General features: G+C 36.4%; 1 long non-coding RNA gene across 1 annotated transcript; it reads right to left on the bottom strand.

The window, feature by feature from the left end:
- Nucleotides 1–33,310: 33,310 nt before the first annotated feature.
- Nucleotides 33,311–34,164, bottom strand: LOC131036086 (uncharacterized). The gene is made up of 4 exons (XR_009104052.2): nucleotides 34,023–34,164; nucleotides 33,785–33,866; nucleotides 33,614–33,679; nucleotides 33,311–33,449 (listed from the first exon to the last, which is right to left on the bottom strand). It is a non-coding gene; the product is annotated as an uncharacterized LOC131036086 (long non-coding RNA).
- Between the last annotated feature and the right edge of the window lie 37,925 nt (nucleotides 34,165–72,089).

Genomic DNA, 72,089 nt, shown 5'->3' with positions numbered 1-72,089 from the left:
CCATTTGCATTTGGTTTCATTCATCTTCATTAAGTTTTGCATGAGATATTGCATTTTTACCATGGACTGCCCTAAATGACTGGTTTTTATTTCTGTAACAGTCCAAGAGAAACACATGATACAGTCATGTACCTTGCAATATGGACGTGAAATTAATAGAAAAAGATGGATACATGAGTCTACTTTCATATTCTTTTGGTTTGATCAAATTTCATTAAGTTTTGCATGAGTTATGTCACTTTTTGTGAGAGCAGGTCTGTTCTGAAACTAGGGTTTCCAGCAACACAAAAAATTCATATCTCCCATTTGGTACGGTGAAAAATCCTAATTTTTTGTGAGAAACTTTGGTTTGACATTCCATAAATGATTCCAAAGTCTTGGTTCATTATCTTTTGGTATGGTACAAGTTATGGAGAACAATGTGGTCTCTAACACTGTTTGCAGAGTTAAATAACCTAGTTGCTTGAGGGTTTGACAAAAGCAATACATTATTTGATCATGGTTGGGTGGGAACCCTGTGAGATGTGTTGTGTTGAGCATGAACAACCGAAGATCCCCACTTTACATGTTGTTTCTATTGTTGAATGCCTATTAGGCCATTGTATCAATGTTTCCAAGTTGAACTAGGATGTATTTAGCCATTGTTTGAAATGAACCATTGTGTGAAAGGTGTCAAATCAATCAAGTGTGTTTAGGAGAAGTTCTTGCTCTACATCAATTCATGTTGGATTTCTGCCATGCACTTTGATTGGTTGATTATTATTTTCTCATCTCTAGAAAATGCATTTGTACATGGAATGCAAAACACATCTAAGTTGAAGAGCATGAAAGATATTTCCGGGGAAAAAGTACACTTGATCTGTAGAATCCTCAATGAACTTTGTGAAAGGACACCCAATACACCTTAATTCAAGCATGATAGATGGATTTGGGATTACATCACGCATCATTTTTTTTTTAAATTTTAAGGACACCAACTTCTTGTCTAGCTTTTGATGTATAAAAGGCCACTTCGCCTTTTTGATTTGTGATTAGATTTACATATTTACCCTTCACATGTACAATGACTCTAGAAGGTGGTAAGAAATAATATTATAGGAATAGTTTTCAGAATACAGTAACTCACGCCCTCGGCTGCAATTGGTTAGAGAGTACTTTGTGTCAATGATTATTGGGTCATTGACAAGAGATGCTTTCTCTCCTTACCAGGGTCCAAAGGAGAAGTTCATCTATCAAAAGGCCATCAAATTGCATTGAGATCATTTACATTGTAAATAAAACTAAGATTTCTACAATGCATACACAATAATATTTTAAAATTGGATAAAGAAACAATCCAACACAAGAGGGAGGAGTGTTTGAAAGTATTATCCCTATCATTCCCCCTTATTATCATCAATTCTTCATGCAATTCCATATAAACATAAGAAGCAAAGTCAAACTAAATATTTACTTCAAGGTTCTGGATTTTCATAGCCATTATCACTAAATCAACTAGCATTTCAACATAATTGTCCCTTCCCAAGACTTCACATAGGGCCTTATATGTTCTAACAAAATATCTCTCGAAATTGATGACTTGGAAGGGGTCTTTCTCATCATATGAATGGGCTCATGCTCATCATAACGAACGGCCACTTTCGTATTGTTACACCCAATTTATATATATATTGGCATTTCATCATTCCTCGGTGTTTTTCTAAGCCTCGTGTACTCCTTGAGTTTATCAAAGTTAATCTTCACTAAGGCTTGTCTATTAAGCATGAAAGTGTCTACGATTGTCATTTTGTCCGGTGCCACTAATGGTGAACCACCTTTTTTGAAAACCATTGTGACAAGGTGATAGAGTTTAGCTAAAACCCTGGGTGATTTGAATGCACAAGGGTTTGCTTTTGCTTTATTTATTTCAGTTATATTCATTTCTATTTATATTTATCATCTAGTACTTGTTGCTACATTTCTAACTTTTGGATTTTGCAGGTTAATCAAAACACAGAGTCGAGTTTTTGTGTTTCTAAGACTTTTTTGTTCACGGTCCATATGAGACTAAGGTGTGCCATGCAGAAATCTGCACGTCATGTTGGCGTCCTTGACCGAGATGCTAAGATTTGGACCAAAGAATCTCTTTCATTTACTCTTTCTATTTTTATAATTAGATATCTTCACCAGTATCACTAGCTGGAGATATCTAGATGTATGTTATGAAATTGACTCTCAAGGGAACATAGTTCTTCCCTTCATAGGGTCACTTTTGCACCATTACAGGCCCTTATATTCCAAAGCACAGTCCCACATCCATCAATCTATTTTGGGCCCCTATATTCCATAGTCAAGTCTTTTATCCCTTCCATCCATCTTCGATCCCTACATTCCACCACCCATCATGCCTAGGTCAAAATCCTTTCCTCCTATCCTACATTAATATCGACAAAGGCACACATCTTTGAAGCACTTTGAACATCATGACTATATTAACCCATGTATAACACCTCCATATCATTCTATTTTATCCAACGATAACATTGCTCTTAAAGCAATTTGGATCCCAAATCTATAATGCATAAATCCAAAAATCCACATACATCCAACTATCAAAATGTCCACTCAAAAAGACATGCTAAAAACAATTCAAATATGGTCTAAAATTAAAAAAAGATAAATCAAAAAAGGTAACAAAGGCCCATAAAGAAAATAGAAAAATCTAAAAATATACCCCATTCATCATTCATCATTTATCCACCATCATCCTCGTTTAATCCAATCCTTCGCATAAATCCTTATCCATCTAAATTTCCCCATCCATTTCATCGCCCTTGTCATTATTCTACTAATGTCTATGAGCATAAATCTGATTATCGTGGTTTATAGTCGCACATCTTTTAGGGATGGCATTTGTTAAACTAGGCGCTTGAGTCCTTCCATTTCTCCATTACCCATCCTCTTGCACTCCATACTTTGGGGCAAGCTCCATCCATACCAAATCCTATGTATCCACATCCTTCCATACCATCTACTTGTCAACCATCCTATCTAAGTTCAACCCCTTTTCCCACCTTTGATCGTGACAAGGGTAAGGATCTTCATAAGCATTACAAATCTATCTACCATATCTTAGCCACTTGCTCTTGGTTGTCCTATGCATATCCTCCATCTCATTCCCTCATTCTTTTACAATTCATTCCATCCATATCATTCCTATCTAGTTCCATCCTCCCTTTCCTTCTTTGATCTTGATAATTTAAGGGGGAAAATATAAATGTATGCATCCATACATGGTTTATGTCCTTCGTCGCATGTTTGTTATATTAATCTCCTTCCATCCTATCTAAATGCATCCTCTCCTCCCTACTATGATCTTGATAAGTCAACGACAAACTATACATGCATACATCCTTATTCTATTCACATAAGAGAATCATTTTGCCATCTATTTCATCCAACTTCCTCTTTTTCACCTTTGATGTTAATGAAGACTAAGGGAAAAATATCTATGCATGCTTTATGTCCTTTATGTATCTTGTCAGACATCTATTGTCTCTCGTGTCTACTACTAGTTTTCTCCTGTTTTATATTTAGTGCTTGTTTTTCTTTAGTCTTTCTCTTGCTGAGACTTGTTTCGTTAGCCGTCTTGGTTGTTTTGTAATGTGTCTAGGCCCTTTCCCATGTTTACCTTAATCAAAACCTTTTTGGAATGAACAAGGCCTTTTTCGTGAAGATGTAGTTTCTCCAAAGAAATTAAATGGGTCATCCAAAAAATAAATTTTATGATTGCATTTATTAAAGTCTCATAGACCCAAAGCATCAACAATTCAATTTGGGTATAATAGAGGTGCTACCATAAATCAGTAAATTATATACTAGACTCTTTCTAATGGATAAAGTAATGTAAAATGGGGAGGTTAAGCTTTTCTAGGTATTAATTAGTTACAAAGGTTCATTTGTTCTAACATTACTAAGATGTCCCATAAGATTATGATAGTTATTTCCTCCTTCATTTGACTCACTATGCTAAATGCATGGGTATTTGAACTTACAAGACAAATTAAACCCATTGATTCTAAATGTAAGGATATTAAATATGGCAACAATCAATGGAGATTAAAGCAATTGATAACAATTAAACTTTTTTCCATTTTAACAAATACACAACCAAAAATTGATGCAGACTTGAACCAAAAACTACATATGAAACTCTAAAAATGATCTCTTGATTGTTTTTAATACTAAATTTGGTTAGTTCTATATAGAATAATATTGGAATGAGGAGATTACATTTCATTCAAAGCAAAAAGAATGCATAGCAACATTGAATTACTCCTAGTTAGCCAAATAAGTTGGCTTAAATAAATAAACTATTTATCATTAACGCAATAAAATAATACATCCAACAATCTTTCTTATTCCATTGGGACCTATATGAAAATCCTCTTTTCTTCCTCCTCTCTTCTATCAAAAAAAATCTATCCCTAAATAACCTAGTTTTACCTCTATATCCACCTCTCCTATCATGATCAACCGTCATTTATTTTCAAAACCACAAAATGGAAATAACCAAACTTGTTGGGATTCTCCTGAACTCAGTGACCCTCGACAAGTCCAGAGACGAGTGGCCCTCGACGAGTCTCGGATGCTAGGACTCGAACTCGTCTAAGTCTAGGCAAGACTCAAACTTATAGAATCCAAGTGAGTCTCGTCTCCTAGTCTCCGCCAAACTCAAAAAAAAAAAAAAAAAATTAAATGTCTTTTTGGTTTATGACATGCCCCCAGAATAAACATGAAATATAACATGATTTAACTCCCCTTCTTTGTCTTCAAGTCAATCTCATTCACTTCATCAAAATATATAAATGAAATATAACATTTAAGTATAAGTCACATTTCTCTTTGTCTTTTTCCTTTCTTTTACTTTAACTTATATTTCATGTATATATTGGTAAGATGTTTGAGAGTGGTTTCAAATATCTATGAGTTATAATACAAATTATAGGTTTTAGAAGATCTTATTAAGTTTTAGACAATAAAATTTCAGTAATCAGCAGGCTCCTATCAGCATTCTCTTGCTCTCTCCATCTCACTCACTTTATTTGCCCTGAACTCTAGACCTATCTCTATCCCTATCACTCCTCCTCTATCCCTTCCCTCTACATCTCTCTACCTCACTGTCTTCTCTCTCCTCAAAGATGTAGGCCTATCTTTCTACCCCCCAAACCCACATCAAACCATAAGTCTAAGCAAGTAATAGGCCAATAATGAATCCTGACAATAAAAATCTACATAACACATCCCTTGTCGCAAATCTCTACATATTCACAGTTAAAAAAATATTATTCCTGCTACATCATCCAAGTCCTACCTTAGATGCCTTCGTAGGAGGGATGCAGGTTCCTCTAAGTCATAGACATCTAATTATCATTTTAATATTTGTTTGAAACATTCAATGTCATGAATTTCATATTCCATGAATTTTGTATACATTTGACAATATTCGTATATCTAACTATGCTACTTCCTTCATCTACAATTTGATAATATACTTATGTGATCAAATTAGCTTTCATTTGATGACATTATTGTGTCTTTAAGGTTTATTTAATAAAGGGTACATGAAACAAGTTTTAGATCCTTAAAAATCTCTAGTTTCATTGGGTTTTTCACTTTGTTTAGTCTTTGTCGAATCTGTGCCGAGTTTTTTTGTTGAGTCTTGAGTCTTGAGTTGGGTCACCTACGTCGAGTTCGCACCAAGTCCAAGTCTCATTTCTTTGGAAATAATTGATCAGTGCCCCTAGATTACTTTCACAAATAAAGTAGATCAATAAAAGAAAATGCTAGAATTAGTAAAACTAATTCCTAAAATGACTGAGCAACAAACAAACATGGAAGAGGCATTAAAGACAAATGCTCTGCATCAATTTCCTCTTCCCCTTAGAATTTGAACCTCTTTGTTCAATTCCAATTTAATTGACCACAATCTTCAAAAAGTCATTGACAACATCAACATAATACTGTTATAAGTTCCTCTTATTGCCAATTGCATCAAAAATGAGCATTGATGTGATCCGCTGCATAGAATTGAAACACAAATAACATACAAAAACTTTCACCCACACCAAATCTGTCATATTCTCAAGAACCTCATCTAGAAATTGTCATTTGAATTTGAGTCAGCCCCATACACATATGTCAACCTTTGCATAGAATATGTGATTCCAGGCTACCAATAAAAAATGCAATAATTTTGAGTGTGGTTGTGTCTAAGCTACTTCCCCCTAGCCTTGGGAATCAACAATGGACAAGCAATTTGTAGCTAATGGAAGTGTAACATTCTATTGTGACAAACTTGTGTGGATACTATCATTGTTGTCATTGATGTCAAACCTGGTTATCCGATTTGGATTGGATGGTGAATGCTGGTTGCGGTGTTGGTGTTGCAAAGTTGGTGTTGCGGTTTTGGTATTGCTGAAAGAAAGGTATAGATCTACCGGAGTTGTTTCTGGAAGATCCTCCTCTACGGAATCTTGAGTTGTGCTTATTTTGGTTTGCATCTTTCCCGTTATCAATTGTGTGTTCCAACATGTCATGTCAGTTATATTAGTTGTATCTATCATATTTTGTCTTCTGGTATTTGTGGTATGTGTGGGATCTGTATCTTAGAGTTTGGAGTTGTGCCTAGAGTTTTGTGCTTATGGATTTGTATCTATGGGTCCTGTTGACCCCTGTTTTGTTTCGGTAATTAAGGTAGATGTATCGGTAAATGAAATGTGTGAAGAAAGCATGTCAAGATCTTGCGGACGCCGACTTTGCTATCATGTTTTTTGTTAAGCCTTTATTGGATAACGTGTTGTTCTGAGCAAGATATTGCATGTGCTTGGCCAACATATTAACCTGGTGTATAAGCTTTCCGATATATATCTAGAAGAGTAGTAGAGTGTGAATGGTATGATGAGAAGTAGTAGATAAGAGGGCAATGTGTGTAGTGCAAGTTGTGGACAACGAAGCAGTTGGAGTAGAGTCAAAGTGTAGACGGCATTGCAGTAATCCTTTACCCAATTTGCTTCAAGTGATTGATTCGGTAGAGCAGTTTAGTAATCCTTCACAAGATCTGCTACAAGTGTTTGTAGATAGAGATACAGAGATCCTTTACCATATCTACTGTAAGATTTGTGAGTTGTGATCTGAGCTTAATTTGGAACTGATTTCATGCATTTGGAGATGCAACTTTCCTTAGTTCATTTATATCTCTTATAGTGAGCATTCCGATAGTGAGCCGCTTTTGTATTTTGGCAGTGAGTCATCCGGCAGTGAGCCACTCCTTTTGTAAACACCATTTAACTAGTTATATTACCTTGAGAGCTAACACTCTCCCTGGTTTTTCCCTTTTGGGTTTTCCATGTATAAAATCCGATGTTCCATTTGTGGTTGTGTTTTATGCATTTGTTATTTCATGTTGATATTAATTGATGAAATTGATATATCAGCAAAGGTTTAGAATTTGTGAGAATGTTCTAGAATCTATGGGAATACTGATTCACCCCCCTCTCAGTATTCTGATCCATTCAACGAATCCAACAATTGGTATCAGAGCTTGGTCCCTTGCTTGAAAGCTTAACCACTTGAAGGAGATTCTTGTTGGTTGAATCATGGCACCGATAAGTATAACTGTAGAATTTCAATTGGATGACGAATTGCAGACATCCCTTAAAGATCTAGAATGAGTTGAATCTGAGAATGAAGAACTAAAAGAGAATGTGAAGGTAGTGAATGAATATGTGCAGAAGCTGAGAGAGTAAATCCGGAAATTCAAATTGAGGCATAAGGAAGTTAACCATCACTTGAAGCAAGCGAATGAGACTAGTAAAGATTTGATGCAGTCAATTGAGGAGAAGAACAAGATAGAGGAAACCGTAAAAGAATCAATCAAGCTAAAGACTGAAGAATGTGAAAAGCTAGAACAAGAAGTGAAGAAGTTGAAGGAAGAGAATAAGGTTTTTGATAGCAGTAAGCTCTTGGAAAAATTGATCAATATGCAGAAAGCTGATTTAGACAAGACTGGACTTGGATTTCAACTCGGAGAAAGTTCGAATCAGAATGACCAAGACAAAAGAAAAGAGGTTAAGGCAAAAGCAAAGAAAAAATCAGAAGATGCGAGCAAGACTCGGAATCAGAGTACCAATTCAAGGAGGCTACCAGTTCATCAACCTAATGCACAAAGGTACCCATCATTTAATGGCTATTGTTTTAATGCAATAAATTTGGTCATAAGGCTGCAAACTATAGAAGCATTCAGTGTTACAATTAAAAGAGGTTTGGTCATAAAACTAATTACTAACTGGATCATAATCCGGCTGGAGCAAATAAAGTGAACAATAATTTTCATGGATATCGTCATACATTCAATGGTTATGGTTACAAAGCTAATCAGTGCAGATCTAGAACACATTCAATAAATTCAATATAGATGAATATCAATTGTTACAAGTGCAATCAATCCGAACATTATGCTAATCAGTGCAGAAATGAAAATATGGAGAAGTTCGCTGAGAAGATTGTTGTAAAAGATAGTGGATCAAAGAAGAGGGAAATCTTGGTTTAGAGAAAGAAAGAAGTGAACAATGGAAGCTAGCCTGTTATACCGGAAACTAGTGCAGGCACCTCTTCCTCCAGTAACTGAGAATGTTGCTTCATTTCAAGGGGGGGTTCTTGAAAATAGATCTTTGTTTCCTCCTTTCTGAGTGGATCATGTCGTCGGTCCGGCATGGCTGTGTTAGAGAGGCTATCCGGTAATTAAAGGTTTTGTGCTGACATCATTGACAAGACACTTTTTGGCGGCAAAACACTAAAGGAAATTTTTGGGAAGATAGTATCAATGTTTGAAATCATCAAGATTCTACAGGAGGTTTCTCAAGGGGTTTTCACAGACAATAGCTCCACTTACGGATTTGACCAGGAAGGGAGCCTTTGTATGGACAGAGATAGCTCAGAAGTGTTCCGAGCACTTCAAACAGTTGATGACATCTTGCCCAGTGTTAGCACTTCCACACTTCTCCAAACCATTCGAGCTTTAGTGTGATGCATCTAGGGATGGGGTGGGTGTAGTCTTAATGCAAGAAAAGCATCCCATTGCTTTTGAGAGCAGGATGCTAAGGGAAGTAGAGAAGAGTTGTTCTATATATGATAGGGAGATGTTGGACATAATGAATGCATTGGCCAAATTCAAGTCTTATCTAGTTGGAGACAAATTTATGATTAAAATAGACCATAACAGTATAAAATATTTTACGAACGAGAGATCTTAATGACAGGCAGCAGAAATGGATCACCAAGCTAGAGGCGTATGATTTTGGCATCAAGTATGTCAAAGGGAAGAGGAATGTAGTGGTCGATGCACTTTCTAGGAGACCACATGTATACTCCTTGGTTGAGATTTCAACAAACTGGAAGGAGAAAATAATAGCTAAATATGCTAAGGATCAGTGGACAACGGACTTGATTGAGGGATATGTACAGGGCGATAGATATGCGGTTGTTAATGACCTTATCCTATACAAGGGTAGGAATTATTTGGTAACTTCATCACAAATCAAAGGTACTATCTTGAGGACATTCCACGATGCACCTATGGCTGGACATCCTGGTTTCTTCAAAACATACAGGTAGATTCGTGAGAGTTTTACTTGGAGAGGACTCAAGGATGATATGCAAAGATATGTTAGACAATGTCCAATTTGCCAACAGAATAAAGATGAGCATACCCCTCCAGCTGGATTACTACAGCCTTTACCCATTCATGATAGGAAATGGGAGAGCGTTTCAATGGATTTTATCATAGGCCTACCCTAAGGTGCAAGGTCGAGTTTGTATTTATGTGGTGGTGGAAAGGCTAATAATATATGCTCATTTCCTTGCTATTACATCTACCAGCACATTAGCACAAGTGGCAAACTTGTTCTTACGGGAGTTGTTTGGGCTTCATAGGAAGCCTAAGAACATAGTCAGCGATAGGGACAATAAGTTCTTGAGTATATTTTTTGATGTAGTACAAAGATCTTTCCCTACTCTGCAACTCAGAGACTCAAGAACACACAACAAAAAATAGAGACAAGATTGCTACAACTAATAAAGTTTTATTTGCAATAACATGAAAACACACTATTACAATTAGGGCCTTCTACTGGCCTCCCCTAATTTGCCTTCTATGGCCAAAAAACTAGATGAATTGTAATTTGTACACATTCCACATAAACCTTGACTTTTGTATCCTCTACTTTGCTTTCTATCTACACTTATTAGCATCCTCCATGCACTCATCAATCTGCACCATCTATTCGATACTTCTATGCACACCTCTTCACTTCTTACCAGCACTCACTACCTCTTTGGGATTTCAATCTTCATTTTCACCACAGATGTCAATGTTGCCCCCTTCTCATTAGGGATTTCAGACCTTTTCACTTCTGGCGCCTTCACACCTCTTTTGGATTGTCTCCCTCATACCTATGCAATTCCCCCCCTAACCATTGATGCCTCTTTCCTTATATATTTCCTTCCCTAAATTTTATTTGCATCCATTAGTTACTTCAAATATTTTCCCCCCCGCCTCGAATCTATCGTTTCCTATGAATTTGAACCCTTCCCTGCTTTGTCATTACCACACTCTCCCCTATTTTGGGCCTCTTCAGGATATTAATTAGCCTCCACAATATACATGGTTGAAATAGTGTACCCAACTAATGTAATTGCCGCCAGCTATTTGTGGTAAAGCATCTTTGTCATTTTTGAAGCTCTAACCAAGGGATGAGAGTTTTCAACAACTTCCAGATATGATTATGGGAAAATAGTAAACACACGGCAATAATGTGTTACCAGCAAACAACAGGGTGCATAATATGTTCCATGTCTCCAGGCTAAAGAAAGCTCTTGGTCATAGTGTTGTTCCATCTGTAGAATTGCCCCATCTGGATGAGAGGGTAAGTTGATATTGATTCTTGAGGCCATCATTGATACCAAGGAGAGAACACTCAGGAGAAGAGTCGTCAAGGAGTACCTGGTTAAGTGGAGGATGCTACTTGGGAAAATGACCAGATATCACAACATTAATGTTATGTTATTGGGTTTCTTGGAAATCTAGTTATTGGGTCTGGATGACGAAATCCCTCTATGCTAACATTCTCTTCATTGTTGGAAGATACAGTCAAGAGGATCTTGGTTTGAGTTTCAAGATAAATCAGAAGTTGGTGATAGTCGCCATTACCAATATCCAATTGCCAAGAGGGTTCGATTTGAAGAAAATTTGTAGCTTTTCATATGAATAAGTTTCAATCTTCTTGAGGTTCAATTTAGGAGTGCCAAGGGTAAGTCTGGTCTGTTGTGAAGATTGAGTATTCCCATTGATTTTATTGCAACCCTAAGTTGTCGTACATGCCCAAAATTCACTATAGGAGTACCATGCTAGTCTGAAATTACTTCCAAGGGTTCCATGCAGAAATATAGACAGCAACAAGGTACAGTACAGAGTTGGAACTACTGTCTGAACACCATACAGGGCTGTGATTGAGCCGGAGGGTGTCGTACAAGTTGGGAACAGTGTCGTACAGTTTGGAAGGTTAAGGATAGGGCTTCATTACTGTTGTTATTGTTCCCAGTGAACATTGTTATGACTGGAGCAGCGATTTTGGGGTATGCAAACCATTGTAATCCTTTCATTTATTGAAGAAACCAAAATAGTAATCTATTGTTAACATTTTCAGATATTTGGTGTTGAATAGAGAGTTTTTTGGTCCAATATTGTTGTTAATTAATATAGCAGGCTGCAATAGTATTATTTTGTGTTCATCAATTTATTCTATAAACCATAAACTACTGAAACAAAGAAAACACAAAAATCAGTCCTAAAGATAAATCCCTGCCAAGTGTTTGGCAAAATGTCAAACAACCCAAAACGAAAGATAAGGGGCAAAAAGGATAGGGGCTCTTACATCATTGTCCCTTCTTAAGACTTGACATAGGGCCTCATATGTTCTGACAAGATATCTCTCAAAATTGATGACTTGGAAGGGCTCCTTCTCATCATAAGGAATGGCCACTTTCATATAGTTTCACCCCTTTTTCTATATATATTGTATTTAATTGTTCCTTAATGTTTTTCTAAGCCTCATTTATTCCTCCTTGAGTTTATCAACGTTAATCTTCACTAGGGCTTGTCTATTGAGCATTAAAGTATCTATGATTGTCATTTTGTCTAGTGGTGAACCTTCACCTTTTCTAATAAACTTTACAACAGGGTGATAGAATTTAGCTAAAACCCTGACCAGGTCCACATCCATAAACACATTTGGAACAACCATAATGGCCAAATCATAGGTCCAAGGGTTTGACACGAGGACATCCTTGTCTCTTGATGTAGAGGTACGGTTCAAACAACTTGAAAATGCCTTCAAGTTACTCACTTTCTGCAATAAGTGACAATCCCCCTCACTTAGGAATCTCTCCAACCAGACAGACCTCACACCTTTATGAGCATCATATCAATATCTCAACACATTAATTTTAATCCCCATAACCCACACTGAGACATTATGCAAAGGTTATCAAAATTGGCTTTCAAACCCCACAGGCAAAAGTGCTCAAAACTTGCTCAAGTTGCTCACCACTCCTCCCAATTGATTTTTAAGCTTTCAAAGGTTCAAAATAGGTTTTACAAGTTCCAAATACCACAATAGATACAAAACAACCCTTTGGTTTGGTACCCCAAGACTCCAAGGCAACAAAGCCCAATTTGGCACTACAAGCCTACTAACCCACAAAACCAACTTTGTAGCATTACTCAAAAAATATCCAAAGGACTATTAGTTTTTATTTGACACACCTTATACTCTACTATGGACAGCACTTTTCCCAAAGGGGCAGGTCTTGGAACATCCAATAAACCCTACTTCTAAGGAACCCTCATGTAGGACTAGAAGGGCTAAATAAAGCATTTAATGAAGGAAGTACCCTTCAGACATGCAACCATAGAAAAATAACAACTTGAGCACCTTGGGGAATCCAAATCCACACCAATTCCAAGGTTATAGACTCTGGTTTGCAACCCATCAAAAGTTATGGGGACTGTTGTGTCTTTTTACCACTTTTGCATTGCCAGCCACATAGAGATGTCTGGCTTCTTTTAATTCATGCTCTTTCCAAACACTTCTTCCAGGTCTAAAACAAAGAAAATCTTAAAGTACAGCCCCAAATCTTCCATCCAACCAAGTTTTAGATTTTTTCCATGGTTAAAATGGAAGAAAAGGGAAAAGAAAAGTGAAACCCTAGGTTTATGCCCTTTCACAGGCTGTCTTCACTAAAACTTAAATATCTCGCTTATTTCTCCACTTCCAATGCTCTAGGTTGACTCAAATGAAAGGTATCTCACCCCTCTAACTCACCATGGAAGAATTTTCCAGTTTTTAGATCGTACAAGCCTGTACCAACCGAAATAACAGCAAATGTGCAGGAAAATACAGAATTTTTTATTGCTTCAAATTATCAACTTTCACCATATCCAACCAACAACCCTCCAAATTGGTTTGTTGAGGCATTATATATCCATCCTAACATGTTCCAACCGAAATCAGGTGGTTGTGAATGTTAGGAAATGATTTTAACAACTTTTCAAAAAGTTGTTCACCAATATTGACAACATTTTGTCAATTTTTGACAATTTTGTATTTTGCCAACAAACTATCTTCAAACACAGACCTAGGAACCTAAACATATTATTTTGGACCTAATTAGACCAAAATACACTTGAATCACTAAATCCACACATCCTAAGTCCTTTTGACCATAGTTGACCATAGGGTTTATAAAGCACCCTAGGCCACTAGGCCTTACAAAAAATGGACTATGAGGACTTTATTATCAAAACTAAACATGAACATGGGATTCTAAGATCCCTTACAACACCTTGAAACAAAAACATGAAATTCATTGAAGAGGAAATGATTAATTTTAGTCTTGTGCCCCTGCACCATCTCTATTCCCATAAAAATACCTAAATAATTCCCACCCTGAAATGGACATGTTGGCATCTTGACACCCACTGCAAGAATTGTCAAACAACCTTTTACTTGCTTTATCATCTAAATCTGGCAGTATATCTAAGATGTCCTAAGGTAATTTAGAGGATTCTAACTAGCAATTCTAGCAAAGAAAGAAAGAAAATTCACCTTTTATCACCTATTAGATAGAATAAAATGACTTGCTGGGTTTTCGCTTTTTAAAACCCTAACTAGTGCAGAGAGATGTTGAAAATCACTTTTCGTGTTGCAAAGCTTCTTAAGTTCTATTGAATGTAGAATGAATGAAATTCTTAAACAACAGCGTATTTATGGCAAATTTTAGAGCAGCACACAACAGATGATCGTTTTTATTCCACACTAAAAAACCATTTGAGATATTACAAATATATAGGATTTGCATCTCCTTTAAAGGAGGAACTCCTAAAACAAAATATCTATTTTGATGAGTTGTTTTAACAACTCAACAAGCAAACAAACCTCAACAAATAATCAAAATTAGCTACCCCCCCACTTAGTGTGAACATGGTAAGAACTCACACCCTACATCTGTGGTAAGCCCAACTCTTGTGGCTCATGATCTAGATTCAAAACAAAAGGCACCTCCCATCAACCTTCCATAGTTTTCACACAGGTTTACCACAAATTTGGACGTGAACAAGAACCCACTCATCTATTCACCTCATTTGGTTTAATGGATTACCACTAACCTTTTCAAGATCCATGAACTGCATCACACTAGTGCTTTTACTCACTACAATATTTTACACTAGGGGGTTACATAAGGAAATAACCCACACATAGCAATTGTTGATGATAGTGCCACTCGATCTCCAACCACAAAGGAAATTTTCACTACAACTAGAGATTGCATATTAATGTTATATTCCTCCGCATTATGTGAAATTTCCAATTATTCGAAGCATAGAAAATAGAAGCACTCGTTACAATAGAAAATGAAATGCCACTAGAGCTGATAAGTGGCCCCATCGTTGGTGATTGACAAGAGGACGCTGAGTATGCTCCTTCATCCGTTGCCTCTTACCTCCAAGATTGAATTATTTAAAGCACATATTCCTCATCACTAGGACAAGATAGCTCTTCATTATTGGCATATTCTTTTCAATCTGATGCAACATGGGCTCACTTCTTCAAGTAGTTCGTCTACTTCACATTTGGAGACAAATATTAGAAGCAAGAATATATGTTCTTACACTTTTGTGACCTCACAAAATTATGCCTTGCAAAGCTGTGAATTATCTACACTTAGCTCTGATTCCATGACAAACTTACGAGCAACACAAAACAAATGATCGTTTTTATTCCACTCTCAAAATACATTCGCAATATTAAAAATATATGAGTTACATCTCCTTTAAAGAAGGAACTCCTAAAACAAATTATCTATTTTCATGAGTTGTTTTAACAACTTAATAAACAAACAAACCTCAACAAATAATCACAAATAACTACATGAATTGTGTTAAAAACTCAAATTATGTGAGCACTAACAATACCTTTCCCAGCAATTTATTGGGCCACATTGCAAGTTCCCTTCAGTCTTGTCTCAATTTCAAATCATATGAACAACCACTTCTTTTAATAATTGTGGTACGTTTTCAATCTCAGTCATTGATCTAATTTTATCAATGGCCACGATTGTGTCAATGACCTTTTGACTTGTTAATTCAGCATCCCTTTTCCACAATGGCAAGGTTTAATTCTTCTTTATCTTACCCGCAATCCCGCGGGCTTTATGGGCTTCATAGTGATTTTCTTGTGGGGCATAGGATTTATTTTTCCCTTACACTTACCAACTCCCATAATAAACATCACAAACTCTCATTGTCTTGCAAATCACCTAACTACCTCGTTATCACCCTTGTGTGGGCGCAAGGTTCATAGTTTTTGTCTCTTGGACGGGGACCATTGTACACGAGATTCCTTCTTGCCAGTCTGCCAGCTGACACATACTCCACCTGCCAAGCCTACAAGGACGCGGGGCTTAAATTCTTGCACTGCTAGTTGTTAAGATTTTACCTTTCCCACACGCCCTCTAGTTATATACCAACTATATCCACTAACTAGCGGGACAACAAGGCAAACAATTGAATTTAACCACATTGATACATTTATGTCTTCCTCACCATCCAGCATGCTAACATTTAGTGACATCACTAACTACGTGGGGCCAAGGGGGACTACAAGTCGTTAACTCTTCAATGCTAATTGTTTCGTTTAACCACCCAAACCTACCACGAGGGCTAAGAGCCCATAACATTGGCCCCTGTAGGAGTACAGGGAGCCAGTCTTCTCTTCACAAAAAGTAAAGCCTTAGGCGCATAAGGACTACCCAACCATCACACGGGCTCTAAAGATAGAACTGGCTGACCATTGTGAGGGCACGAGGAACCTGACACTTAAGCTACGAAATATTACATGTGAAGTCCTAATATTAATAGGAAACAGGGGGCCATAAAACAATAGAGGATAAATTTAAAACATTAGCCTGTGAAAAACTATGCCAACAGGATGAAAAAGGTTAAACTTGACGTGAGTGGCCAATCATTCCACAGATATAACAAACATAAGTTGTAACTTAAAAACCATTTACTCGGAGTGACAAGTTAACAATAAATTAGAAGATCTGAGCACTAAGGAATGGAGGGCTTAGGGTTTATAAACCTAGGAATCTTTCAAAAACTTTTCAAAAAGCAAAACATAAACACCAAACTCTAAAATTTTAACAATCCCAATAGGACCTATGAAGACATCGTTGGGGAACTATATCTAACACCATAAGCTTACAAGATGTATAAACCCAAAATTTGTCCATACCAAACAACACCTAATCTTAGCCTATCCAAAGACATTAACTATATAGATATTCATTATTTATTGAAATGATTATTAATAATTATCTAAATAAATATTATTATTTATTTAATTATTTTTCCCATTACTTAATCCCGTTAATTTAATAAATATTATTTATTTATTAATTTAATTTCATAGTTCACTTTTCTCCCTTTATCCTTTTTCATTGAATCTAGCGAATAAATTTGTTCACATGAATTATAAAATAAATTCCTAGTGACAAATGTCCCACCTTATCCCTTCACATCTCTAACTAAAGCGTTGTCTAGATTCATTAAATCTAGACATTTCCTAAAATTCGAACCAATTTTTCATCCCATCTATTCATTCCCTACCTAAATCTCTTCATCCTATCCATTCACGTAAGGATGTTGCCTTAATGCACCTCCTAATGGTAGCTCTTAAACATCATGTGACAATTGTAACATGACTATAACTTTGAGTCTAAACCTAATCCTTATTCAATCTTTATCATCCATCCATCAATATATCCTAGCCCTTGATTGTGCCTCTTGGGAGTTCTATAAAACAGAGGCATCTCAGCCTAGTTAGACATCTTTTCCCATCATAATGTTATGTTGTCCAATTTTCTATTTGAGTTTTCTTCCATGCCTTATGCTGCAAATTTTGTTATCTAATCTTCCTTTAACATATCCTCATCACCTCCCCATTCAATCTATTTGATTATTTATCACATCAATCTTATCATCATGTTATTAGTCTCATAAGAAACAACATTCAATTCATCAAAAGATCAAATTAAGAAGAGATAGGGTGCACTATACTTCAACTCAACCTAGAGACAATGAAGGATTTTAGGTGAAGGTATTGTGTGTATTGATTTATCTGCTATGTCATTTACCTTCAACCTTTCTAGTCTTCATTTTACCCTAAATTGACCTTTTTGTGAGTTTTACTTGAATTTTTTAGTCAAGATTTTCATTTTGGTGCTTTAGACTATCCTTTTTTGCCTATCTTGACAAAATTGGAGAGAGAGAGAGAGAGAGTAGGGGGGGAGAGGGTAAGAGAAAGAGAGGGAGCGAGAGATAGGAAGAGAGGGGGAGGGAGAGAGAGGGAGAGGGAGGGTGGAGATGGGGAGAATAGGATAAAGAGAGGGAGAGGGAGAGAGATAGAATAGGAGGGAGAGAGAGAGAGATAGAGAGAGGGGGGGGAGGGAGGGAGGGAGATTGGGAAAAGGAGAGGGGGAGAAGGAGAGAGAGGGAGATTGGGAAAAGGAGAGACAGAGAGAATAGGGTCAAGAGAGGGGGAGGGGGAGAGGGGGAGGGGGAGAGGGGGAGGGAGAGAGAGTTAGAGACAAAGAGAGAAGGGGATAGGAAGAGAGGGAGAGAGAGAGAGAGAGAGAGAGAGAGAGAGAGAGAGAGGGAGATTAGGAAAAGGAGAGGGGGAGAGGGAGATTGGGAAAAGGAGAGGGGGAGAGAGAGAGAGAGGGGCGTAAGAGAGAATAGGAGATAGGAAGAGAGGGAGAGAATAGCATAAGGAGAGGGGGAGGGAGAGGGAGGGGGAGAGAGAGAGAGGAGATTAGGAGAGAGGGAGAGGGAGGGCGGAGATGGGGAGAATAGGATAAAGAGAGGGAAAGGGAGAGAGAGAGAGAATAGGAGCGAGCGAGAGAGAGAGAGAGAGAGGGTGAGAAACATGAGGTAGAGAGAGAACACGAAGGAGAAAAGGGTGAGAGACTCGATAGAGAGAGAAGTGTGAGGGGGAGAGAGATGAGATAGAACTCAAGGAGGATAATTAGGGTTCACAGTAGACAAAGATAGTGATGGGGGAAGGAAGATGAGAGAGAGAGAGAGAAAGAGAGAGACCTGCATGTATACAAACATATATACATATATCTATATAAATATATGTATCTATAATTATAGATATGCATATATACATACATAAACACATAGTATATAGGTTAGAGACACAGAGAGAAGGGGATGGGAAGAGAGGGAGAGAGATAGGGAAAGAAAGAGAAGGGAGAGAGGGAGAGAGGGAGAGAGAGAGAGATTAGGAAAAGGAGAGGGGGAGAGGGAGAGAGAGGGAGATTGGGAAAAGGAGAGGGAGAGAGGGAGCGGGAGGGAGGGAGATTGGGAAAAGGAGAGAGAGAGAGAGAGAGGGGGGGGAGGGAGGGAGATTAGGAAAATGAGAGGGGGAGAGGGAGAGAGAAGGAGATTGGAGAGAGAGATAGAGTAGGGGGAGACAGGGTAAGAGAGAGAGAGAGAATAGGAGATAGGAAGAGAGGGGGAGGGAGAGAGAGAGAGAAGAGATAGGGAGAGGGAGGGTGGAGATGGGGAGAATAGGATAAAGAGATGGGGGAGGGAGGGAGAGAGGGGGGAGGGAGGGAGATTGGGAAAAGGAGAGGGGGAGAAGGAGAGAGAGAGAGAGAGAGAGAGAGAGAGAGAGAGAGAATAGGATAAGATAACGAGAGCGGGGGAGGGAGAGAGAGTTAGAGAGAGAGAGAGAGGGGGGGAGGGATTGGGAAAAGGAAAGGGGGAGAGGGATATTGGGAAAAGGAGAGGGGGAGAGGGAGGGGGAGAGAGAGGGAGATTGGGAAAAGGAAAGGGAGAGAGAGAGAGAGAGAGAGAGAGAATAGGGGATAGAGAGAGAATAGGGGATAAGAAGAGAGGGAGAGAATAGGATAAGGAGAGGGGAGGGAGGAATATTGGGAAAAGGAGAGGGGGAGAGGGAGAGAGAGAGTAGGGGAGAAGGGGTAAGAGAGAGAATAAGGGATAGAGAGAGAGTAGGGGAAAGGGGGTAAGAGAGAGAATAGGGGATAAGAAGAGAGGGAGAGAATAGGATAAGGAAAGGGGAGGGAGGAATATTGGGAAAAGGAGAGGGGGAGAGGGAGAGAGAGAGTAGGGGGAGAAGGGGTAAGAGAGAGAATAGGGGGAGAAGGGGTAAGAGAATAGGGGATAGAGAGAGAATAGGGGATATATATATATAGAGAGAGAGAGAGACTGGGAAAAGGAGAGGGGGGAGGGAGAGAGAAGGAGATTGGAAAAAGGAGAGAGAGAGAGAGAGGGGGGGTAAAAGAGAGAATAGGAGATAGGAAGAGAGGGAGAGAATAGCATAAGGAGGGGGAGGGAGAGAGGAGATTGGGAAAAAGAGGGGGAGAGGAGAGAGAGAGGGAGATTGGAAAAAGGAGAGAGAGAGAGAGGGGGGAGAGAGAGAATAGGGTAAGATAATGAGAGGGGGAGGGAGAGGGGGGAGAGGGAGAGGGAGGGGAGAGAAAGAGAGAGAAGGGGGAGAGGGTGAGAATAGGATAGGATAATGAGAGCGAGAGAGAGAGAGAGAGAGAGAGAAGGGTGAGAGACTCGACAAAGAGATGAGACAGAACTCAAGGAGGATAATTAGGGCTCAAAATAGACAAAGACGGTGATGGGGGAAGGAAGACAAGAGAGAGAGAGAGAGAGAGAGAGAGAGAGGAAAAGAAGAGAAACATACATGTATACAAACATATAAACATATATCTATATAAATATATGTATATATAACTATAGATATGCATATATACATTCATAAACACATAGTATATAGGTATGTCTATACATGTGTGGAGATGGGAAGAATAGGATATAGAGAGAATAGGAGAAGGATATAGAGAGAATAGGAGAAAGGAAGAGAGGGGGAGGGAGGGAGAGAGAGAGAGAGAGAGAGAGAGAGAGAGAGAGAGAGAGAGAGAGAGAGGGTGGAGATGGGGAGAATGGGATATAGAGAGGGAGAGGGAGAGAGAGGACAGGAGGGAGAGAGAGAGAGGGGGGAGGGAGGGAAATTGGGAAAAGGAGAGGGTGAGAAGGAGAGAAAGAGAGAGAGAGGTGGGGGGGGAGGGAGAGAGAGTTATAGATAAAGAGAGAAGGGGATAGGAAGAGAGGGAGAAAGATATGGAAAGAAAGAGAAGGGACAAAGAGAGAGAGAGAGAGTAGGATAAGGAGAGGGGGATGCAGGGAGGGAGAGAGAGGGAGATTAGGAAAAGGAGAGGGGGAGAGGGAGATTGGGAAAAGGAGAGGGGGAGACGGAGACGGAGAGAGAGGGAGATTGGGAAAAGGATAGGGGGAGAGAGAGAGAATAGAGGATAGGAAGAGAGGGAGAGAATAGGATAAGGGGAGAGAGAGAGAGAGAGAGAGAGAGAGAGAGAGAGAGAATAAGATAAGGAGATGGGAGGGAGGGAGATTGGGAAAAGGAGGGGAAGAGGGAGAGAGAGGGAGATTGGAGAGAGAGAGAGTAGGGGGAGAGGGGGTAAGAGAGAGAATAAGGGATAGGAAGAGAGAGAGAGAGAGAGAGAGAGAGAGAGTAGGGGGAGAGGGGGTAAGAGAGAGAATAGGGGATAGGAAGAGAGGGAGAGAGAGAGAGAGAGAGAGAGTAGGATAAGGAGAGGGGGGAGGGAGATTGGGAAAAGGAGAGGGGGGAGGGAGAGAGAAGGAGATTGGAAAAAGGAGAGAGAGAGAGAGAGGGGGGGGGGTAAGAGAGAATGGGAGATAGGAAGAGAGGGAGAGTATAGCATAAGGAGGGAGAGGGAGAGAGAGGGGGAGAGAGAGAGGAGATTGGGAGAGAGGGAGAGGGAGGGCAGAGATGGGGAGAATAGGATAAAGAGAGAGAGAGAGAGAGAGAGAGAGAGAGAGAGAGAGAGAGAGAGAGAGAGAGAGAGAGAGAGAGAGAGAGAGAGAGAGAGAGAGAGAGCAGGAGGAGGAGAAGAGGGTGAGAAACATGAGGTAGAGAGAACAAGAAGGAGAAAAGGGTGAGAGACTCGACAGAGAGAGAAGTGTGAGGGGGAGAGAGATGAGATAGAACTCAAGGAGGATAATGATGGGGGAAGGAATATGAGAGAGAGAGGAAAAGAAGAGAGAGATGCATGTATACAAACATATATACATATATCTATATAATTATAGATATGCATATATACATACATAAACACATAGTATATAGGTATGTCTATACATGTGTAGTAAATGCTAAGTTTACAAGCATACATTTTTATGTCTTCATAACCCGTATGGGTTTTGTGAAACACAAAATAATGGTTTTAATAACCCGTACGGGTTATGTACAACAGTGAATAGTACTTTTTGTTTTTCAAAACCTGTGCGGGTTATGTAGAAATGTAAATAGTACTTTTTGTTTTTCAAAACACGGGTGCAGGTTTTGGCTTGGTAAGAGGGTTGGAAAACGTTCCTAAGGTTTGCAAGCCCATTTTCACCCCATTTTGGTCCCTTTGCACGTTTTTTCATCTTCCAACATGATTTCTTGACTTCGTCGTCATCAGGTTTACAAATGATCATGTGGGTATCTTTAAAATTACCACCATAATCTCACACGTCTTCTCAATTTTTTGACCATATAATTTTGTTCTATTTCTAGACAACATTAGCATAGTAAACTTTAATTTTCTTTACTAGTGCCTTGACAGTCCTCACAGACATATGTCTACCATTTTTTTAATAACTTTTGATATACTTCACCAAATTCAAAATAAATTACATATTATTGTTCTACATTAGATTCTATACACTTTTAAAAAAAGAAGTTTGCATTTTCGATTATTTTGATGCAAGTTATGCCCAGCGCACGAACAAGTACCAAATTTTCAACATGCAGTCACTTCAAAAAATCATAAAAGAAATACTCAACAGAAAATTACAAAAAAATACACAACTTCTAGATCTCACTCTTACCTATCATCCTACCAGAGGGTTTTGCAAAATACTAAATCTAACTATATATTTTGTGCGCGCACGAAAACAGCTATGTTATGTTTTTTTGAAAAAATCAGGAATAGTTTTTCATGCGCGAGAGGTTTGACCCTCTTAATCTTAAACAATTTTTAAAAACTTTAGTAGTTTAGAAACTAGATTCGGAGCACTACAATTCTTATTGTTTTCTCAACTCCTAGTTTTTAATGCATGACCTTCAAATATCTCTTTGAAGTTCAGGTTTACCTGTTTTCAAGAGAAGAAAAAAAGTGGCCACTTATACCCCCCTTTCTGTTCAGCATCTTGGTGCACTTACCCCACATATGGGGCTACCAGAAATATCTATCTCTGTTGTAGCTTCCTCTCTAACATGGACTACTTCCATTGCTACAACAACATATTGGGCGTCCTCTTGTGATAGGATGCATTCCTCTTCATTGAAATCTTCCAACTCCTCTTTATGCATTATAATCTTCAACACCTTCCCCTTTTTCGAGGTAACACAACTCAACAAATCCATTCTGCTCATCTATCTTTTCATCTTCATCCCATTTATCTATCTCTTCATCTTGATCTCATTCATCTATCTCTTCTCTTTGAAACTCTTAGAAAATCACATTTTAAGGTCTTCTATCCACTAATGTTTATGCCAACTCTTCAAGAGATATAATCTTCCCATGTTCTAATAGTTGTATCCCTTGGCTAATGACTACCTCTATAGCTTTCCTCTTTGAAAATATCTCTTGTTCACAAAGTGAGTATTTATCCTCACCATTTTTTTCAATGCCTTTGTTGTACAGATATCATTTTCTTTGCCTTTTTTATTATTGCATGTCTAATAATCCTCGAACAACCACTTTAACTCTTCCAACTCAATTTCTAATTTTTGCAACTCTTTTTATTGGTCCTTTTTTAGCTTTTGCCTCTGCCTTTGTCATACCTTTTCTTCCACTCCAGTTTGTATCTTTCTTACATCATTATATGCCTCCATATTTGGATCCACAACCATATAGATGGTCCTAAAATAGAGCTACAACTCTCTCCTCTTTTATTTGGATGGATGATCTACTAACCATGTATCAACATTCTTTCACTATTCTTCATCCCTTCAAAGAAATTAACACAAATTTGGAGAGCAGACTTGCAAGTTAATACCTCATAGGCCAGTACAAAAGAACTTCAACTCTCAACAATCTTCAACTAAGACAACTACACTTGGCAAACTGATACCAATAAGCTACAATAAAAAGGAATCTTCGATTCCTAGTAGATCCTTACAAAGTTGTTGTCTCACTTAATGGCAATCCACTCATCCACTTGGTGAAAAGGAAAGATATTGGGAATGGAAGATTAGGCCCATAAAGAACTCAAACTTCCAACTACTTTTTTGTTAAACAAATACCGCTTCTCACCATAACGCCTTCACCAACTTGATAGCTAGCATATTAATATTCTTCATCAGAAAAATGCATTCAACGCCAGAAATTACATGCCAGTATCAACACTATTCTCATTGAATTCAATACAGAGCTTTTGCCTCATGTGCATACATATTATTTCCTTCATTGCAAACTCTCAATTGAATACACACAATACTCACAGCCAATCACATTCCCTTCACATTGATACATTTATAAAGTGACGTCTTAACAAGAAATGGAGAGAAAAAATAGAGGATCACAATGGCTCAATGGCACAGGAACAACTTGCTCTAATACCAAACTGATACAAAGTAAGACCTCAAACTACATATGAAACTCTGGAAATAGCTTCTTAGTGTCTTGTAATACTCAAAATAGACAATTCAAAATAGCAGAATACTAGAGTCAGGAGATTACATTCGATCCAAAGCAAAAAAGAATGCACAACACTGATTTACTCCTGATCAGACAAATAAGTTCGCTTAAACACAACTATTTATCTTTACCACAGTAAAACAATACATACAGCAATGTTCCTTATTCCATTGAGCCCCATCTGAAATTCCTCTCTTGTTCCTCCACCCCCTCTATCTGAAAATCTATCCCTAAATAATCTAGATTTAACTCTATATCCACCTCTACTATCATGATCAACCTTCATTTATTTTCAAAACCCCAAAATATTAAACTAATAGGTGTCCCTAGATTCCTTCGCAAATAAAACAAAGCAGTTGAAAAAATGCTAAAATTAGTAAAACTGATTCCTAAAATTACTAAGAGACAAACAAACACAGAGGCATTCAAGGCAAATGCTCTGCATCAGCAATGCCTCCACTATAAATTATATCATTGCCCTCTTTAGAAAAATAATAACAAGCATATATCATTCCATGCCCTATCGAAGTTCTATAACTGTAAGTTTTTCTATTGACAATGTTTACAAAGAGGCAATGAATAGGCTCGGAGCCAAGGAATTGGAGCTACTCATAGTTACTTTTTCCTAATAATGGCTCATTGTAGGTTGGGTGACTTATCCTTTATTTAGGACTACCAGTTCATCGGGTTTATTAAATTTAACTTCCAACATAGTTTTGCACAACCTTTATCAACTGCACACAGAGCTCTTTTAAGTAAGTTCACTTTAGATTGCATTTGTGGATTTTGAAACACTACATTGTTTAAGTAGACAAACCATAGCATTCATTGTATTTTATCGTGGGTGCCTTAATGATGGTATGAACGCAAAATTTTTGAAAAGGGTATGTGAAATGGATCTTGGCATAATATTTGTGTTGGTTGACAAAGTATGTTTTTCAAACAAGTAGATATTACCTGGCTAATGTTTCTCTTAAGATTAATGTAAACGCAAGTTTTGTTCCATCACAATGTTTATTTTATGTCAGGATTCTATGAATCACCTGTGTTCCATAACAATGTTCATTTCTAAATTCTTTGCCAAGATTCTATGAATTACATGTGTTCCATCACAATGTTCATTTTTATGCCAGGATTCTTAATTTCTATGAATCACCTACCCTATATCTTGAAACCCCACACCTGATTTTATACATAAGATCTATGATTCTTATATTCTGCATGTTTTTCATGTAGCCACATGAACAACAACGCAAATAATATTGAAGCTTGGTCTTGCACAAATTTCTTGAGGGATCACGAATATATTATGTTGTTAAGTCATAACATTCCTTGTAAGTTCCTTTTCAATGATATACTCTAAGGTTCAAAAGAATAATAAAAGTAAATGAGGTTATCGATCAAGATATTGCACAAAGCCCATTTTCAAACTGGTTTGGCCAAATTTGTAATTGTTCCCTACTTTCATATCACCCTTTTTACTGTCAAATGGCTAATGGAATTTTCAAGACATGGCATTTGAAGAGGCATGCATCATGTTGTGGGTACTATTTTCAAGAGTCACTTCCCTAACTTTTTGTAGTTTAAAGTATGTAGTTTACATTTTTCTATTGAAAAGATAGAAACTATTGCACCATAACCTATGCTTCCAGAGTTGAATATAGTCTAAACCTAAAAGGGTAAAACCAATCAGAGATTCCTGTCTCCAAGCCTTACAAACTTTAACTGCATGTGGATCTTTTTAACAAAGGAATACGATGTGTGTAATTCATTAATGGTGAGTCTTTCTTATCACTAAACTTCAATACCTTCCAAAGCTGGTAGAGTGCTGACTCATTTTGTCCTATTTAAGAGTCTCCCCATGGCTATGAATTGTATTTTTGGATGGCAAAAGAGACAAGAAAAATGATGCAATGACAAGTGGATATGAATGAGAGATAGCTTCTTCTCCTTTATCTACAAGTTCCTCTTCATCATTTTCAGGTTTTCTTCTACAATAACCACCAAAGAAATTATCTCATTTGGGTGTTCATTTTATGTTTGCTCAAACATCTCCACTCTATTCATTACAAGAACACACCTTCTCAGAGGCATAATACCATAAACCAAATGTACACACAACTCAAATCTAGAAGTGGAGAAAGTTACATAAGTAATGAACTTTGTTGCCAATCTTCCAAGTAACCCACAAAAAACTTGAGTAAGATAACAAAACCTAATTCAGGATTGCGAAATAGTAATTCAGTAAAGGAAGGAAAGGATCAAAGGCTGGTTAGAAAGGAAAGGAAAGGAGCCAAGGTTGGACGTAGGATGTTGTTTTGGTAATCTAATTAACCCAGCAAATGTTCCTGAAATCTTAAGTTTTTCTCTTAAGTGTTTGTAGAATGTTGACAAATGAAATTTTGGGATCCTTAATTTTTTTATTGAAAATTGCTTTCAAACTGGTAGTATAGGCAGACCAATGAAGGCAAAAATGAGTATCATCAATTTTTCATGAACAAGCGGGTATCACAGATGCTGAGATGGATGCTAGAATCCATGGAATACCATTCTGTGGACATAGATGATGTAGAAAATGAAAAATATGCTCAATCTCCTATAGTATATGTAAAGCTGAACATAGATGATGCAAAATATGAAATCAAGCCTAAAGCTCGTTAGGTGTTTATTAAAGCTGAAGACAAAGAAGCACAAATGCCCGTCTAGATTTTTAAACCCTAGCATTCCGCAGAGTAGTATGCATGGGCTGTAGAGAGGGACAGGCTTCATAGTCATACAAGCTTTCTAATTGAAATATATCTAGAAGTTTAGTGTGTGTTAATGTAAAACTGCCAAAGTATTTGATGTAATAAATCAAGTTTCCTAAGAATTAATCAATAACGTTGGATTTTTGTGCATGAAAGTGTTCATGAGGCTTCTACTTTGATTGAGTGTTCATGATTGACTTCTACACTACGGAACTATTGCATGTTGAAATATTCTATAGGTAAGTTGAGAGAACTAGGTTGAATTTAAGTTGACTTTACTAAATTAATAAAAGTAGGTTTAATCATATTATTAGTGAGTGTGAAATCTATGATGGTATCTCTATACCGCTTTGGCTTCTCTCCTATGCTCTCCTGGGCTTGGATCATTCATCCTTTTATTGGAATGGGTTCTTTATCTACATAAAACTATCTACTCTATCCATTCATTCCAATGAGTCCAAATCAAATAGGCTAGAGAGAAAGGGACAAAAAAGATCCTCACCCTATCAGTATTAGGGTGTTTAATTGAGTTAAATAGGAGTGTGAGACAAGGACAACATAAGAGTTGTTATAGAAAAGAGTTAAGAAATTGATATTCAAGATGAACATGCAAATCAATAGATAGAACTTGAAGAGTATAGGCCTAAAGAAAAGATCATTAAATCCAAAACTGGGTCATGAGTCATAGATTAACACCCCTACATTTTTTGGAGGTTTGAATCATGAGAAGCTGATAGATAGAATTACATTTAAAAGATTATTTAATGTAGGGTTATAATATTTAAGAGCAAAAGAAAAGTTTCTAAATATGAACAAATTATAAGAGCAAGAAGATATAAGGGTATAGGAGAATTCTTGGCAAAGTAAAGATTTTGGGGAACAAATATGGAGTAAAAATCAAACTCTCCTCATATCAGAGTGTAAGTAGTTGATTATGATTGTTCTCAAGGAAGAAGTGGGCTAAGAGGAAGAAGAAGTTGGTGGAATTTGATGGTGTTTTGAATGTGATAAGAGATAAATATGCAGTCCATATAGAAGGTAGTGGCTTTTGGACTTGCTGTTGGAAAGTCGAGCTTTTCAAATCTCATCTTTAGGATAGTGAGAATGTAGTTGAAAAGTGAGTGCAACTTACAAACAAATGGCCAGAAAGTCTACTAATCAAGTTTAATGTAGATTGTTCTTTTGTTAGAGCGGAGGGTAGAGATAAAAGAAATGTGTGTCCAGCTGATTCTAATGTAAAGAGTTTTCAGACAATTAATTTATATTTGAATATGTTTATGTATCCGTTATTTGTGAGTTATTCTTCATTCAAATTAAAGATATGAATGAAACCTGTGATTTATATATAAATACCAGATTCATATATAAATTGCTAGCTGTAACCTTTTAATATATGCTACTCCCCAAAAGGTACAATCTTATGTCCAACAGTTAGTTTGAAAGGTCAAAAGGGGGCATCGTTTATGGTTTAGACACCTCTCTTCATCCACACGTGGGAAGGGGATATTTATATAGCCAAACTGCCACTCCACAAAAGGCATCGATCAAGGGGAATGATAAAATATATTTGATACTGATTACAAGAAAGAGATCAGGAAGAAATAAAATATATATTATTGTGGATAAGCATCAAATAACAGCAAATATGTATGCTGTGACTTATTTATGGATCCACACTGATTTACAGAATATTATATATGAATGCTGCTAGAATAAAGGGATTAATATACAGTCTAGTGTGTATGCCGTAGTATAAATAACAGTTTAAGATGGTGTAATCAATATATATATATATAATCCATTGAAGTTAATATATTCATAGCCTATTCTTTAATCACTCAGTGTAGTCCCTTGAGAGGTTGGTGTTGTGTAGGGAGAGGCGGAGTAAATCCTCACAAGGTAGGTAAGGACATGTATTTCCAATGACTTGAGGGAGAGTCCCGAGATGGGTATGAACATGCATTCCCAATGCCTTGAGGGAGCCTGCTTGTAGATGCTTTCCAAGCACCCTCCTTCAGGTAAAGACTTCAAACATAAATTCAAAGTTAAAAGGGTAAATTTTTGCATGTTTAATATACATTGGGTTTGTTTAGGAAGCAAAGGATGAATTTAAAACTATAATTTGACCATAAAGACATGGTAAAACTAAATACTAACAGATGAAAAATTCCCACTAATGTAAATGGTCTCTGCCTCTCCATTTAATATTAATTTGACATCAAAGTTGCATTCTATTTAAAAAGTTAATGTGCTTCAAAAGCATAATATTAGTTGTCAACAAAACTAGAGTGTAGAAGGAATGTGCTATAGGGGAGAAAGAAAATCATTGTCAATGACAAGTGGGTATCGAAACAAAAATCATACTATTCTTTTGAGAATTGTTGAAGAGTGATATATTTTTATTTGGATGCATTCAAGTTGGACTTCTGCCATGCACTTTGATTGGTTGATTGGCTGATTATTATTTGTTCATCCCTAGAAAATGTATGTGTACGTGAAGGGAGTGCAAACACATCTTCTAAGCTGAAGAGCATGAAAGATATTTCCAAGGAAAGTGTACACTTGATCCTTAGATTCCTCAATAAACTTTGTGAAAAGACGACCAATACACCTTAATGTAAGCTTCATAATAGCTTTGGGATCACATCTTTCAGGTATTACAGAGCATTTTTTTATACATTCTATGGAGACCAACTGCTTGGCTAACTTTTGATGTATACAAGGTCACTAGAAGGTGGCTAGAAATAATATGATAGGATTATTTTTCAGAATTCAGTAACTCAAGCCCTCAGCTACAGTTGGTTAGAAAGTACTTTGTGTCAATGTATATTGGGTCGTCGACAAGAGATGCTTGCTCTCCTTACTTGGATTCAAAGGAGAAGTAAATCTATCTAAAGGCCATCACATTGTATTGAGATTATTTAAACCGTAATTTACAACTAAATGTTCTACAATGCATACACAATAGTATATTGAAATTGGACAAACATACTATCCAAATTATGCAGCCCAACTAACAAGGTGAGATGCAAGCCTAAGGTTACTAGGGGCACACTACTGCATTAAAATATACAAGAAAATTCATAAAGAAAATGAAAAATTGCATGCCATCCTCCACCGCACTGCCATTGGCATCCTTCAATGCCCTACGGGGTAGCAATTCGAAAGCATGCACTATTTTATGAACTTCGATCCAACTACATCCAGTTATCTTTTAGTTCCGCTCTTTCATCAACCTGCTCACTATTTGACCCTAATACACCTGACCGCTTCTGCATAGATGTCAAACAATTCAGGTGCGTTGTCTATGATTCGACATTTTGCATGCATGTCAACAGAGCATTTCCAAATTTAAATATCTGACAAAAATCTACCTACTGTTATGCTTTGATGTATTTCCATACCCTATTCCAGAGTTCCCATTTTGACACAGGCGGGGAGGACACTGGTGCAAAAAAATTGGCTTTATACCTACCAATTGCATTTGTTTGAAATTTTCTAAAGCCATTTCAACACATCCATTTTCTACAAATCTTGTGATCATTGGATTCGATGAGACGACATCTCTTTGAGGCATTTTGTCAAACAGTTCACATGCCTTGTTTAAGCCACATTTTGGAAGCATAAGAAAATCCATGGTTTTGAGTTCCTTTTTGAATCATTATGCGGCCAAAATCACAGTGTTCCACCTCCAGTACATGCTCAATTTCTCCAACTGGAGCTTCCTCCACATTACTTTGTGAAACCTCCTCTTCGCTAGGGTTTTAAGCAAACCCTATCTCGGCCTGAAAATTAGTATAAATATACAGATAGGGCAGCACACAACAAGCTTCTGAAATGCCGCCCACCCACCCGACGGCTCTACCAATTTTGATTCATTTAAATTTTAATAGAAATTAAATGTCTATCTTACTCCATATAATTGTAATTTCTTTTTAGTTTTCCTACTTAGTCAGGTACCCATGCTCAACATTAATAAGATCCGTGGCTCTGTTCAAATTTCCTTTTTACATTAAGGATGCTTACCTCCTTCAAATTTCCAAGAAAGATTTCATTTCTTCCGACATAGTAAAACTTCAAGGTAGAATTCGTTCCATTTCTTCCTGGTAACAAATTAATAATAAATTGAATCATCTGGTCCTCTTTGTTTAATGCTGAGACTGAAGACATTGAATTTTGTGACATTATTTGTGTTTTAGACAAGGTTTATTATAAAAATTTCAAGAATCTCTCTATTTGTTCTTTTGGCAGCCCTTTAAAACCTCTCGTAGCGTCGTTTCTTTAGGAATCCTATCATAATATGCTTCATCGTAACCTTGCTGTGGGAAAATCTTGGAAATTACTTGCTCCGTTGGTCTTCCCTTTATGAACATCATGAATCTCTTTTTGCCTTTGCTTCAAATTATTGTCACTCCAAATTATTTGTTATCATTGCGTATAATATTGTCACTCGAACTCCAAATTATTATAATAGTGTATAATAGTGTATTGCCTTTGGTTATCATAGTGTATAATATTGACACTCCAAATATTTGAAGTAAATTGTGTGAATATTTATATTCAGAAAACCATCTTTATTATGCTTTTATGGATGTCCATACCCTGTTCCAAAGCTCCTATTTTATCACATGCAGGGACGATGCTTGCAACGGTTGTTGAATCTAGCTTTACACCTGCCAATTGCATTTGCTAGAAAGTTTCTAAAGCTTTTTCAACAAATCCTTTTTCTGCATATCCTACAACATTGCAAGCCATGAGACCATATTTTTTTAGAAATACTGCCATGTTTTGTCTATGCTTTGATGGATGCCCATACCCTGTTTTCAAAGCTTCCATTGAATCTCAAATTCACCTTGTCCTACTACATCCAAGATTCATTTAGTCCATTTCTCTTAACTGATCATTTTAGATCATTTCTTTTAACTGATCAGCAAAACTTACAATTTAATTCAGGAGCTCTCAGATTGGCTTATTAAATTGCAAGAAATTGAAAGGAGAATAGGAACAAGAAAGAAGCAAAAAACTAGCCCAAATCCTAAGATAAATTTGGAACATGATGCAATGCCTGAATACAGAAATCTATGTCAACTAGCCCCTCTTGAAGTTGGGAAGAATTGGGCAATTGGGTTCAACTGCTATTTGTTCGGTGCTGGTGAGATGGACGTTGTATAACTGATCTCCTACCTGATGTTATATTACAGGGTCTCTTACAACTTGGCACCAACGATCTGGAGATATTTTCACCAAGTCTAGATCGAGCAACAAGTCTAGTCTGGGGCTGACTCATCTCTTGACCATAGAAGTGCTGATCTTGGTTACCTGTTGCTTTGATTAACTAATATCTGGAAGAAAGTGGACTCGATTTAAGTGATCCATATTTACCTATTCTGGAATTATGATAAAGTGGACTGTACAAGGCATTTGCTAACAAAGCCATTACACTTTGTGATCTCACTGACACCCACAATATATGCCATAGGATGTTATACTGAAGTTCTGACTTCTCTTTGATGAAGATAATTTACAGTCTATTAACTATACCATCACTTCTAATGAATAAACAACAATCTTCATTAATGAGAAGTTAAAATTTCAGTTATCTAGCATTCAAATAAATTAACCAAACTATATCTGACTATCGGCGTAACCCTTGCACCTGTTGGAGTGCAGGTGCTAGTTTTTATTTACAAAGAATATCATAGGATTAGTTTTCAGAATTCAGCAACTCAGATTCTCAGCTTGCTCTCCTTCCTTGGGTCCAAAGGGGAAGTGCATCTATCTAAAGGCCATCACATCGTAATGAGATTATTTACTTTGTAATTTCAAATTCTTTTTTCTACAATGCATACATAACAATATATTGAAGTTGGCCAAATATAGAATTCAACGCATTGTAGCCCAACTGGCAAGGCGAGATACAAAACCAAGGTGACCAGGGGCACACTACTAAATTAAAACATACAAGAAACTTCAAAAGGAAAATGAAAAAAAGACTTAAAAAGAAAAATAGAGAAAACACTCAAAAATAGTAAACAACAATTATTAAAAGCAAAATCATGAGTAGAATAACTTCAAATTTTAAAATAAAATCATAAGTAGAATAACTTCAAATTTTAAAACAAAATCATGAGCAGAATAACTTCAAATTTTGATTGCATGTTCTTATTCAAAAAAAATTCAAAATGAACAGGAAAACCCACCTGGAGTTTGCAAAAAATATGAACTCTCTTTGTTTGTTGGCCCTGTTTAACTCTCTTCTGCAGATCCATGTGTTCAAACCTTCATCCAAGAGTGCTTAAGAGTTTTAGACTAAATTTTTTGATTCACAGATGGTCCACCCAAAAACTCAGTGGTTAACCTTCTGTAATACAAACGAAATTCAAAGTAATGCAAACAAAATTCAGAGTAATGCAAACAAAATTCAAAAGTAAAATAAAATCCACCTGAAATTAGATGTTGAAATAAGAGAATCTATAGCTATTAGAAATGTTCTGCCCTCTTCTACAAAGCTGCACCCAAAAAGTGTTCAAGAACTTTAAATTAAAATTGTCAACAAAAAATGTGGGTAATAATGCATATGGAAAACAAAATTCAAAATGAACAGAAAACCACACCTGGAAATAGAGGCTATTATGAAGAGTTTTTGTCATCTGTTAGCTCTGTCATGGACTCTTCCGCAAACCTATACGTTAAAATCTGTCCAAAATAAGAAAACCCAAAAAAAATTGGTTAGTAAAATAGCCACAAAAACCCATCTGAACTTAGAAGCTAATATGAAATAATTCTCTAGATCTATTAACTTTGTCCTACCTTCCTTGCAGACAAAATCCAAAATGACAAAATAAAACCCACCTGAAAATTGAATCTAATATGAAGAACTGTCCATTACAAGGAAAAAAAGAAAGATCCTGACTGGTTTGAAAATACAGAGCAATGAAGATCTTGACTGATTTTAAACAAACTTGTATAGTTGGCGAACTTACCGTTGATGCTTTTTTTTTCAAAAAGATCGTTACAGTTTTTTTTTTCAAATTTTTTATTTTTCACGCAGTGTGAACAGAGTATCCCGTTTGTATTTTATGCGACTCCCATGAAAATTCAAACCATTGTAAATGCCTTCAATATTTCATATTTTGTTAAAAAGGCAATAGAATATTTTTTTTTTTATTTCTAATTTTAAACAAGTGACACTAGTATTGTAGTAATAATGTATATTTATATTATTTATCATATTATATTTATATTATTTAGTATATTATATTTATTATTTATATATTGAATAATATATATTTATGGTCAATCTTATCAATTGATTTAAGTATTATTATTATCAAACAAGGAATATTTTGTTCTAGGAACAAATTCACAAGCGTGTGAATTTTTAATGATCACTACTTATTTCTTGTAAAGATTTGGTTTATGACTAGAATTCATTGTCACACAAATAAATGAACAAAAATAAAGAGAGAATGTGAACTTCATTATTAAGTATTAGATCAAAGTATTATTTTGTGAGAACATGATGATGCAAGTGATAGCATTAATGACTAGTATATGCTCGTTCCTAGAATAGAAATAATTGTTAGATAAGTCAAGGAAGGAAGTTGAAGCAAGACTTCTAGTTGAATTCTTAAGAATTAGTTTAAGTGTCAATATCATGACAAGATGATGATGGAAGTGATGGGATTAATGGTTATTTGTAGCATTGAGATGTCATGTGATGTAGAAGCATCTCGGTATTTTCTCTTTTAGTTAAGTTTTTGTGTGTTTTTAGTTGGTTTTGGTGTTTGTTTCAGAAAGTATTTTTTTAGATTATTCTTTTTGGCAAATGATGATATCATCTTGCTAAAGGTTTAATGGGTATCTATGGTTATAATTCAATGAAATTTGGACCAAAACTAGCTAAGTTATGGTTGATTGGAGGTTTGGAATCATTAAGAACCAATCAAAGATTTGGGGAACTTCAAGGACCATCAAAATTATTGGCAATTCCTAGTTCCTAGTCTACCACCAATATGTTTTAGTTCCTACCTCAATTGTCAATGAGTTCTAGGTTTTTCTCAAATCATTGATGGAGTTTGTAGTATAACGGAAGCCAAAACTTTTGAGTTCTTGGAACATCAAAAAATTTCAGTGAGTTCCTATTTGCTAATAAATCTCTAATGAAATAACACATAAAAATTATAAAGGGTGAGTTATGAGTTCTCTTGGAACCTCGACAAGATGAAAAATATAATTTTTTTGCAAGTTGGAAGAAGTTCTCGTCATGGTAGGAATCCTAAACAAAGTGGAATGAATCCTAAAGGTATCTAATCCTTTGATAAAATCTCGTATAGAAGGGAAACTAGAACATACGTAAGTTCCTAGAATGTCAACATCCTCAGATGAGTTGTGTTTTCATAATTAAGGCTTGATAATAGTTTGGAAATAGTTTGTAAAGTAATATAACATTGATAAAATATTAGAGGGACAAACATCAATTTCTAAGGAAGTATGTAACCATGAAAAAGAACACGGTTCCTTGTTCTTAACAAGGATGAAACCTTTGATTGAAAAGAGTTAGTTACTGAAGAGCTAGAAATTGTCAATGAAGTTCCTATCATGGGTAAAGGGTCTAATAAAGCCCAATTATATATTTAAATATTCTTGATGGTTGTCACATGTTTGCAGTGACTGAATACATATGCAACTCAATTATGTGATGGTTTGAACCTATAGTGGTTCACATATTAGAGTAAATATTATGAACGGGAGGATTATGATGCATTGGGAGTTCAAAAATTTGGAGGAAGAAGGATAGTGCGTTTTGGGTTCTATCTAAACCAGTGTATTTTTGTTGTTGAGGAGCTCATAATTCCCAAATTAGGGAATTAGGTTTTGGATGTAGGATAATGGTCTTAGATGGAAACTTAATTGATTATTTTTTTATGCATTGTACTCATGTTGCACATGAATAAAATGATTTGAATCTTTTTTATGATTGTGAGAATAGTTGTTTGATGTTCTATGTTTTATGGATCAAATTTTGTTTTGCTTGTGAGGTCATGCTGTCTAATAAGACCCCTTGACCCTGTTTGCATCATCGTGTGTAATATTTGAGTCGCGTAATAGACAAATATTTAAATTATAGTTTTTGTAAAATATTTAAATTATAGTTTTTGAGACTTATGGAATATTTAAAGACATATTTTTTTATCCTTTGATGTGATACTGGTGGACTTAATTACCTATTATGTTGCATGTGATTGTATCAAACTCAAGAAAAAACTACTTCACATCCTTGACAATCTTGAATTGTCACTAAAGATGAACCTTTCATTGAAAATGATAACAATTTTAGGATCACAATCGAATTATTGAAAAACCAACATGGAAAATAATTCAAGATTGTAAATTGGCAATTCAATTATGTTGAATTAAATATTGAGCTATGATACCATGTTGAAGAAAAGATTGGGTTGTGATACCACATTGAATTTTGATCTATGATACCATGTTGAAGAAAAGATTGAGCTCTGATACCATGTTGATTGATCTATGATACCATGTTGAAGAAAAGATTGAGCTCTGATACCATGTTGAATTTTGTAACACAAAAGTTTGCAACACAAGCTTGCAAGATCAAGCAACAACCTATAACACCTTCCACAAACGAGATTAGCAAGAAACATATGTCATATTACTCAAAATCAAAGATTACAAGATTGAATTACAATTGTACAATGATGTGCTTATAAAGAAAGCACAAGGATGCCCTAAGCCAAAAATAGGAGAACTAAAGTGAATGCATGAGGGTCTAAAAAATGCTCAACTCTAGCTAAACTAGATGCACAACTAAAGCAACTAGAAGCACAAAAGCACAACTAAGTGAACTTTAAAAAAAAAAAAAGCATAACTAGTTGTTAAAATGCTCTAACAAATTACAATATAGTTGAACAACACTATCACTACTATTCTCACCTAGGCTTGAAGTACAATTCTTTACATCTTGTGTTTTCTAACCTCATGTTGCAATTAAATACATTTTCTTTGTACATGAAACCATCATGTGATTTTATATACGAGTCTTAACTATCACCATTAGATTTGGTACAATTTACTATCATGTTATAGAAGAGCTACTATAGCTCATAATTAGAATTGTTACAATAATTTTGACATAATACTATAAATTAGAAAAGTATTTGAAAAGTACTACAAAATAACAAACAATAACTTTAGAAAAGGTCCAAGATATAGGAACCTATTGTTTCAAAAGGATAAACAAGTATAGAATTATTTTAAATATTTGAAACCAATGCATTGCAATATTTAGATTGGGGATTGTTTTGTACTTGCTTTGGTAAGACAGACTTTTAATAGATCTAGATCATACATTTTCTGATACATAATATTTTTTTTAATCAATATCTATCCATAAAGGGAACACTTCTATTTTAACAAAATAAAAACCGACAACGTTTCATGCTATTTTAGAAAGAAGTGGATATCTATACCAGGACAAAATAAATTGAGTAGCAAGTTGAGAATTATTATGGAATATAGCTTAACAGATATTTATATATAATAGATCATTTCATTGAGTATCCATTTAATATATAATTTGTTTTGTGTTTGTACAAGGCTTATTGAGAAGTTAGAATAAATAATTTAAACAAATGCAAAGTGTCAAAACACAAGAGAACTAAATGATTTCCTCTTCTTTTTCCCACTCCTCTCTTCTCACTTTAAGACATCCTTTCTTTATAATTATAGCTACTATATTAAACTTATTTTAATGTTACATTAACAACACCAAGACTAGTAGCAACCACTTCTTCCACGCCTTCATTCTATCCTCCATTTTTCATGATGCCTACCTCTAAACCATTTCTTCTTCCCTCTTAAACACTATAAATTTTTTATTAAGAGGTGTGGAATCTTCTTACAGGTTGTTTAATGCCTCCTCAATTCCAACATAACCCCACCTCTTCTTGTAATTGTTGTTCTATTCTCATGAATGGTTATTTTGAAACAGCACTTCCCTCTTTGCCATTTTCTTTTTAAAAAGAATATAAATTTATTTTTAAAGATGGCACCACATTATTGTTAAGATTAAGGTGTCGTATATCTTGTAAATCCTATGACATGGTTCCAACAACCTTAGAAAGTGTCCTTAGTCATTTAGGGTGTATTGGGAAAATATTTTGTAATATTTGTCCTCACTATTGTTTGTAATACATTCATAAGCAGTGATGGGTTCCACTAGTAGTGATAAAGGTGGGTTGTGAACACAATTATTTAGCATTATTTTCCCTACATTTGGATGCCCAGAATGAGATAATTAATGGCTGAGGAAGTGAACAAAGAGTGACCTTTGGGATTCTTCAAGTGAGGGCTTGGAAGAGGCAACAAGTGTCTCTTAGTATTATGTCATTTATTGCATTTAATGTAATTTTTATCTTGCAAGATTGGGTGCCCAAGTTGGAGGGAAACTGTTGGAGTCAAAATTGGTGTCCTTCCGACTTCCATGGAGAGAATTCAAGCTTATGGTTGTTGGGAACAAAGAGCCTTATTTGTACACCTTTTTGGTTGTTTTGGGGCCCTTTTCATTTATAAATACAACTCTTTGGATGTAGAAAATAAGAAAGAACAGTTGAATGTAGAATTAATCTACAAGAACAAGGATAGGTGGGAGGCAAAAGGACGTTTTTTTTCACTTGTACTAGGTATTTCTATGCTGGAGGCAAAAAAGGGGAATAGAAGTGAATGTATTGTAATCACATATTATTGATAATGCGTACTTGTCCTCTCTTCTTGGTGGATTTTTTTCCCGCAAGGGTTTCTCCACATAAATCATGTGATTTGGTGTTTTTTGTGTTTTTTATTTGTGCCTTAATGTTGCTATCTTATGGTGATGATATTCTTTATTCTTTTTTATATAAGTTCACATAAGACACAATTATTAAGCATGATATGTAAGCTATTTTTTTGCATCATTAAGAAGAAGGATTTAATCATGATTTTCCACATTAAGGGAATTTAATTTTTCAGATTTGCATATAAGTTTCAAATTTCCATGTTGTAGTTGTCAAAGCATTGTATCTCATCCTTTGATTGGTTTATTGGATAGATATTGATCTTCACAATCTTTGGTATTGAACTTATATAGTTCCCATCATTTGGTATCAAAATTGATGGTTAACTGGTTCTAGGTATTCTTCTATTCTTGGTTTCTTATCTTGACAAGTTTGTTGAGATTTGTTAGAAGGAATTAAAGGTTGTTGAAAGGCTTATGGGTTTGTAATGAATATTATGTGAATTAACTTTATTTTACAGATTTGTGAGAATGGAAACCATGGATATTATCAACGTAATACATGTTGGAATTGGAAGCTCGTGATTGTGGATCTGCATTGAGTTCATTATGGTTCAATAACCTAGAGCTCTTGTTTCATAATATGGGTGTATCCTCATATTTGGTGGTTTTGTTCCTTTACCTTGTGGTCATGTGTAGTGAGAAAGTGTTCATGTTGGATGGGTATTAACATCATAGTTACATGGAGAAACATTGTCTACTTGGACTACAAATGGAGTGCTTATGTTGAGTTCATGGTTTTAGCCCATGGTTACATGAAAGTACCGAAAGATAAGCCATTGACCTCTTTGTGAGTTTTTGAGTTGATATGTTTCATATGTGTTAAGCTCTTGGACAACTTGCTTTTCTTGTTGGGTTGCAATGCTCTCTTGTTTTTATTTGTTAGTTTATAGAAGATATATGATTATTTTGTTGTTTAAATGATATGTTTTATATGAATCTATGGATGTTTAAGTGGATTTCAAATTTATAGAGATGGTTTTAAAAGGTTTGCATGCTAACTAAAATATGTGGTAAGATTATATTTAGGGTGTTCTGAATGAAGAGAATTACAAGTTTTCATGGCTACTTGAAAGGTTCTTATTGATCTATGGTTACTCTTACGTGGATTTATTTGGAAAATTAGATCTAACATTGATTCTAGGGTTTGACTATTGGATATCTACATGTTATGTCTCATTATCTTTGTTCAACATGATAGGTTGAAGCTTTTAATTATTTGATATTAGAGCATTGACTATGTATTTCTCCTTTGAAATGTAGCTTATGTGTTGATCTTGTAAATTTCCTAATGATAATTTCGTTTGGTATGCCTTGTTTTTTGTCACCATTATTACATTAGTATGTTGATTGCAGTGAAAAAACAATTTTTTGGGGAATACCTAGTATAGTTGTTCATTTGAATCTTAACAGTTTACTATTGTGCATGAGAATCTCCATTCACTTTTAATGGATTTTTGGTAATGATGTTGTTCATGATGCCATGCATAACTTGATATAACTTTCAATGGGATCTTAATTAGTAACATACAATGTTCTATCTTCTCTATTGCAAGATTTTGGTTTTAAGTTATTGAAATATTATAATGTGTAGTGAGCCATACACAATCTTTGATTAGAAGATGGATGATCATTTATAATGGGTAGTGGTTTCATGTGAAACTCTTGGATTTTGCCTTCATATTGCATTGAGGGTTTGACATATTTGTGTAAGAATTTTTCAATAACAACCAAGATCTAGAGGCCAATGAATAGCACAACACAAGAGAGACAAATATAGACAAGAACAAATTGTATTCTCATCAAGATGCAAAAATCAATCAACTGTATGTAATAAATATGAGCCTAATTATAAAGGTAAGTCCATAAGGAAATGAGAGCACATAGATATGAAATATGGCCCAATGAGATACAAGGGTAGGTAGGGGTAGGTAGGAAAAATAATAGATAATTTCATTAAAGGTGGATCACCCACAAAAGGTGGAATGTGGTAACAAGATAACACCACAAAAGGTGGAATTTCTCCTACAACCATCTTCTCTAGATGTGCAATGCCCTAAGTGTCTCATATGCAAACTTCAATGAACTCATTATCCTAAGTCAACTTAAGTAAAGTGTAATTATGAGACATAATTTACACCAACACCCCCCCTTAAGTGCAACTTAGGGGAATGTAGACTTAAGCTAATAATGCAAGATGGGTCCAATCTACTAGGCCATGTTAGGTACCCATGAACAAATGCAATGAAATCTCTCATAAACAAAGAAAGGGAGAAAACCCAATGGGAAAAAAAATCCCCCCCAAAAGAGAGATGAAAATACAAAAGAACTCTCAAAGAAGAAGGACAAAACTTTGAGAGGGGAAAACGTCCCCCCCATAAGAGAGAATGGAGATGTCAACTAATCCTCCCTAATGAAATATCTCGCACACCTAAGAGAGTTCATAACTGATAAAAATTACTCTCAGTGAAGGGTATGGTGAATATTTTTGCAACCTGCTCTACTGTAGGACAATACTGTAGATCAATGACCAACTCCTGAATCAACTCCCTAATGTAGTGCATGTGAATCTCGACGTGTTTGGTCCTCTGATGGTGAACCAGATTCTTCGAGATCTGAATGGCACTCTAATTGTCATAATGAAGGATCGTAGGTCATGGAGTGGTGAAGCTAAACTTTGTGAGAATATTTTGATGCCAAATATCCCTAGTAGCTACATTAATAGCCCCTTGATACTCAGCCTGAGTTGAAGAAAGAGCAATATAATATTGCTTCTTTCTCTGGCAACAAATGGGGTCTGAAACAAGATGAAAGTTGTAACCTAAAGTGGACTTACGATTGTCAAGATTGCCAGTCCAATCGGAATTTGTGTAACCAACCAAGGCAAGTCTTATGCCTGCTACATAGTGAATCCCAAAGTGATGCGTACCCTATATATAGTGCAAGATGCCTTTGGGATATTTCCAATGAAGCTCACGTGGTTCCTGCATAAAGCGTGAAACCATGCCAACCGCAAAGAATATATGAAAGCTTGTGTGAGTCAAGTAGATAACACTCCCAACAAGCTGACGATATAATGTGGCATCAACAAGTGGAGTGGAACACTTAGCCTCAAGCTTGACTCATGAAAGAAAGGGAGTCGACACAGGCTTACAATCAACCATGTGGAGTCATACTAAAAGATCAAGATCATACTTGGGCTGAGCGAGTGTAATCCCAAAAGAAGACTGAGAAATATCAATCCAAAGAAAGTAGTGCAAAAGGCCCAAGTTAGTCATAGAAAATTTCTCATGCAAAGTAGATTTGACACTACCAATGATGGATGAGGTACTCCCCATAATGATCAAGTCATCAACATAAAGCACAAATATCAAATGAGATTCATCCTATCACAAAATGTAGGCATTCGGATCATAATGACATTGGTGAATCCTACAGAGAGAAGAAAGGAATCTATCTTGGCATACCAAGCCTTAGGGGCCTTCTTGAGGCCATATATAGACTTCCTCAATTTGAAAACCAAAGAAGATTCATGAATGAATCCATGTGGTTGGTCCATGTAAATCTCTTCTTCAAGATCCTCATGAAGAAATGCACTCTTCACATCCATCTGATGTACATCCCAACCATGAGTTATGGCAATGGCAACTGTCAAGCGCATGGAGTTCATCTTAGTAATAGGTGCAGACGTCTCAATATAATCAACACTAGGAACTTATCGGAAACCTTTTACAACAAGCTAAGCTTTGTACTAATCTACACTACCATCTGCTACAAACTTAGTTTGATAGATCCACTTACATCGAATAATCTTTCTCCCCTTAGGAAGAGGAACTAACTCCCATGTGTTGTTCCTCATCACTTAGGAACTATACTCTTCCTCCATGGATAAGTCCCACTTGAGAACTCCTAATGCTTCCTGAAAGGATTGTGGATTGGAAGCTATAGAAATGTAAGCATGTGGAAGCTCTTGATATTGTGGCTAAGTCCTTCGAGTGTTTGAAGGATCCCCAACAAGAGAATCCACTAACTCAAGAGTCTATTGAGCCCAACAAACTCTTGTAGAAGATGAAGGATGGGCTTCCTCAACTGCAAGTGGACCCTATAGAGGTGTGAGCATGCAAATCAGAGTTGAAGGAGAATCATCATCTAACTTACTATCAAAACTATCCACAATGGAGGAAGGATGATGAGGATGAGAGGCCAAGCTAGGAGAACTTTCCTCAAAGTGAACACTCCTCTTAATTAATACCTCATGTGTCTCTAGATCCATAAGTCTATATGCCTTAACTCCCTCAAGATATCCAACATATATGCAAGGCCTACTTTGAGGTTCCAATGCCTTGCACTTCTATGGAGGAATGTGAACCCATGTTGGACACCCAAAGATCCTGAAATGTCTCACAATAATTTTCCTACCACTCCAAGCCTTAAAAGGAGTAATACACTTCAAATCCTTATGGGGAACCCGATTTTGGATGTGTGTGCAGTATAACTAATAGATTTTGCCCAAAAAGTTGGACCAAAAGAATATGCATGAATCATGCAACTAGCCATCTCCTTAAGGGTTCTATTCTTCCTTTCTACAACATCATTATGTTGTGGAGTGTAGGCAATTGAGTGCTAAAGATAATCCCCTGCAGAGAAGAAAATTCCTCAAGTCAATTGCTCACATATTCCCTTCCATTGTTTGTGTGAAGAATCTTGACTAGCTTTCCTAATGGCTTCTCAATACATGAGCATTTAAGGCTAGAAATATATCAAACACTTCACTCTTGTGAACAAGAAAGTAGACCCAAGTGAAGCGAGACTAGTTATCAATGAAGGTGAGGACATAGGGGACCTTACTAAATGATGACATTGGAAATAGGCATATTACATCATTGTGAATCAATTGAAGAACTTCCAAATCTCTTCAAGACTTTCACTTATCAAACTTCTCTTCGGGATGCTTGCCATGAAGCAACTTGAACATACACCATTGAAAAAGCCTATTTGAGGTAGACCTATGACCATATCCTTAGAGCTTAGCTACTAAAGAGAGCAGTAGTTGAGGTCTCCAAACCACTCATGTCATAGCTTACTTTCTAATTTTGAATGAGCAAGGCGATAGAATGAGATCGAGGCACAAAGTGGGAGAATGAATAAAGTTGTGAGTTGTAATTGGCTTGTCCCAATGCTACCAAGCCATCATTCTTAGGTTATTTTAACACAATTGAATCAGGTCTAAACTCAACTTCTTTCCATCTCCATAGTGGGTAATTTGGTAGATTTAAAGAAGGTTGGTGATCAAGTTAGGAACATAGAAAAAATTCTTAAATGATCCATCGTCCATGGCAACTGAACCCTTCCCTTCAACATCCACTTGTGTATCATCACCAATAAAAATGTAAGGTACTTTAGATGGATCCAATGAGGAAAACTACTCCCTTGTATAGCCCATGTGATAAGAGGTACCTGAGTCTAGTATCCATTATTGTGAACAACCTATTTTGCCATAAATGTTTGCCCTTTTCCTTTTGAATATGAGGAAGTGGAAGGAGATGAATCCTTCTTTTTTTAGGTAGATGGCAAATTGATGGTGCTATTCTTAATGATGTTTTTTAATTCATCAATTCATTTTGAGTGGCAATGATGCTCATCATGACCAAATTTATTTCAATATGAACAAGTTGGCCTCTCCTTCTTTGGTGTATTTCCCTTCTTGGAAGAGGATGAAGTATTGCATTGTTGTGGAGAGGATGATTGTGCCTTATCCTACTGTGTCTTTGGCTTGAACTACTTCTGCTTCTTGTTGGAACCCTTTCCTCGATTCTCTTTATTCCCTTGATTATCCACCAAAGGTATTGACTTTGGAGACTTGAGAATCCCTATGCTCATCAACTTTGATTGCTCTAACATCAACATTTTTGTGAATGCATCAAATGGTTGTATAGTGAAAGAACTACCCACTGTTAAAAGATGTTTTTGGAAGCTAGAAACAAATTTTGCATATTCTGATGGAATTTTTCCTAACAAATTGTAGACCAACTATGCATCCTTGTTAATGCCACAATCCTTGAGTTATACTCTTATCTCATTTGCCTTAGTGACATAGTCTTGAATTGTATCAAAATTCTTGGGATCCAACATAGTGAGATCATTGTCAAGTTGATAGCCCCTAATCTCATCAATTTGGCCATACAATTTACCCAAGATATCCCAAGAATCTTTGACTATTTTACATTTTTCAATGTGAAAGATGAGATCCTTTGATACATATTTCCTCAAAGTTCCAAGAGACAAAATATTTTTAGTGATCCATTCCATGTGAGCATTAGTATCAATATAAAGGATTTTTTTTTTTTTTTTTAAGTTCTCAAATAAGAGAAAATGCAAGCCCTATCAGCCACTATAAGGGTGGGTAGATATGGTAAATGACAATAAATAAAATAGTAAATATTATCAATGAATATGAAAGAATAAATAATATAAATTATAAAAAAATTAGTATTGTAAATTGTTGTTACTTACAATTTCACACTACATTTAGCAACCATTTTGGTAGTTGTGTTTGATTATGTATGATAGTGTCTCTCTTAGGTTAGATTGGCAAACTAGGTAAAATACCCTAGTTCCTAGAACTTTGAACCTCCAGTTAGGCTAGGACTCTAGCATTGAACACTAGCATCTTGTGCAATTGGCACCAAATTTTGAAGTTCAAATGCAAGTTTTGGGCCCTTAACGAATACAATCTTATTGTTGGCCTAAAATCAAATGGTTATTGAAAAGGTATTAGCTGCATATAAATATAACTCCATTTATCCCTCATGGATCTATTTGGTTCTCTCTCTCTCTCTCTCTCTCTAGCAATCTAATCTAATCAATCAAACTAAGAATTTTAAGGCAATCGTCAATAGATCAACTATCAATCACACTATTATCTACATTCAATTATTGTTTCTTATTTATTATTATCATGTTATGTAATAACTTCTTGTGGGACTTCAAAGAGCATCACATCATCACCTTGTTTGGAATCCAAGAAAGGGTTTAATACCTAAGGTAATCTTTATCATTTATATTATTTGATTTTCATTTGATCCCCAAGAGTACACACTCTTTATCATTATCATCATCACTATTATGGAGGTGGGAACAAACATAGGGTTTGACCAAGGCAAGCCCTTATACAACACAACCTTTTCCTTCTTTCATGTGTACAAACCCAAATTTTCACAACTTAGACTATGATAGTGGCACATATAGACAAATTGGACTATGAAAGACATTGTAAGACTTTAGATTGCAAAAACCTTAGGGAATTATCACCCAACACTCCCTTTCCCCCATTTTTTTTTAAATTTTAGTGACAGGTGTCTAGGCCCTTGCTAGTTCTATTCCCATCTACATAGCTCTAGGACACTAGTGCCCAACATTGGAGTCCCTCCTTGCCAGCTTTAAATTTTGGCACTAGGTTCCTCTTTGCATCATATCTATTTTGTATTCTCCCATTTCTATTTTTTATTTCATGCATTCTACTAAACTTGTTAAATTTGGTTACTATTAGCATAGTTCATTGCACACACTTAACAAATCCATATCACATATAACACTCAAATGAAAAGTATGGATCCATGATAAATTGGCTCTTATTTGAGGATAGTATCCAAGCCCATCCACATTTTTATAATATTGTGATTGACCTATGTTAATTAATTGGTTAGTCTAGGATCTCTTTTCCCACATCATTTTGGTGAACCAACCATAGCTCACAATTAGAATAATTTTAATTTGTCTTGCATACCTTGCTGCATTTTCTTAGCCGGTTAATCAATTGAATTTTTTATTGATTATTTCATTTAGCATTTATGAAAACATTGTGTTTAATTTAGAAAACAAAATTCTAAAACACTTTTTCTATCATCTCATCATCATATCTATCTTGTCATCTATTCATCACTTCTAACAATCATATATGTATCATAAAACCTATATTTTTTTGTGACTTCATGACCTAGTTCTCTAAATATCATAATCATAACTATCTTGTAATAAATTTGTTTTATTCATCATTTATACTAATCATACATGTATTCATGTATTTTCTTGCAAATTCATGACCAAGTGCTTTAAATATCTCTAGAGTTGAGCCCGAGTTTGTTAACAGAATTGCCCTAGTAAGTTCACGAAAATGATATTATTTCAATACTACTCCTACCTTTCAAATGATCTTTGAGTCACAATAATCCCATGATTCTCTTGAGATAGATCACTCCATGCTTAATTTTCTTGAAGATCAAATTCAAAAGCTAGATAAGGAATTGGCTCGTTTCCAACAATTATCGAGCACAAAATACTTGGTTCAAGAGACTATCTCTTTGATAAAGAATCTCAAGATATTGTTAACTAGTGATTTGCAAGATGTGGAAGTTATATGTAACCTATCTCACATGGTGGATTCAAACAACGTGTCATTAACTAGTTTTGCAAAAAATCTCAATAATGTGTCTTTTTAAAACCAAATAGGTACGCAAGTGTCAATACCCATGTTGACATATCTTATTCTAACCTTCACTCATTTTGTTATTACAACTGCTACATATTCTACTAATAGTACTCACACTAGATTGGAGGTACATGTGGGAATCCTATAAATAAATATAATTTTTTCCCACCTTTCTCTCCTCTTTTGTTTACTTCTCAAAACACACATCCACTTGTTTCCCAATAAATTGTTAGCAAATTACCTCCACCTTCACTTACCAAAATTCTAATCATCCTATAGTTATCTCTAGTCCATCAATATCTACCACCTCACCCACCAACCCCATCATAAACCAACTCTTACAAAATGTCACCTTCTTAAAACAACAAACCAAATCTAGTATCAACCTAACTTTCCATTATATTGCACTTGTAGTCCATTGTCATATACCATATTGAAAACTCCAATACCAATAGACATTTAAACACACCATTTTGAGAAGTACAATAGGAAAAGAGACCCTAATAATCATGTGTTAACCTTTACCATGGTATGTAGTGATTTTCTATTTGAAGATGCTCTTATGGCTAAAATATTTCCTTGGTCATTGAAATGTGTAACCTTGGATTTGTTTTTCTCATTGCCTAATAATTTAATTAATTATTTCTCACAACTTTTCAATCAATTTCTCTAGCATTTTCAAGCTAAAGTTGGACCTTAGGTCTCATTCACTAATTTGGTTCATTGCATATGAGGGGTGAAGGAGAACTGACTTCATAGAGCACTATCAAGCCCTCTTCTATCATATCCCATATTCTACCTAATATCGATGTGCAATAAGTTTTAATTGAGAACTTTCAAATAGAAATTCATGATAAGGTATTGTTAATGTAATATCCTTCATTCACATATTTGCACATATATTCATGATTATCGATAATTGATCAACCGATACAAAGGTTCTTTCTCATCAACTCTTGATCTTTAGTTCAAGGTTGTCACTCCAAATTATCAGTCATTCAAGAAACAAAGTAAGAATTTAATTAAAACCAAGTCTCATTTTTCTCATAACAGTCAAATTTAAGTTGCAATTATAACACCATATGTTGCAACCCACTCTCCATCAAGATTGAGGTATAGAAACTTTTTCCAATTTTCTAATTCTCCCCAATTTATTATGTTGTATTTTATAAATGATATTTTGATCTATGTTCCCCTTATTTTTCTTGTAGATACCTCAAAACCTATGTCTTGTTATTTTAACTTGAAGGCCTTTTTGTCAATATCATTGAGCTCCTAGACATGATACCGAGTGATGTATATGTCTTAAGCATGTAGTGCAAGACCTCATTGAATTTAAAGTCATTCAAGTCACTAATGTGAATGAAAAAGGAAATAATCTGTGGAACTTGTAAATCAAAACATGCAAATTTGTGTTGGCATTATTGACATTGATGTCAAAGGATGTCAAGAGGTTGCACAGAAGCAGGCAACAATCATGCATAACACAAAGATAGGAGAAGACATGTGAAGTGCATAGCACGCAGGTTATGCAGTCATGCATGCAAATTGTGCATAACAATACGTCTTATGCTTCAAGGGCCTTAGTTGAGTTTATTATCTCCATGTGTTGGTAACAGTCTGGAGTTATGTGTTGGTGAGGTGTACATGTAAGGCCTCTTTGGTAGGTTGATTGTCGCACTTGGCACTCGACAACGAAGAATTCAATGTTGACCAATTTCTGAGTTGGGTATGGTAAGTCATGTTTTCCACATGATAGTAGTTGTTTGGTTAACATGTGTTGGTGGGTCCCGCGGTGTATTCAAATGAAGGAAAGAGACTGTGCGGGATAACACTTCAGCAAAGAAAAGGTCATCTGCAAATACCCCACAACGTTGAAAAATAATATGCACTAGTCATGCGGGATAAAAATTTCTTGCTATCCCGCAGTGCTAAGAAGCATAAGGCGATGATCGTGCGGGATAAGATAGTGAAGTGAGAGAAGGATCCCGCTACCCCGCAACATGCAAAGGAATTGATTGAGGACCCTGCGGGGTAAATAAGAACTAAGAAAACAATAAAGTCTCTTATCCTGCATGGGTTAAGAGGCCATGTCGAGTGTCATGCAGGATAACAAGAGAGAATAGTATCTCTTGTAGATACTTATCCCGCACAAGTTTGACACCCCTTCAAGGTGTTGTGCAGGATAAGAAAGTGAATGAAGGAGTAAGTAGGTCCTTATCCCGTGCGGGTAAGATGTGCTTGTAGATGATGGTGCAGGATAAAAAATTTAAGGGTGACTTCTTTAAGATACTTATCCTGCACAAGGTAAGATGGTAGTGCAATAATCATGCGAGGCAAATGAGAACAAAGAGAACAAAGAAGACTTTATCATACATGGGTTAAGAGGTCACATAAAGTGTTGTGCGAGTTAATAAATGCGAAGTGAGTCTTCTTGAGGACATACATAAGCTTAACCTGCACGGCTAGAATGGACATGAAATTGACACTATGGGATAAGGAAAGACTAAGATTGTGAGCAATCCACTATCCAGCGACAACAGAATTTTAGGTTTCCATGATCAGTCATGATGACTCTATGGACACATTGGCAGTCTGATTGCCATAGGGGTCCCCATGATAGGTTGACTGAGTTGACCGTATATTTTGGAAGGTAGATTTTGATGCCACATATGGAACGCGATAGATGAACTGCTCACGCAGATAGTTGACTAAAGCTCACTGAGTGATTTTGATGACACGCCTGCATGTCGATAGGGAAGAAAGGCCACATGGTTGTTGACCAACCTTGATTGAGTGATCTGGATGACAAAACTAAAGACAAGTGGCTTCCAAGTGGTCAAATATGAATGTTGATATGTAGAGGCTGGTACCTCTAGAGTTGTTGCACATAAATAAAGTTGTTGTCGATCTCTTCAGGGAAGGATGAGAAAGAGGGGAGATTTCATTAATGGCAAATCAGTTGCAGATGGTTGTAGGGATCGAGGTGATCGACAAAGGAAAAATCAAATTTGGTTGGCAGATTAAGTTTGCTAAATATAGCAAACCAAGTACAGAGAACAATCAGACAGTAGTGGAAACCTTATTTATTGTAGGTAGTCGATCCTAGATATAGAATCCAATCTGATACAGTGGTGATCACCGAGAGACAAAAGAACTAATTTTTAAATATTGTATTTGGAGGGAAAAATATTCTCTGATTGGTCAGAGAATTTATTGCTTGTTAGAGGTAGTTGGTTAGTCGAGACAAAGATAGAGGAGGACATAGAAAAATCTTTGTTGAACTATGAGTGAGCTCTCATGTGTGTGAGATGAGGGTGTAGAGTGCAGTTGTGAAGAGCTATGATAGAAGAAAAGTTAGAGGTGAGTGTGAATTGCCACCAAGAGAAGAAGTAGAAAACAGAGAAGCAGAAAGATAGAGTATAGAGAAGATAGAATACTAATAAAAGAGCGATGTAGAGATAAGGAGAAGATAATCAGACAAAGGAAAAATAGGAAGAACATTACTTGGCAAAAAAATCCACTACAAATTAATTAAGAACACACACACACATAAATCAAACCACAACACAAGATTTACGAGGAAAACCCAATGTGGAAAAAACCTCAGTGGGAATAGCTGTTGGAGTCTACTACTCCAATCCAGCCTCACAATAAAGAAATTGTTTACAAAAAGTTTAGGGAACCAACCCAAGGAGCACCAACCCCTAATGTTTCTGAGCACCAACTCAAGGAGCACCAACCCCTAATTTTAGAGCACCTACTCAAGGAGTACCTACCCTTGCTCTGAGCACCCACTTAGAGAAATACTATAAGATTTTACAATGCAATGATAAAGCCTTGTTACAAATGTGTTTTGTAACACTTACAAGTTTCTCTTTTCTGAGTTTAGTATTTGCACACATAGTTAAAAAATTTAAAATACACTGATTCACCCCCCTCTCAGTATCCATTTGTGTTCTTCGATTGGTATCAGAGCCCAAGGTTCCCTTACTGTAAAGCTTCCTCTAGCTTGGGTAGATCCTATTTTGTGTACACAATGGATAAAAATGAGTCCTCGTCTAAAGCCCCTACATTTGATGGCAATAACTATTTCTTATGGGGCAAAAGAATGGAAACTTGTCCTCTTTAGACTTTGATGCCTGGATGTCAGTGAAGAATGGTTACACTATTCCTCAAGCTCCTCCTACTGACCCTGATGCTAAAAGGGAATATGAGAACAATGTGAAAGATAAGAATGCAATCTTGAGTGGCTTGTCTAATACAGAGTTCGTTAAATTCATGCACTACACATCAACAAAAGCAACATGAGACAAACTGCAAAGTATATATGAAGGAGATACCAAAGTGAAAGAAGCCAAACTACAAACTCTGACTATCTACAAAGAGTGGATGAAAATGTGAGTGGTATAAGAGGACTCGGATAAGAAGTCAAAGATGAATTTATAGTAAAAAAGGTACTCAGATCTCTCAATCCAAAGTATGACACCAAAGTCTTTGCCATTGAAGAAGCTAAGGATTTGACCACCTTCTCTATGGATGAACTGTTCGACTCTCTATTAGCCTATGAGATGAGAACAATAAGTGTTGAATCCTCAAAGATAGAGGTTGCCTTCAATACAACTAAGAAAGGGAAAGAACTGGTTGCCAATGAGGAAGAAGATGAAAATGACCCTGATGCTACTATAGCAAAGTTTGTAAGGAAGCTCAAAAGAGGTTTAGGAAACTAAAAAGGTAAGTTGCCTTTCAAATGTTTCAACTATGGAAAGATTGGACACTTTTCATCTAAGTGCCCTTATGGAGAGAAGGATGAAGTTGAAAATAAAAATATGAAGGTTTTTGGCAAGGAAAAGATGAAGAATGCTTACAAGCCAAAGGGAAGAAACTTTAGGAGAAAGAGTAGTCTTTACACATTTGAAGATGATGCCTCTGATGAAGAAAGTGTCTTTGAATATTGTTGTAGTGAAGGTGAAGAAGAAGTTAATCTCTTTATGGCACAAGGAGAGTTATTTGATGAATTTGTTATTGATGATGAAGAAGAGGAAGTTGAAGTTGTAGTATACCTTGAGGGTGAACTTGTAAGTGCACTAGAAGAACTTAGAAAAGTGAGAAAAGAATATAAAAAAGTACAAGAATGCGGTTGTTGAGCAACGAGATCTACTAAAGAAACTACTTGAGGAGGCAAAGACAATAATTTCTGATTTGAGAATCTAGTTGTAAGAAGCAAAAAGGATGTATGAAGTAACAAAATCAGATTTAGAAAAGAAGGATAAGGAGTGTCAAAAATTGGAAGAAGATCTTGAAAATTTAGGAAGAGAATTGGAAAAGAATAAAGATGAACTCAACATGAGGATTAAGTATGGTGGCAGCATTGAAGCATTAGACAAAATGTTAAGAAAGAAGAAGCATAACAAGGACATTAATGGTGTTGGATTTGAAAAGGGACAATGTTCTAAGAGTAAAGATTTAGCAGGAAAGGAGATACACTTCACCTCCTCAAGTGAAAGTGAAGTCAAACAACATTCACAATCAACAAGCCCAATGAGAAGAAGACATGTGTTGTTGCTACAAAGAATCAATCAATGAAGCAACATGCTGATCCTAAAAGAAAATCCAAAGCTAATGATGGAGGCTTCACGAAGGTCAAGGATACAAGAAGGAAGAGCTCAGGAAGACCAAGTTATGCTGCTCCAAGAAGACAAATGAGAAGCAACTTCAACAATGATTGCTATTTACCTCGATTCCATGGCTACTGCTAATCATATAATTGCTTATTGTAAGCTTATGCATAGGTCTCCACCAAGTTTTAAAAGTAGAAATTCATTTGTTGCTCTTAGGGATATTAATGGTATTTGTTATCATTGTAATGGGTATGGTCATAGGGTTATGAATGTAGGAGGAATGTATCTCAGTCCTACAACAATTTTTCAAATTCATTGTTCAATGCAAATGTTAAATGCTATCATTGTCAAAACTTGGGTCACATTACAAAACATTGTAAGCTTAGGACTTCTAAGCAAACAAAAGTAGTGTGCAACTTGGAACCAAGAGTCAATCCTAATCAGGAAACAATAACAGAGAGCAAGAAATAATCAAAACAAGTTTGGGTAGAAAAAGAAAAAGACAAGGTTGAGTCAAGTTTGATTGTCCAAACTGCCTTAAATACAAAAAGAAAGAATCTATGGGTAGTAGACAGTGGTTGCTCCAACCACATGACCGGTGATAAGAAAAAATTTGTAAAGCTTGAAGATTGGAATGGAGGCTTAGTGCGGTTTGGAGACAATTCATCCATCAAAATAAAAGGCAAAGGTACTCTAAATATTGATGGCAAACTAAAAAAACATAATATATAATATGTGGAAGGTCTGAAACATAATCTACTTAGTGTAAGCCAAATGTGTGACAAAGGATATAAATTCACATTTGACTCAAAAGTATGTGAAATCAGAAAAGATTGTAATGGACAAATAGTTGCTAAAGGTAAGAGAACATATGGTAATGTAAACAACTTGAAGGAATGCTTTGAGTGTCAATGCATGATGGGACAAGTTGATGAGAGTTGGTTGTGGAATAGAAGGTTAGGACACATTAATTTTGACAATTTGGTCAAAGTGAGCAAGAAAGGATATGTAAGGCACATACCATAGATTATCAAACCTGCAAGCACCCTCTATGATGAGTGTCAAAGAGGGAAGAAAACTAAAGTGAGCTTCAAGACTAAAGAATACTCAACTACAAGGCCACTAGAACTTGTTCATACTGACTTGTGTGAGCCAACAAGGAAAAGAGCACTAAATGGAGAGAAATATTTTATGCTACTTATTGATGACTTTTCAAGAATGACATGGGTCACCTTCTTGCAAGATAAGTCACAAGCCTTTGAAAGGTTCAAAATCTTCAGAAAAAAGGTTGAGAAAGAAAGTGGATATGAGCTGAAATGTCTGAGATGAGACCATGGATGTGAGTTCTAGTGCAAAGAACATTCCATTACACATCTATTTTCAAGCACATGGTGGTGTCTACAGGATCATTTATGATGTAATAATGGGTTGGATCACTGATCACCCTTGATGTAATTGAATGCCTATTTGTATGCTCAATAATCTCTTAGGTGAGCATATAAACCTAGAGATCTATTAGGCCACGAAGGCTTGGAATTTGGATTTTCAATGTTAGTATGTCTAGGATGTTGTCTTAGGTGTTTGGAGTAAATAATGACCTTGGATGTGTTTCCATAAGGTCTAGGTGGTTAATAACTGATGTTGGTCCTAAGTTGCAAAATATTTCATTTGTTGTTAAGCAACTTTTTTAAGTTGTCAGTAGGATGCCAACTACTTCTCCAACAGTCTTAACTATTCAAAAGTTGGTTATGGATGTTGGAAAAGGTTTACATATGTTTGGACAACCATAGGAAGAAGAAGAGTAGAAATTTTTGTAAAGTTTGGTGGAGAAAGTGAATAGAACAAGTTTGATTTCGCCATACAGTGATATTTCTCTGTACGATCCGTACAGAGCACGAGAACTACTGATGAATTTTTGATCTGGTTAGAAAGAATCCTAAAACATCCTTCCAATACATTTGGTCTGACCTCTTGAAGTAAAGTTTAGTGGAATTTATAAACATTTATCTTCTATCGGTTTGAAACCCTCCATTTTCAAGGGCTACAATGCAAATAAGACCCTAACTCACAATCTGCTCATTGGGATCCGATGGCCATGGGTAGAATGAAAGTTAGGGACATGTATTTTGAGATTCCATAGGGGAGAAGTTAGAGGAGTTGGTTGGTGCATTACCACCAAGCCCTAGTCTAAACTAGTTGTGGGTTTAGATTAGATTAGATGAGTTTTATTGAGCATACAATGAACAATGATGAGATGATGAGTTGAATTGATGGAATTGGAGTATTTGAACATAGGAGAAACTTCCTGAAGAGTTGGAACCTTCTTGTGATCCCATTCTCATATACCTCTTTTGTGAAACTGGTCTAACCTGATCAATTAGGCCTATGACCCAAGTAGGTGTTGAAGAGTGCAAGAATAGGGTGGAAATCCAATCTTTTTGAGTCTGATAGTGATCCCAAAAGGGTGTTCGAAACCTAAATTTGTTTGAGGTGTTGTTTGGTGTTATCCGGAGAAAATTTCCAAAAGATAGTGAAATAGGGCTACTAATTGGTAGACCCGTGTCGATAAACCTATGAAACCTGTGCCAGTAAACCTATGAAACATGTGTCGGTAACCCTATCAAACCAATGTTGGTAGACCTATAAAGGTAGGCTTGTCTAGTCCTGAAAAGCCAATATTTGTCTTGTTCTTCAAAAATAGTATTGTGGAAAATGTTGATAGGTCTTAGGAAGTGGGTAGAAGTGTTGTGTCATCCTTGGTTAGGGGTAAGAGTTTAATTTCATAGTTGAGGTGTGAATCATAGTCGTGAGGAAGACTCAAGGTAAAGAAGTCCAAGGTGTGTAGGTGGGTTTATCACCCTACTGCTGCCAGCCTCTGCATCAGGTGGTATTAGAGCTTCAGAAGAGCCTTGGAGGAGAATAAAGCAATGGAAGATGCAACAAAGAATAGTGAGGATATTCTCACTATACCCATGACAAACATGGAGTTAGCCAAGATAGTGAGGGAGTAGGCAGCTAAGAATAAAAATATGGAGGAGGAGATAGAAAGGTTGAAGAAAGACAGGCAGGCAAGGGAGTTGCATCAACATCAAATGGAGAAGGAGAAGAGGAAGAAGAGAGACTAGTGTTGCTGGCAAATCAAAGGAAATTTGTTGAAGCCCTCAATAGGGTAGAAAGAAGAGACAATAGAGAAGAACTACCTACATTCTCTAGAAAGATGAATCCAGAAGAGTGTATGGATTGGATAGAAGCAATGATCAATTATTTTGAATGTGAAGAGGTACCTGAAAACCAAAGGGTGAAGGTGGCTAAATCCAAAATGAAAGGTCCAACTCTTAGTTGGTGGAACTTTCTACAAAATAAAAGAGATGAAGAAGGAAAGACACCTCTAATTTCATGGAAGAAGATGGAGATAGAGATCAAAAGGCAATTTGTACCTGAGGACTATGAGATAATCTTACACAAGAGATTACAAAATTTAAGGCAAAGAGATTTGGATGTCAGTAATTACACTGAAGAGTTCCACGGGATGACCCTTAAAGAAAAGATGTCAAAGAGAGAAACACAAAAGCTAGCAAGGTACATGAATGGTCTTAAGTTCAGTATTCAAGATGAACCGAGTTTGTTTAACCCTGAATCAGTGCACAAGAGTTTTCAGATGACACTTAGGATTGAGGAGAAGCAAAAAAGGAGAGGAGAACAAAATAATAGAGGATAGGGTACAAGTTTTAGAGGCAAAGGTAGATTTAATGAAAGAGGATCATCTCCTAAACCCCAAGGAGAGTCCAACCATCAGGAACAAGAGGGAGAATTAGGGAACAAAGGTAGCTTTAAAGGAAGGAGGGGAAATAGTAGAGGAAGATTCGGTTGAAGAGGACCTAGTATCTTTATCGGTAGGTGTTTTTCATGCAACCAAGTTAGGCATCAGTCATTTAGATGTCCTGAGAAACTAAGCAATGGTAGCCAAGGAGGTGATAGGAGGGCACATGTAATACAAGAAGAAGATAGTCAAAGCACAAGCTCCTACCACACATCAACTTCAAAGTCTGCAAATCCAGAGCAAGGAGAACTCTTGATGATCAATAGGACCCTCTTGAAGGTGTCAACCATCAAAGAACCACCTCAGAGGAAGTCTCTTTTCAGGACCACCTGCAAGGTACAAGGTAAAGTTTTTAAGGTCATTGTATATTCCGGATCCATAGATAAAGTAGCTTCTGTTGGAATGGTTACTAAACTTAACTTGCAAAGAATACCTCATTCCCATCCTTATAAAGTGTCTTGGTTGAACAAAGGTCAACAAGCCCTGATTAGTGAGCAAGTTTGGGTAGAATTTTCAATAGGTGAATACAAAGATAGATTGTTGTGCGCTGTAGTAGAAATAGATGTGTGTCATCTATTACTAGGCAGGCCTTGACAATATGATGTAGATGCTAGACATGAGGGAAGGAATAATGTTTACACTATCACCAAGAATGGGGTGAACTTCAGTATGACACCTCTTCTGGATGATAGTATAGATAAGCACATTGTGACTAGTGTCATGCTAGTAGATAAGAAAGAGTTCATGAAAGGTTTGAAGGAGAATGATACTCCTTGCTTTGCCATAGTTGTCAAGCCTAGGGATGAATCTAAGAAGCAACCTAAGAACCAAGAGACAGAAAGGAAGGTAGGTCCTAAAGAAGTTCAAGATCTGCTAGATAAGTACATGGGAATAGTTGTAGATAGTACCACAAATATCTTACCTCCTCAATGAGAAATCAGTCATTGCATAGACCTTATACCAGGTGCTATCCTACCTAACAAGGAAGCCTATAAAATGACCCCTGAAAAAAATGCATAAGTTGCAAGACAGATCCAAGAGTTACTTGAGAAAGGCTTCATTAGAAAGAGTATAAGCCTATGTGCAGTCCCGACAGTGCTAGCTCCTAAGAAAGAAGGGACATGGAGGTTGTGTACAGAATCTAGGGATATTAACATGATAACAATAAGATATAGGTTCCCAATGCCAAGAATAGAGGATTTGATAGATTGTATAGGAGAGGCCAAGTACTACTCCAAAATAGACTTGAAAAGTGGTTATCACCAAATTAGGATCAGAGATGGAGACCAATGGAAGACAACATTTAAGACCAATGAAGGCTTGTTTGCATGGATGGTAATGTTTTTTTTAATTTCCATTGCCCCTAGTACATTTATGAGGTTAATGAATGAGGTTCTTAAGCCCTTTATCAATCATTTTGTGGTAGTATACTTGGATGATATAATGATTTACAGTAAGGATAAAAATGAACATCTGATGCACTTGGATTTGGTATTGAAAAGGTTGCATGAGGAGTAGTTGAAGGTCAACTTGGACAAGTGTGTTTTCTTGTAGGAAGAATTGGTGTTTCTTGTATTTGTTGACTCCAAAGGTAATCTAAGAATGGATCCATCTAAGGTGGAGGCAATCCTCAATTGGCCCACACCTAGATTTACAAGTGAGGTAAAAAGTTTCCATGGATTAGCAAGCTTTTATAGGAAGTTTATAAGAAATTTCAGTTCATCAAGGGTGGAAGAAAGTGTCAATTTTCTTGGAATGATGAAGCTAACAAGTCTTTTGAGTATTTGAAAACAAATATTGTAGAGCAGCCCACCTTAGTCCTTCTTGATTTCCATAAGGTATTCACTATTGAATGTGATGCATCTAATAAAGCTATAGGAGGAGTCTTGAGTCAGGAGGGTAGGCTGGTGTCCTTTTTTAGTGAGAAGTTAAATGAAGCAAAACAGAAATATTCAACCTATGATCTAGAGATGTATGCTTTGGTACAATCTCTCAGGAAATGGAGGCACTATCTATTACCTATGTAATTTGTTGTTTATACTGACAACCATGCTTTAAGTTTTTTGAACAGGCAGGAGAAACTCAATCACAGGCACATGAAATGGATGGAGTACCTTAAAGCTTTCACATTCACTATCAAGCATAAGAAGGGAGTGGCCAACAAAGTTGCAGATTCCCTTAGCAGGAGGAACTTGGTAATCCAAGAAATTCAATTAGAAAGCATGGGAATCACTGCTATGAAGGACATGTACCAAAAAGATGCATATTTCAAGGAGGCTTATGAGGTCTGTCAAGCTATGAATGAAAGGTATCATAATAATTTTTCTAAGTATATGCTTCAAGAAGGTTTACTTTTCAAGGGTAGTCAACTTTGTATTCCTAATTGCTCAATGAGGGAGAATTTGTCAAGGAAAAGAATTGTGGGAGTTTATCAGGATATTTTAGACTTGATAAGACACTTGAGTTGGTTAGAAGGTTTTATTTTTGGCCAAGAATGCAATCAATTGTGAGGAAATTTGTTTTAGAGTGTGTGGTGTGTCAAATAGCTAAAGTTACAAGTTCAAATGCAGGCCTCTATACTCCTTTACCGATCCCTACCAAACCTTGGGATTTGGTTAGTATGGATTTTGTCTTAGGCCTTCCTAGGACTAAATCAGGTTATGACAATGTCTATGTTGTGGTAGACCGGTTTTCCAAAATGGCACACTTTTTGCCATGCAAAGTTACACATGATGCTTCCAATATTGCAGGTTTGTTCTTCAAGGAGGTTGTTAGACTTCATGGGTTACCTTTAAGCATTATCTTAGACTGGGATCCTAAGTTTGTAGGACATTTTTGGAGGACTTTGTGGCATAGGTTAGGGACAAATTTTTCCTTCTCTTCTGCTTATCAGCCTCAATCTGATGGACAAACAAAGGTGATTAATAGATCCTTTGGTAATTTGTTGAGGTGTTTGACTAAGGACCATGGGGTCACTTGGGATACTATTCTTCCACAAGCAGAATTCTCATATAATGACTCTATGAACAGAAGTACCAGACTGAGTCCTTTCCGAATTGTATATGGAACCCATCCTAGAGGTGTTCTTGAACTTTGAGAAGTGAAAAATATTGATAGAAGAAGTGCTCAAGCAGATGATTTTGCTGAAGTGATGAGAGACAAACATCAACAAGTCTGAGATAGATTGATACAAACCACTTAAATGCATAAGCAAGCAGCAGATGTCACAAGGAGAGATGTTCAATTTGAAGTGGGAGACATGGTGATGATTCATCTCAACAGAGAAAGACTCCCTATGAAGAAGTACACCAAGTTTCTTATGAAGAAGATAGGTCCTTTCAAGGTCCTCAAAAGATGTGGAAACAACACTTACAAAATATATCTACCTAGATGTGGGATTGTCACCTATATTTAATGTATCTGATATATATACATATAAAGGTTCTATGGGTGATGTTTGTGTTGTAGGTCCATCTGATTCTTCCATTCTAGCTATGTTGGAAGGACTTCTTTCCCCTCTCAAACCTGAGATTGAGTGCATTTTGGATCAAAGTGTTAGCAAGCAAACAAGGAGGAAGACTTACTTGGAGTACCTAGTCAAATGGAAGAATCAACCTTTAGAAGATGCTACATGGATGACTTCTGAGGCCATTGAGAAGACCAGAACTCGCTTTGCAGACATCCCAACTCAAGGGACTTGAGTTTCTTTTGGGTCTAGGAGTATGGTGTAGAGCACATTCCATTACACATCTATTTTAAAGCACATGGTGGTGTCTACAGGTTCATTTATGATATAATAATGGGCTAGATTACTGATCACCCTTGATATAATTGAATGCCTATTTGTATGGTCAATAATATCTTAGGTGAGTATATAAACCTAGAGGTCTATTAGGCCAGGAAGGCTTGGAATTCGGATTTTCAATGTTAGTATGTCTAGGATGTTGTCTTAGGTGTTTGGAGTAAATAATGACCTTGGATGTGTTTCCATAAGGTCTAGGTGGTTAATAACCGATGTTGGTCCTAAGTTGCAAAATATTTCATTTGTTGTTAAGCAACTTTTTAAAGTTGTCGGTAGGATGCCAACTACTTCTCCAACGGTCTTAACTATTCAAAAGTTGGTTATGGATGTTGGAAAAGGTTTATATATGTTTGGACAACCATAGGAAGAAGAAGAGTTGAAAGTTTTGTAAAGTTTGGTGGAGAAAGTGAATAGAACAAGTTTGATTTCGCCATACAGTGATATTTTTCCGTACGATCCGTACAGAGCATGAGAACTACTGATGAATTTTTGATCTGGTTAGAAAGAATCCTAAAACATCCTTCCAATACATTTGGTCTGACCTCTTGAAGTAAAGTTTAGTGGAATTTATAAACATTTATCTTCTATCGGTTTGAAACCCTCCATTTTCAAGGGTTACAATGCAAATAAGACCCTAACTCACAATCTGCTCATTAGGATCTGATGGCCATGGGTAGAATGAAAGTTAGGGACATGTATTTTGAGATTCCATAGGGGAGAAGTTAGAGGAGTTGGTTGGTGCATTACCACCAAGCCCTAGTCTAAACTGGTTGAGGGTTTAGATTAGATTAGATGAGTTTTATTGAGCATACAATGAACAATGATGAGATGATGAGTTGGATTGATGGAATTGGAGTATTTGAACATAGGAGAAACTTCCTGAAGAGTTGGAACCTTCTTGTGATCCCATTCTCATATACCTCTTTTGTGAAACTGGTCTAACCTGATCAATTAGGCCTATGACCCAAGTAGGTGTTGAAGAGTGTAGGAATAGGGTGGAAATCCAACCTTTTTGAATTTGATAGTGATCCCAGAAGGGTGTCTGAAACCTAAATTTGTTTGAGGTGTTGTTTGGTGTTATCTGGAGAAAAGTTCCAAAAGACAGTGAAATAGGGCTACTAACTGGTAGACCTATGCCAATAAACCTGTGAAACCTGTGTTGATAATCCTGTGAAACTTGTGCCGGTAAACCTATGAAACCTGTGCCGGTAACCCTATGAAACCTGTGCCAGTAGACCTATACCGGTAGGCTTGTCGAGTCCTCAAAAGCCAATATTTGTCTTGTGCTTCAAAAATAGTATTGTGGAAGATGTTGATAGGTATTAGGAAGTGGGTAGAAGCGTTGTGCCATCCCTGGTTAGGGATAAGAGTTTGATTTCACAGTTGAGGTGTGAATCATAGCCATGAGGAAGACTCAAGGTAAATAAGTCCAAGGTGTGTAGGTGGGTTTATCATCCTACTGATGCTAGCCTCTGCATCAAGTTCACATCAAATGAATTTGAAGATTACTGTGAGAGGCATGAAATCAAAAGACAATATCCAGCCCCTAGGACACCACAACAAATGGTGTTGTGGAAAGGAAATCCAAGAAACTCAATGAGATGGAAAGAATAATATTGAATGAAGCTAATCTACCTGATGTTTATTGGAAAGAGGTAGTTCACACAACTGCATACACCTTAAATAGAGTACATCTAAGAGTGAACAACAAAATGATGCCTTATGAGTTATGGTATGATAGAAAACCCTCAGTCAAGTACTTAAAGGTGTTTGGTAGTAGATGCTTTATCAAAAGAGATGAGGATGGATTAGGTAGTTTTGAATCAAGAGGTGATGAAGGTATCTTCTTCGGATGCTCTCCTCACAACAAGGCCTACAAGTGTTTCAACAAGAGGCTAAAGAAGGTAATTGAGAATGTACATGTAAGAATTGATGAGGATATGCACAAAGGAAAGCAAAACTCAGTAACTCAAACTGAAGAACCATATGCTGAAGATGAAGATCAATTTGAGAGTGAACATGAAGAAGAAGCACCAAGAAAAGCCTAAAACATATATGTGCAAAAGAATCACCCTGAGGATCAGATTATTGGCAACAAGAATGATGGTGTGCAAACTATAAGGAGAGCAAGGAACAATGAGCAAGTAAATTTCTTCGTCATGACAGAGATGGAACCCGACACATATGATGAAGCCAAAAAGAGTGCGAAGTGGATGAAGGCTATGGAAGAAGATTTACAACAAATTGAAAGAAACAAAACATGGGACTTGGTTCCTAGACCTGCTAACAAGAATGTTATTGGTGCTAAATGGGTCTACATAAATAAGATGAATGAAGAAGGAAAGGTAGTAAGTAACAAAGAAATACTTGTATGCAAGAGATATGCTCAAGTAGAGGGCATAGATTTCAAGAAAATTTTGTACCTATTGCAAGACTTGAGGCAATAAGAGTGTTCTTGGCATTTTTTGCATTTAAAGGATACAAGGTATACCAAATTGATGTTATATCTGGATTTCCCAATGGAAATCTAGAAGAAGAGGTCTACATTGAGCAACCTGAAGGGTTTCATCTGCATGAAGATGAGAACTTTGTTTGAAGATTGAAGAAAGCATTGTATGGATTAAAGTAGACACCTAGAGCATGGTATTCTAGGCTGGATAAGTACTTATATTGTCAAGGATTCAAAAAGGGAAATGATGACAATAACTTATACGTTAAGGTGGATGGATACCACACGATCATAGTTGTTGTATATGTAGATGACACCATCTTTGGAGGCAAGGAAGATATTCTTTGTAAAGAATTTGTTGATCAGATGCAGTCAGAATTTGAAATGTCCATGCTTGGAGAGTTATCTTATTTTCTTGGTTTGCAAATATCACAACAATATAAGGGCCTATTTATCTCTGAAACAAATTATGCCAAAGACATGAAGAAATTTTAGATGGAGGACAACAAGTATGTTAGCACTCCAATGGTGAGAGGATGCAAGTTAAGTAAAGATGATGAGTCACTTAGTGTAGATTAGACCTTGTATAGATCCAAGATCGGAAGCCTATTGCATCTTACCGCATCAAGGTCTAATATAGTTCAAGCAGTGTGCATGGTTGCTAGATTCCAAGCAACTCATAAGCAATCACATGCCAAAGCAGTTAGGAGGATATTTAAGTATCTATAGGGAACACTCACTTATGGCTTATGGTATCCAAAGAAGGGAGATTTCACTTTGCAAGCCTATACTAATGTTGATTGGGCAGGATGTGTAGATGACAAGAAGAGCACCACTGCTGGAGCTTTCTTCCTTGGAGATAGATTGGTGTCATGGCACAATAAGAAGAAAGAATCCATTTCATTATCAACTGCTAAAGCATAGTAAATTGTAGCCGCTACATGTTGCTCACAAGTGTTATGGATGAAGCAAACACTAAAGGAAATTCAAGTAGAATTTTTAGATCCTATTCCCATTATGTGTGACAACTCAAGTACAATCAATATATAAAAGAACCCTGTCATGCATTCTAGGACAAATCACATTGCAATCAAATATCATTTTCTCAGGGAAAAGGTTGCAGAGAAAAGGTAAAAGTTGAATATGTGTCCACCGGTGAACAAATTGTTTATATTTTCAGTATGCCCCTACCTAAGGACAACTTTGAATATCTAAGACAAAAATTGGGTGTTCTTCCACCCGCCTTCAACACTTAATATTTTTTGTGAAGTCTATGGTTCAAGGGGAGAAAACTATTCTACACTTTCCACCTTGAACCTCTTGCATAGTCTCAGGGGGAGTTATGAATTTTTATAAGCAGTATTGGCACTTATTTTTATATTATAATAATGGTTCATCTAGCTACATGCAGTAGAGGTAGACCAACATGAAGATATGACATCTTTAAAGAAGTTGTAAAGGAAATTTATACTGTATCGCAAATGTGTCATGATTGAAATTGGAAGTTCCATTCATTGATACAAAAAATTAAAGAGGGAGAACATGAGTAGTTGGTCATTTCACCCTTTGTCATTGTTGTCAAAGGGAGAGAAAATGGAGAAATTCTTTAAGTGTTTTGCAAGTGTGTTGATATCAATGCCAAAGGGGGAGATTGTTGGCATTATTGTCATTGATATCAAAGGATGTAAAGAGGTTGCACAGAAGAAGGCAACAATTGTGCATAACACGAGGAAAAGAGAATACATGTGAAGTGCATAACACACATGTTATGTAGTCATGCATGCAAATTATGCATAATATGATGTGTTATGATAAAGGGGCCTCAACTGAGTATATTATCTCCATGTGTTGGTAGTGGTCTTGAGTTACATGTTGGTGAGGTGTACATGTAAGGCCTCTTTGGTGCGTCTGTTGTCACACTCAGCAATCGGCAGTGAAGACTTTAGTGTTGACCAAGTTTCGAGTTGGGTATGGTGAGCCACAATATCAACATGGTAGCAATTGTTTGGTTTATATGTGTCAGTGGGTCCCACGGTGTATTCAAATGAAGGAAAGAGACTGTGTGGGATAACCCTTGAGCGAAGAAAAGGTCATCTGCAACCACCCCGCAACATTGAAATGTAAGATGCACTAGTCTCACAGGATAAAATTTTCATAGAGGTCAAAGTCCCCCCGCTATTCGGCACCACTAATGGCAAAAGCAAATTGGTCCTATGGGATTAGAAATCGATGGACAAATAGAGGCTCTCTTTTATCCTGCGTCGTCAAAATGTGAGAAGTGATGTTCATGCAGGGAAATACAAGGAGGAGCACGACACACTTCCTGCTATCCCGCAGTGCTAATTAGAATAAGGCAATGATCGTGTGGGATAAGATAGTGAAGCGAGAGAAGGATCCCGCTATTGCGCAACATGTAGAGGAATGGATAGAGAACCCTGCGGGGTAAATAAGAACTAAGAGAACAATAAAGTCTCTTATCTTGCATGGGTTAAGAGGCCATACCAAGTGTCATGAGGTATAACAAGAAAGAACAATATCTCTTCTAGATTCTTATACCACATGAGGTTGACACCCCTTCAAGGTGTTGTGAGGGATAAGGAAGTGAATGAAGGAGTAAGGCAATCCTTATCCCGCGTAGGTAAGATGTGCTTGTAGATGATGGTGCGTGATAAGAAATTGAAGGGTGACTTATTGAAGATGCTTATCCTGCATGAGGCAAGATGATAGTGTAATAATCATGCGGGTTAAATGAGAACACAAAGAACAAAGAGAACAAAGAAGACCTTATCTTTCATGGGTTAAGAGGTCACACAAAGTGTCATGCGGGTTAACAAATGTGAAGTGAGGCTTCTTGAAGACATATAGAAGCTTATCTCGCATGGGTAGAATGGACATGAAATTGACACTACAAGATAAAGAAAGAATGAGATTATGAGCAATCCACTATCCCGTGACGACTGAATTTTAGGTTGGCATGATCAATCGTGATGACTCTGTGGACATGTTAGCAGTTTGATTGCCACAGGGGTCCACGTGGCAAGTTGACTGAGTTGATTGTATGTTTTTGAAGGCAGATTTTGATTGCATGTATGCAGCTCGATAGTTGAACTGCTCATGTAGATATTTGACCAAAGTTGACTGAACGATTTTGATGACATGCCTACATGTCGATCGAAAAGAAAGGCCACGTGGTTGCAACCTTGACCGAGTGATCTAGATGACAAAAATGAAGACAAGTGCTTTCAGGTGGTCAAATATGAATGTTGATATGCAAAGTTCAGTACCTATAGAGTTGTTGTACATAAATGAAGTTGTTGTCGATCCCTTCAGGGCATGACACGAAAGAGTGGAGATTTCATTAATGGCGAATCAGTTGCAGATGGTTGTAGGGATCGAGGTGATCAATAGAGGCAAAATCAAATCTGGTAGACAAATTGAATTTGCTAAATATAGAAAACCAAGTACAAAGAACAATCAGAGAATAGTGGAGACGTATTTATTGCAGGTAGTCAATCCTAGATATAGAATCCAATCTGATACAGTGGTGATCGCCGAGAGATAAAAGTACTAATTTTTAAATATTGTATTTGGGGGTAAAAACATTCTCTAATTGGTCTGAGATGTTATTTCTTGTTAGAGGTAGTTGATTAGTTGAGACAGAGATAGAGGAGGACAAAGAAAATCTTTGTTGAACTACGAGTGAGTTGTCGTGTGTGTGAGATGAGGGTGTAGAGTGCAGTCGAGGTTTTTCCCACATTGGGTTTTCCTCATAAATCCAGTGTTGTGGTTTAATTTATGTGTGTGTGCTCTTAATTAATTAGCAGTTTTAGTATTTATACACATAGTTAAAAAATTTAAAATACACTGATTCACCCCCCTCTCAGTGTCCATTTGTGTTCTTCAATCTGCACCTCCCTGTTCAACTAACCTTGTAGAGTCATCCATTGAAATGATTCTCAATTCCATAGAACTTGATTCCCAAGACCATTTGAGACCATGGTTAATATGATAGATGCTCACCCTCACCAAACCAAGCATGAGCCTAACAATACATGCACCCACATTGATGCCACTATTCATGCACCTGATGGATCTTTGTTTAATACCACTAGAATTAATGAAAAACTCACATGAGGAGTATCATTGATCTCGTATACATAGTGAATGTTATTAAAGAATAGTTCCTCTATGCAAATGAATTTCACTAAGACAAGTATGACAAAACAAAACCATTCGTTAAATAAAATGATGGTTCCCCTTACCCTACCATGTTGAACCTTCATATCTAGGTTAGACCTAAAAGCCTAGATGTATCATTATCTATAATTTAAACCTCAAACTAATTTGGTGTAAAGTTGGGTCACCCTTGGCTCACTTCCATGAGGTTCATCCTATTTGTAATCGATTAAGTGTCTAAAGTATTCCATGGAAGGAAAAGTGCACACTATTCATTATAGTGAATTTTGACCCTTGTCTCACCATGGGAACTTCTCACTTGATTACTTTTGGCTTTATCCAATTGAGCTTATTATGCCCTATGACGATTTTTTGTTTCTATCCTACCAAAAAGACAAAGTTAGTAGAACTTTTTAATTGTTTTTCAATAGTTCCTCGGGGCCTACTCCAACTACTACCCTTGAGGATCCTCTATCTTTTATGCCTATGTTATAAGTTCCTCCTATTCCACAAGTAGTGAATGCAACACAACCAAAAGTAGATATCCTTCTCCATCCCTAAATGTCTAGTGTTTATGGTGTGGTTCCACCTTTATCATCCTATTGATGACCATGATATAAATATCTGCCACATCCTAGACCTTCTCCTTGTACTTCAAGAATTACTTTTATTCCTCCTACTTCTTTGGAGCGTAGAGGAAAGCAATCCATTTCTAGAGCATCTACCCCTCCTATTATCTCTCAACCTCCAATGGCTACTTTTGTTCTTAATAAAAATGAAGAAAATAAATCGACATTGGGTGACTCCTTAGTTTCTCCTAAATTAGATGAAATCAAAATGTGAAATAACATAAGACATGGCATCATGTTGTAGCTTATCAGATTTCTAAAGTGAGTAAACCTTTTTCCCAAAACTCCTCTCCTATGTAGTTGGATCCTATATTGGCCCCACTTTCTCAACCATATTTACCTTCACCTACCCCTAACAATACTTCACCTTTCACACAATCATGAACCCTATCTTTCCTATCCTATTTAAAAGGTTAAGTGTTGATCATATTCCCCACCACCAAGTGCCCAAGATTATTCTATTCCTCCTCTTAATGATTCTTATTTTTTGTGGTTGATATTACTTGTTGTACTGATATTAGGATGATTGGACCACCTCTTGTGCTTTATTTAGATAATAATTTAGAAGACATTGTTCAAAATATAGAAAAAAATCAAAATTATCTCTAATAATTGCACAATAAATTAATTTGGATTTTGGGTGCCTCTGTGATGATCATTCTTTGGTGAGTGACCCATCATGTATGGAATCAAACAGTTCTTTTACTATACTAGTTCTAATCCCTCTAGCATCCTTCCCAAAATATCTTTGTGATGACAAAGATTAGGAAGTAGATGACTTTCTATAGACAAGATCACAAGTGTGATACCATTTGTCTTTTGTATATTTTTCTTGTTCATATTTTCATCCATGCGATGTATTAATTGGTGTGTATTTTTTTTTGTTGATTTTGTTTGGATGACCCTTGATGCTCTTGTTGGCATAATGATACAAAGAACACATGCTTGTTGTGACATTGCTCTATATGTACCTTCATTCTTCTATTTATGATAAATGTGTTGTTGTTTCACCTTTTAAGGATGATGCAAGTGTTGAAAGATTTAGATCTCTTCCATAGTGACTTAAAAAAAATTCATGTGCTCTTTCTCCTTTGTACTTGTATCTCTATTGTATTTATGGGATGAGGTGAATTCAAAACAATCATATGGATAAACTTTATTTATCGTACATCAATTTTGATCATAGGTCTTTGGATACCTTATGTTCTACTATATAATTTTGTTTTTTCATGTGACAACACTTCGAGTGGCCTATTGTAGGAGAAACCTATTGTCATGACATGCTTGTATTTGGATGTATTATTGTTTCTACCATAAAGGAATTTTCTTCTAATTGGTGTTAGAACTTACTTTGAGGTGGGGGTACACATCCAGCTATGTGTTTCACTTTGTTCACACACTATGAATCCAGGTTTGCTATCACAACACCTTTTGATCATCTTTGTAGCATTTTATCAGAATTACCCAATAAAAATGTTCTTATCAACGCATAATTATTTATATTGTTGACATGAAACTCACCTCATAACCATAGATTTTAATAGCTTGTGTTGTTTTCATGTGCTACTTGTGAATCTCACCTAGCAAACAATGGATTTTGCTAGCCTATGATGTCTTCACGTATTTATGAGCCACCTAGAAAATAGTAGATTTTTATAGCCTATGACTTAGGGATGTTGTTTTTGATATGGATCATATTAAGAATTTGTGAACCATGCTAGTCTGAGATAGCATACCTTTTATGTTCTTACATACGGATCCTAGTAGGAAACTATGGATCTTGTTGTTAGGATTGTGTTAGGGTTTAAGTAGATCAGAGAAATAAAAAATATTAGTTATGATGTAGATTAAGAAAAGCAATTATAAAAATTGATAATAACACACAAATTTAACACAGTTCTATCAGACTTGTGTGAATATTGTCATTGTTGTCATTGATGTCAAACCAACTATTTGGTTCAGTCTAGATGATATATGCAGATGATATATGTGGATTATATATGCAGATGATATATGCAAATGATATATGTAGATGCTATATGCAAATGATACATGTAGATAATTTATGCGGTTTTGGTATTGTTGGAAGACAGGTATGTATGAGATATGATGCAGTAAGGTGAAGATGATCTACTAGAGTCACTTCTGGAAGATCCTCATCATCTTTGGAATCCTCATTTTTATCTATTGCAATTATCTTTCTGATAGTGATTTGCTTTTGTAATTTGGCAGTGAGCCACCTATTTTGTAAACACCATATACCTAGTTATATTTTTAGAGTTAACACTCTTCATAGTTTTTCCCATATGGGTTTTCCATGTATAAATTACGGTGTTCCATTTGTGGTTATGTTTTCATGTTTATTCTACATTTTCTATTTCATGTGGATGTGCATAATTGATAAATCCTATATATGAGTAAAAGGTTAAGAAGTTATGAAAAGTTTTGGAATCTATGGGAATACCGATTCACCCCTCCCTCTTAGTATTCTAGTTCATTCAACTAATCGAACAATTGGTCCCTTGCTTGAAAGCTTAACCGCTTGAGGGAGATCCTTGTTGATTGAATCATGACATCGATAAGTATGCCCGAAGAATTTCAGTGGATGAGGAATTGCAAACTTCCCTTGAAGATCTGAAATGTGTTGAATCTGAGAATGAGGAATTAAAAGAGAATGTGAAGGTAGCGAATGAATATGTACAAAACCTGAGAGAGAAAATATGGAAATTCAAATTGAGGCATAAGGAAGTTAACAATCAATTGAAGCAGGCAAATGAGACTATTAAAGATATGATGCAAAAAGTTGAGGAGGAAAACAAAGTAGAGGAAACCCTAAAAGAATCAATTAAGTTGAAGACTAAAGAATGTGAGAAGCTATACCAAGAAGTGAAGAAGTTGAAGGTAGAAAATAAGGTTCTTGATAGCAGTAATCTCCTGGAAGAATTGATCAACATGCAAAAAGCTCATTTGGACAAGACTAGACTTGGATTCCAACATGGTGAATGTTCAAATCAAAATGACAAAGAAAAAAGCAAAGAGGTTAAGGCAAAAGCTAAGAAGAATTCAGAAGATGCAAGCAAGACCCAATCAGAATGTTAATGCAAGAAGGCTACTGGTTCATCAACCTAATGCACAAAGGTACCCATAATTTAACGATTATTGTTTTGAATGCAATAAATTTGGTCATAAGGCTACAAATTGTATTAGTGTTATAGTTATAAGAGATTTGGTCATAAAGCAAATTACTGTCAAAATCATAATCCAGTTGGAGCAAATAAGATGAATAATAACTTTCATGGACATTGTGATAAATGCAATGGTTACGGTCATAAAGTTAATCAGTGCAGATCTAAAACACTTTTGATAAATTTAGTAAAGAAGAACATTAGTTGTTACAAATTCAAGCAATCTAGACATTATGCTAATCAGTGTGGAAATGGAAATATGGAGAAATCTATTGAGAAGAGTGCAATGAAGGATAATGGATCAAAGAAAAAGGAAATTTTGGTTAGGAGAAAGAATGAATTGGATAATGGAAGCAAGCTTGGTGTATTGAAATATAGTGTAGGAACCTCTTCTTCCAATATCTGAGTGTATTGGTTCGGCTCAAGTGGAGTTCTCAAAAGAAAAATCTTTGTTACATCCCTTATGAGCAAATCATGTCATCAATCGGGCATGACTGTGGTAAAGAGGCTATCTGGTAATTAGAGGTTTGTGTTGATATCATCAACAAGACACTTTTTGATGGCAAAACCCTAAAGGTGATTTTTGGCAAGATAAGTATCAATGTTTGAAGTCATTTTTCTTTATGTTATTGTTAGTGTTTGAAAGTATTATGAAAAGTTGAAGAGAAGTGGAGAAAAAGAGCAGAGCAAGTAATCATGGAAGGCAAGATGATCATCAAAGAATTGAGCAACAAAGAATTTCAGGTTTTGGAGAAGGTATTTTTGGATGAATTTGACCCGCAGAAGATCAAGAATGTGTAAAGAAATCTGAGTAATGTAGATTTGTAGATAATCAAGGAGTTAAAGCATTAAGGATTGAATCTGTGGATAAAATTTCCCTGGTTTGATGATG

This window comes from Cryptomeria japonica, chromosome 4 (assembly GCF_030272615.1).
Source record: "Cryptomeria japonica chromosome 4, Sugi_1.0, whole genome shotgun sequence".
In the NCBI taxonomy this organism is placed as follows: domain Eukaryota; kingdom Viridiplantae; phylum Streptophyta; class Pinopsida; order Cupressales; family Cupressaceae; genus Cryptomeria; species Cryptomeria japonica.
Note: the sequence above shows the minus strand (reverse complement) of the source record. Positions and strands in the feature narration are given on the sequence as shown.